Source organism: Lagopus leucura, unplaced genomic scaffold, assembly GCF_019238085.1.
Source record: "Lagopus leucura isolate 7727_CA_CO unplaced genomic scaffold, USGS_WTPT01 Super-Scaffold_100014, whole genome shotgun sequence".
Lineage (NCBI taxonomy): Eukaryota > Metazoa > Chordata > Aves > Galliformes > Phasianidae > Lagopus > Lagopus leucura.
In genome coordinates this window covers 14922064-14983011 of record NW_024962268.1, presented here as the reverse complement: position 1 = coordinate 14983011, position 60948 = coordinate 14922064, and the positions used below count along the sequence as shown (strand labels likewise).

Genomic DNA, 60948 nt, shown 5'->3' with positions numbered 1-60948 from the left:
TCCTGGCTTGTCAACCATCTCTTCACAGTCTGAAGTCTCTTCTGACTGCAAAGGCTTGCTGGATGCCTAATTCTGTGCTCTTTGCAGTCCAGGCACACAGTGATTTGCTGTTTCAGCTGCCTACAACCAAATCTGCATTTGTTTTTCTGTAGTTTTCATTCTGCATCCCCTCTTTCTATGTTATAGAAGCCAGAGCTACAGTGGAGCCAGTAATATCCACAGCACCAGAAAGCTTATGGTGAAGTTTTGTTGTGTTTGACCCACACAGGCTGGGCAAGATGCAGTTCATCCCTGTGCTGTGGATGGTAGTCCCATAAATGCAAGTTTCCACAAAAGGTGCATGATAACTTTTTTTTTTTTTTTTTTTTGGAAGGCATTGTATATGTCACATTAAATTGTACCACCTTCCTTTCCTGCAGCTCGTGTTACTTTCTTCTTCATAATGGCTCCCTGGCATCTCACTTGGCAGGAAGCCTTCCTGAACAAGGAATGTGCTCCATGATTAATTACAGAGGATCTGGCTCCTTTTCTGCATGGCAAATATTATTCATTTGGCCCATTTTCTCTTTTTAATTAGCAAGGCAGCTTCCCTGTAATTTGTATACATTCTGTACAGGAACTGGGGAAAGAAGTGTCTGTTGCTTTTTTTTTTTTTTTTTTTTTTTGAGCAGGAAAATTTGATTGTGAAATCAGACTGATTGAGAAGCTGCCAGGACAAATCAGAGGTAGGGATCGTTTCTGGGGTTGTTTTGGTATTGTATTTAATGGCTCGGTGTTTAGTGGCACCATTAGAAGTTAAGAAACTTTCTTGAGTAGTTGCAATTTAAGACAATATTGTAGTAAAAGTGTCAAGGTGCTAAAGCTGATGGTTGAGTTTCTGTTATCTGTTTGTTATACAGTGTAATATGGTAATTTAAATAAAAATACCCCATGCACTAATGCTGCTATGGTTATCCTTACTGTTTAGCTTTTGATGTGCAGAAAATACGCTGCCTATGAATCCTGACTCACCTGGCAACTTTCCCTGTAAAGTGTCACAGCTGCTATATTTTATAACAAAACTTATCTGCATGTAGTACATATACACATATTTTTGTTTCCTGCCTTATCTCTGGTTTCCGGAAAATTGAAGAGCAGATGCTGAAACAAATGCTGTGTCTTTATAGACTTAGTGCAGGATTTTGTCATTGATTTTAACTGCAGCAGAGCTCTGCCTTTCACCATTAATGCTTGGGCAATGGGAGAGGAAGATTTAAGTCTCTCCGGATAGTGGGCTAGTTTGAGTTTATCTGAGTTTATCTCAGTGCCTCCTATTACTTACAGAACAACTTGTCTGCTATCCAGGTCAGAAAACTTCCAACTGAAAGTGAGAAGCTCAGCTAGGACATTTTCATTAATGAGAGTTTCCTGGAGCCATTTAGTCTTGCTGCTATGGGTGTGTTGGTTATTTATGGCAGGAAAGAAACGGATGTGTTGATGTTCTGGAACTTTTCCTTTGTGCATTGTTTCCCATTTCACAGTTGTATTTGGCACCCACTTTCCTCCAGCCAATAAAGAATATTAAAGAACTTCCTTTTCTGAGACGTTATGTGCACATTTTACAAATCCTACCATTTAACCAGAACTGTGTGATGAGCACTTCTACCAGTATTTACAAAAGCTAGAGATTGTAAATATGTAATATTGTGAGAGAATGTCTGCCAGTTATCCTTTGTATGGATCACCTATTCCTGTTTTTGGTTTTGTTCTTTTAATGATTATATAATGCAACCAGCAAAGTGAATTTGGGCCTGACTGAATGTATTCAGGAAAGCCAATAACAAAACACACACTGGCTGTGATAGGACAAGGAGGAACAGGCTCTGCTCTGCCAAGAATAACCTCAAGTTATTCATATGCACTGGGTAGCACATATGTTTTGGTGCACTCAAAAAGCAACAGTTCTTTCCTATGAGATCTCAGTGGAAGCATCTCTGTGTTGTCAAGCTGGATCAGAGCTATTCTTGGAAATGAGTATTCTGAACCCAGAGATACAATCTATTTGTAAATAGTATTTTTCAAATGCAGAGAGTTTGTCATTAGGGAATTACGCCTGCAGAGCGCAGTGACATATTGGCAATATATTGCTAAAAGGCTTCAAAAAATTCCCTGACCTCCCTGATTGGCAGGAAACCCATGTAGTTTGTTGTGGTTTGTCTTTTTGCAGGGAGAAACAATGAAGGACTTTGATCTGCTGACCTGCGCTAGTTAGATAGTGCCATGAATTTAACAAGAAATTGGAAGAAAAACACTAGTTGCCAAAATCAACTATGCTGAGGGCACTTGCATTCCTCTCACTGGAAAAAAATCCACCTCAGATGTCTGAAAAATACATTGGGTGGAAATATGAGAATCACTACCAGTAATAAGACCCTTATGGTTAGCATCGAAGGTAAGCTTCACCCACGCAGTACAGAGATGCTAGCAAGGGCATCTCATTGCCACACACAGCCAAGTGTCTCGTTCCTGTCCACATGATGTGATCAGGACTGCTGAGGAAAAGGGCACCAGCTCGTGTCCTCCCTAAGTATGTCGGATTTTTCTTGGCTGGCGACAACAAATATTTTTTGAACAAGTCTTTCATGTTGTACTGATAGAAGCAGTTATTATGCAGTGATTTTGCCTCAGAACCTTGCCATATTCTCCAGGAACCTTAAGAAGAGCTTCTGCTTGTTGCTGTATTCCATTGTTTTGCCATCTCTATGGCTACTGTTTGTCTTTCTCTTGGGAAGATGTTATATGAGCCCATGTTATCAGAGCATGAGTTTTGGGTAAAAAATACCTATATGTTAGTAACAAAACGGAATGCTTGTTCTTCTAGTCTTGATGCAAAAAGCACATTCCTCACCATTCCTTGTTTTGTTTGCTGTCTTTCATATCCATTCTTTTCGCCCTTGCTCTGTTGTGTCAGCTGATATTTCCACATGCAAGCATTTTCATTCAGACCTTGGAGTCCTAATACTTTGGTTACAAATGTCTACAGTGCCTGCAGTGAACTGATGTCTGAGAAGGAAACTACTGCTGAAGTTGCTCTGCTACACGTTGTAGACATTATCAATTGCTTCCCAGTTTAAGCAGGTGTGCTATTTTGCCTTTGTCTGTGCTGCCAGTGTGAAGTTCAGCATGTGCTTAATCATCAAGTGGGATGAGTTCCATACAGTGTTCCATACAGTAGCCTGGAAGGTCAGTCTTCATGTCAGTGAAATAAGATACGGCATATTTCTTGGAAGAAAATGAAGCTAAATATAAATCTCTGAAGAACACAATAAACACTGACAAATGGTAACAATCTTACTAGCTGTGGAAGGGTTGGTGGAACCAGTCCTAGAATTAAATCTGATTTATGGATATGAAGCTAAAGAGGCTTACTTTGCATAGTAGTGGAAAAGCCTAATTACATCATGAAAAAAGGAATTTATGAGAGACACAGGCTAATTTAGATTAGTGATAGCCAGACAAGCATGAAAATGTGCAAGTAAAATATACAAGAGGGCATCTCAGACATTCATATACTTTTTGTATTGCAAGTCCTTCCAGTGCTCCCCAGCATCAGTGTATCACATTCAAACATACTTCCTTTTTCTGTGTAGCTGTTCCTGTCTGTCACATTTTTCTGTTTTCCATTTTATCAGGCAGATATTGCCATGCTTTTTCTATTTCTAAGAACGAAGAAATGTGTCCTGTGCTATAAAGTTTAGTACGCCAATGCTTGTGTGATGCTTCAGATTATCTGTTCTTCAGAACATGGCCTGAACATGTCTGATGAATGCTGGATGAATTTGAAGCAATAATTCAGCTCTGGCGAACTTTGCATGCACTCAGGAGCTGGCGTCTACGCCATCAGGAGCCATTCATCGAGAATTCCTGTAACTCAGTTGAGCGGTCAGTACCAGTGAATAAGTGATTAAAATTATCAAAATTCTCCCTGCACAAAGTTTCCAGGCACCAACATCCTCACACCCTTCTGAACCACATCCAGGGGAAAAATTATATCTTCTTCCATACATACCACCCTTGGACAGAGCTGTGAGCCCACTCACTGCTTGGAACCAAATTTCTGTGCATCAGCATAAAAGCAGGAAGGTGGAGACAGCTCAGTCAGAGAGCAGGTGGAGATAACTAGCAAATGCTTTGCAGGAGCATATGAAGTTCTATATTTACACAGGACATTGTGTTTGTTTTGTCAGTTTTTCCATGTTGTTATTAGAGGCAATATAATGTGCTACATCTTTAAAGCCCCATGGGCTGTGTATATAGAAGGTGAAAAGCAAACTAAAGGACAAATTTAAGGATGGGAAGTCCTTTCTGCTTACATTGCTGCTCAGCTATTCTCCTGTCTCAGAGCATCTATCTCATGTCCAAGAGATCTCTGCTGCTGAATTGGCTGCAGCATGCATAGGTCCCACAATATCATGTGAAGGACTCCGATGATCTCTCCAAGATGCATTCCAGGGTATGGGGTCTGCATTATGCCCAAGTACATGCTGATACATGAAAGCTGCAGTGGGTAGCCAAGTGGAAGAGTGGGACTGCACACTGAACAGTAATCACTGACTTCTATATGATGACATGTGGAAGAAAACTTGGGTTAAAAGTGTGTTTGGGACTTCTTTTGTGCGTAGTGCATTAGAGGTTGGGATACTGTAGTGTTAAATCATGTACAAGTAACATACCTTAAGGCGTGGGTTTTGAAGGTGCCATGGCAAAATCCATTTATTAGAAGCAGTTTTATCCTTTCTGTTTGACTTTACAAGTATTATTATTTAGTGTATCAGCACAGACCTTTTATTAGCCTGCAAGAGAGCTCTGGTTAACCACAATTCTCCTGCAGACTAATAAAAGGTCTATAAAAACATATAAGCAGAAATTCTAACTTTAATAAACAAGTATATTCCAGTGTTTTTAAAAGGCAAGCTGTGGTTAGCGGATGGGCAGCAATCTCAACCCTGGCTTCTCACCCAGGGAATGATTTCATTTAATCTTCAGGGCTGTAAGATTAAACTTCTTCAGGCAGAAAGCTGTTCTATGAAGAACTCTTAGAACATGTGTGGGCAGCAATGCAGACACCAGGAAGGTACTCGCATGCTTAAAACTGTACTACTGAGCATGCTCTTTCTTGTGCCACATCTTTGCCAAGCTGGAAGTGTAGGCAATCTCTTTTGCCTCTTGAGTCACTTGAAATGCAGCCATCCCTGTGTCATCGATTCTCATTTGTTAACACTGGGCAAAAGCAGTGGTTCACAATCATGCAGCTTTGCTCAGTGCTCCCACCAGTGAAGCACAGCTCTCCATTGAGGTGGTAAATCATGTTTTTGAGACATCTACTGGGAGTGCACGAGGCACAGTCTGAGTTAATGCATGCCTCGATTAAGCTTTGGCAGGTGCTTTTGCAGCCAGCACTATGAACTTGAGCATCCACCTTGTCACTTCTATGATTCTGCACCATGTTTAGTTAGTATGAATCTTTGTACATATCCATACAGAAAGATCAAGGAAACAATTCCATTATTTTTTACTAACCTCCCCTAAAGGTATTTTTTTAACTGAATAGTTCCCCTGCTTTGTTACTCTGAACACAAACATCAAGCCACCGGAGGGCTAGTAGGAAGTCGAATAAACAGGAAAAAATAGCCAAGGGCAAAGGTTTAAGGCTGGAATGAATATCCAAGGGCAAAAGTTGAAGCAGCACTCCTGCTATGTGTCAAACCACAGTCCTGAGCTCCAGGCTGTCCCTCGTCTGGGAGAGCTGGTGAGCTCATCCTTCAGCTATGAGTCTTAGCCACTGGATGGAGTATTTCAGGCATGGTCAAGGACTCAAATGCACTCGCAACTGAGCAGAGGCCTGATCCTGGCAGGGAAAACTGAGGACTTTGACCATTGTCTGATGAAAGTGACAACTGAGGAAGCAGAGAGGGCAAAGCTGTGTCTCTAATTGCAAAGATCTTGATTCTTTTCTGTATTTTTTTTTCCTTTCCTCAGCACATGAGAGTACTACTTATCCTCCACAGACCTCTTTAAATAAGACATTTGGATACCCACTAGAACATGGGAACTACCTAGCTGAGAAGGAATATTCAGCTTACAGGAAAACCTAAAAAAGTATTTTTTAATTTAATTTTTAATTTTGAGGCACTTCACTGGCCTGCCTGGCTTTAGCACGCTGGCTGTTGAGTACTCCTTTAGCCTCTGCCTCTACCCAGCTTCATGCACAGTGTTGCCATAGGATTCAACTGGGAGCAGAACATGCACAGCAGTACTCAACATTTTAACAGTCCTCATGCCTGAGTTAGACTGATAGTTCTTCTTCATTTGGAGGAAAATTAAGAACTCAAAATATAGAAGTCCAGACACAGTCTTTGCTAGACTAAAATATGTAATTATAAATCCATGCAAGTATCTAGTGGACAGGGAAAAAGGCTTGCAGTAAGTAACCTGCTGAGCATGGGTCATTCTTCCTAAACAAAAGCAAATTACTGTCATCTCACTACTTTTCTTAGCTTTATTTTCCTATGCAGCTCGATAAGATAAGGTTTTGTTGTCTATTACATGCACCAACAGGCTGCAATTCCTCAGTACCTTGTTCTGGACCTCTGGCCACATGTATGTATAGTCTTCCTCCTTACAATTGTAATTAGCAAGACTAATGCCAAGGAAGACTAAATGTCTCAACCTTTAAGATATGGAATGTACACTCTGTGTGGAGTCACATCCAGATGGAGTCTCTCCTGGATTTGGATCGACACTAATGCTGATCTGCGTTTTCTCCTGTTCTGACTATGCTCAATGCTCAGGCCAGTTGGTACTTCAGCCTGAAACTCTCTCTTGAATTTAAACACCAGGGAATTTTCTGCCTTTGAAGTTAAGTGGGAGAAACAACAAATGTTGTCACGTGTGATTGGAAAGATCACATCCAGCTCAAGAAATGATGAAAGGCTTGCTGGGAGGCTAGAAAGCTGGGGTGTGAGGGTCCAAAGGGTATTTCTCCTGTCCAGAGTGCTCTGACCACATCATTAGGCTAGAGGGCACTGTCCACTCTATATTTGAAGCTTGGCCATCCCTTAAATAGCAGAAGCGAAGCAATAGGGACAGAGAAGGCAGGAGCAGGGTGTGTGATTGTGCCAACAGTGCAAATTTCTGGCCATTGCTCCACGGAATGCTGGTGCATTTTTTGTATGTTCAGGTGCTGAAGCTGTGTTTTTTCACACTGAGTAGTTAAGTTTGATGAGGAAGCTGGGGAAACTTGTATTTACCCATGACAGTCACACTATGATTCAGTCTGTCCCTTATTACAGGCAACAACCTTGACCAACCTTGTGCAATCTTACCATTTTCTCGGAGGAACTCTTGGACTCTTTGGGGTTTTATTCCAGAAAGGCCTTATTCCTCCCACAGAGAAACCCACACAAGAGAACGGCAATAGAAAGACTTACTGAAGCTTACTCTCCTTCTAATGTTAACATAAGTTCTGCCAGTAACAGTTCTTTTCTTTAGAGTCCCATTGGTAAAAACTTTCCCTATACCTTCCACATCTGGAGGAAGCAGGAGCTCCCTAAATGTTGTGTAATTCCCTTCTGTTTGGGCTCTGTCTGTAACACAGCTCCAGCAGGGACTGCAGTAGCCATTGGCATATGCCAACCAAAGCTCAGTAGCAGGCAGAAAATGTAACCCACAGGAGGTAACAACTGATAATCCTGTTCTGAGCAGTTAGAACAGAGCAGCTGTGTCTTTCAACAATTCCAAAGCAGGCATCTCATGGCTCCCTTACCCACAGCTCAGTGAGACTCCAGAATAGGGAGAAAAATTCATGCACTACAGAGAAAGGTTTGATGATGGTTGCATAAATCATTGCTTTTTTTTGAAGAATTGGTCACCAGAAAGACTGCAGGCTGGCTGTTATTGCTGCACACGGACATGAGATCTGTCCTAGTAACGAAGCTGGCTCTGGTTCCAGGAGGGAGTGTACCAAACGCTCCAGGGAGAATTTGTACCGAGTCACCTGTGGGATGGGTTCCCACAGCTGGCAAGAGATAGAGCAAGAGTAAGATGTGCTTCCAAAGGGAACTACTCAGCACAGTCTCTGACTGACCCAGAACAAGCATTTCAATTTGAGATGGTCGGGGGGACAGTAAGATCAATAATGCTAAAAAATTCTATCTAGCTACTGCTTTGCCAATGCTCTCTCATTTTACTTTTTTTCCTTCTACTGTTCCTTGCATCCTTCTCTCTCTGCTCTTTTATTATTCCAAAACTGCTCAAAGGTCTGGTCCCACACTTTTACATAGAGGACTACCCTCTGTTGTAGAAATCTCCAGAGATGTGGTCCTCATTTCACATGACAGCAATCACTGATCAAAAAGGAAGTTATTCCTACCTTTTGAGATAAACCAACATGTTGCAAGGCCTAGCTACTAAATACCTTCCCAGAGATCTTCTCTGCTAATTGCATCTCTGTATGGAGAAGTATCTTTCACAGGAGATTTCTGCATTGGAAACAAATAAGAAGTATGAGACTCCTAAATTTAGAGAGAAAAAGTTATCTCTGTGTTTGGATAGTCATTTTTCTGCTCCCAGCAGCTGGAAAGATATAGCTGTGTAACTGCTAAGCTTTATTTAGGGTCATAAACATCTTCACAGTTACTAGTGTAATGTTTAATATCAAATCTGTCTAGGCAAAGTGAGTATGAACCTCTTGTCTTATTTATGCAGAGGCAGATGAAGTCTATGCAAACCTTTGCTGTCTGTTTTAGAGAGAAAACCATTGGACTTTCTAATGCATGGCCTGTGCCCTCACAGAATCATTCTGAAAAAGATGAATGGAGCAGAGACAATGACATTATAATTAGAAAGATTGATACTTTAATGCTATGACTCACTCTTTCCTCATAATTTCCTTTCTAAAGACAATTAATATTGTTTAAGAGAGATGTGTTAATGCTTGCTCTTGCAAACAAACCTGATTAATACATAGTTGTGGGGTCCTGGTGGACAACATGTTGGCCATGTTCCATCAGTGTGCTCTTTGGCCAAGAATGTCAATTGTATCTTGGGGTACATTAAAAAGAGCATGGCCAGGAAGTTAAGGGAGGCTATCCTCTCCCTCTACTCTGCTCTAGTCAGGCCACATTTAGAATACTGTGTCTAGTTCTGGGCTTCCCAGTTCAAATAAGACAGGGATCACCTAGAAAGAGTCCTGTGGAAGGCCACAGAAATGAAAAAGAGCCTGGAGCATCTCCTGTGTGAGGAAAGGCTGAGTAACCTGGGCCTGTTCAGCCTGGAGAAAAGAAGATGGAAAGTGGAATCTGATCAATGTTTATAAATATCTGAAGTGAGGTGGGAGGCAAATGGATGAGACCAGGCTGTTCTTGGTGGTGTATAGTGATAGGGCAAGGAGCAACAGGCTCCTTGAACATAGTAAGCTATGCACTAACTTGCAGAAGAACTTCTTTATGATAAGGGTGGTGCAGCACTGGAACAGGCTGCCCAGAGAAGTTGTGCAGTCTCCTTTTATGGAGATATTCAAGACCTGGCCCCTACCCATGTGATTTTTTGTAGGATACCTGCTTTAGCAAGGGAGTTGGAGTCAATGATCTCTTGAAGTCCCTTCCAACCCCTGCAATTCCGTGATTCTGTGATATTTCCTGATTTTGCAACTTTAGTGATGAAATGAATGGAATGTTGAATAATCTTTCCAAATTTCAAGATCAATATATATATATTTTAATTTTCTTGAAGGGTATTTTTTCCTCTTTTTAGGCAAAAGACAACACTGGGCAGCTTCTGAGCAATCCTAGTATATCTGTATTTGTTGCTGGCCATTCTGTGTACAACCATTACACAAATGGCACATATCCCTTTGATTATAAAGGACTTGTTCCTCCAAATGTACATTTTCAGTCTTCTGTAGCATCATTACTATATATTTATTCAGTTTGTCTTCAAAACTGAGAAAGGACAATGATTAACTCTGTATTTTCCACAAAGTTTTGCTTTTATAGTCTGTAACCTTCAAAATCTCCTATTGAGCTTAATCAGTTTAACAGAATAAATTGATAACATTTTAAATAATCCTGAACTAGACAATGAAGAACCTGTGATATTCCATGAGCAGAAGGGGATCTCCATTTACGAGCTGTACTGTTTTTGTATGACTAATTCATCATGCACAACCTGAAGGCTTATGAAGAGCAAGAGAAGATTTTCAGATTCAAACCTAGAGAAGGGAAAGCATCCAGGTCACTAGCAATGTCTTCTCTCTCAACACTTTTTGAAGTGTGATCTTAGTGATACAGATTTTGATGACAAGAGCTTGGAAACTCTACAGAGAACATATTTCAGTGCTGATCTCGCAACTCATAAAGGAGGTATATGAAAACATGTGCTATTTTTTCCAGGTGAAATTGTTATACTTTCTTTTCAGGTGAGATCATAGCTCTGTCATGTGTTGCTCTGTAGCTCCATTCCAATGGTTACCCAGTGTCTCAGCATTTCAGAACTGCAGAATTAACACACACACACAAAATCCATGAAAAGTGTGAGTGTACTGCTGTTTGGTAAAAAAATTAAAATTAAAATTAAAAAAATTTTAAAAATCAGCAGAAACTAGTTTCAAATAAGATACGTTTTCCTGCCCTGAACATTTGGTAGGACTCTTCTAATGTATGTTTGTATAGATCTGTAGTGACTGACTAAACATAAAGTAAACTGAAAATACATGCTTAAATACATAGAGAGCAGCTTATTAGTACATCTGTGAATAAGTCTTGAACAAGTATGCAAATTTGAAAACTTTACATTTTATTTTTATTCTTCAGTACAAACTCATGATGTCCACATGATAAATAATTTCCCCACTATTTCTGCATTGGATACTAATTGAAAGCAAGGAGTGGTTGAGTGGAAAAGGTGTAGTATTACATTGAGGGCAATGGACAAGGCTTTGGAAACTTGGTGTTCCTCCAGTTTTGGCAAAAAATATTGCTATGATGTTTGTACTAAAGCAACAGGTACAGTTAGTGAAGCAGAATATTAAAGACAATCGGCACCTACTTTTCTTATTTGTACCTGCTGGAAGTGCAAGCACAACAAACCAACAGCTCTGGGTTGAGATCCTCTCTCTGAAATAATGCGGGAAGCTTGCCTAAGAAAACCAAGTGAGAAGAAACAGCTGGTGAAAAAAAGTAGAAGCAAATGCACTCAAATGTCCTCCTCATCTTTTGAATACAACTATATTCATGATAGCTTGTACAATGTATACCTTTAAGAACATTTTAAAAATAACATAAGGTACAAATTCTTTCGAAGAATTGCTGACAGGGACGTACTTGTGGAAGTGTCAGTGCAGAATGAGGGCTAAAATCATTGATAAGAATGAGCCAAGGTGCTTTAGTCAGTTAAAACTTTTTTAGCAATTATCATGTGCTTTATATCTCTTGTTTTTGAGTTTTTGAGAACACTTTACAGCTGATTTCTCTTGGGAGCCATAATTGGACCATAAATGATTTGGACTTTCATCATCCAGTGATTGCCATATGCTTTTCATTGGATTCAAGAAAAGTGGTTTTCATAAATGAAGGCTCAGAATAACATAGGAAGTTTTGAGTCGTTTTAGACTTAATGACACAGGCAGATGCCAGCTCCAGCCACATGTGGAGCTATGCAAAAATGTAGAGCTGTGGCCTTATGAAGATACTCATGCATGAAGATTATTAGCAAGACTATTATAGTTTTTAAAGACATATTTATGCTGTTCCTTTCTTTTAAAATCAGTCAGTGGTGTAGAGCATATATTTTAAAAGCCTATCAACTCAGATAGAAACCACTATGCTGACATGATCCTAAACTGGTAAAGGGATGTAAGTCCATGATTTTAAGTTCATTTCTCTGAGAGACAATGCCTGCAGCAGCAGATCTAACACAGAGGGAACCACCCGAGGAAGCCTAAGTATATTCGTAAGCTTTTGAATGATTCCAGTAAAAGTCCTTGTACAGAAAGTTCCAGCTCACTTCTTGTTTACTTGGTTAGCTGCTGCAGAAGAGTCACATAGGATTTCCCTAGCAAATCACATGTTCTCATATTGCGGCGACCTTGAGCCAAATGCATAGAAAACCTTGGGTAACCTTTTCTTCCTCAATATACACAGTGAGAAATGATCTGTTTTCAACATTTTTGGCCCCTATATTGCATAGATAAAAGCCAAATAATGACTTATTTCAGCATATTTTCTCCTGTACTCTAAGCAGCATTTGTGTCATTTTCCATCCTTAACACGTAGTACTTTTACCTTTATAGGCAAGACTGCTACACACGCACTAACATTACACAAATGTAGATTTAGTGCTTTGAATATTAATCTACAGGAAATTACTTTGTTCCAGAGAGTGGAGTTATATTCATATGCCTACTGAGATAAACAGACCTGAGGCTAGGAAAGGCTTTGAACCGGCTTTTTGAAAGCCTGTTTTCCAATATCTGCTTCTTTCTTAGATACTTCAAAGTCAGACATTGCCTTTCCCTTAAGCATTTGGCTCTTAAAACCAAATCTGAGTTCAAGAGGAGGAAATTGTCTTAGGTCAGTGCCCTCATTGGAAAAAGATGCCAGTGCAAAATACAGATGATACACATTTCCCCAGATTCCTATCAAAATGGGGGAAGATCATGAGAATGACATTCAAATGTGCTAAATATTTGCTAAGAAAGAGAAAATGTGAGTTCTAACTCCTGCTCCAGGGACAGTTTACATACTGAACCCAGTTACTGCCTCTCACCAACAGTCCTTTAAGCAGGACCAGAACCCAGGTAGCCATTAGTTCATGAAAGTGCCTCAATTACGGCGTTAAGGACTCAGGCTCCTGCTCTCTTCTTCCGGCTGCATGACACTTGAAGTCTTTTTTCTTGTTTTTCATAGTGGGGGTGAAAAGCACACTGTTGTCCTATCACATGCACTTAAAGAAAATGCATTCAGGTTTTCCACTAATGAAGCAATACGTGTGAAAGATTTCAACATCCCTCACAAGGGGATTCATTCATTTTCATTACTATCATCATCCCAAACTTCTGTGTACATCATCAAATATTAAGCAAAACCTTCTTGCAAAGTAATGAGTATCTTTTAAAAGGGTGGTACATTGTGTTTCTTTTTCATTTCATGCAAAGAAACAGAAGTTACTTTATACAAGCTATCATACCTGCATCACCAATTGCTTCCACAGAAGGCAGTAAAATTCTTTGCTTTGAAATCACATTGGTACTGGTAGAATATGTCTTCAAGAACCTGGACTGTTCTCTTCAGGATAGCCTGTTAGTACTAACGGCCTTATTGAAATCCTCTTCGTGGAAAACTCCCTTTGAATTCACTAAACTTTGGATAAGCTGCTTGGACTTTGATGCCAGAATTTTTTCTTTACTGACATAGACTTTTTAGTAAGTATCTGCGAAGTAGGTATTGTGTGTTCTCAGTAGGTGGTAGAAGTTGCACAAAGGCAAATTTTAGTGATTTATTTTAGGTATCAATCTAGATAACATCTCACAGATACACAGCATTTGTTGTGATTACAGCACTGAAGAGTTAATGCTTTCAGTATCTTTCCTATTTTTGCGAAGCATAAACTTTATAAAAGCACAGCATTTTGTTTAAAGGATGTGTTTAGTTCCTCTAAAACAAATTAAAGGTTTTGGAAACCATGTCAAGCTCACAGTATAGACTGTGCTTGAACTCTGTGGTTACTTTTGCCTCCCCAGTGACTCACCCCTGGTTGTTTTGGTATTCTTAAAATATAGATCTAGCTTCAAATTCAGGTCAGCTTGTATGGTCTCACTTGCTGTATTCTGTCTTCAAATCTGGAAGATATTTGTAAAATATTTTGTCTTCTCTCTGTGCCACCAGATTCCCAGAAGTCAATAGTAAGCTTTTATTTCCATTTCCAATTGTAGATAGAAAAGAGCTGGTAATTAAAATAATTGTGTTATACAATCATTTAGAGGAAGGAAAAGCCCTCTTCTATATTTCCAAGCCCAAAAGTGATGCTTTCTTCATGGTTCTATGAGAACATACAAGATAAACACTGGAAGAATTTGGGAATCAGCTGTGGTTAGCAGCACACAAGTGGACAAGGACAGACTGTGTACACCTGTGTTACATCAGAAAGCACCCTCACACAAGAACATCCAAAATTCAGACAAATTAACATTATAGAAAGAGCATAAATACAAACAAAACCAACAATTCATTGTCCTGATACCTGGAATTTGTCCTTGTTGACTTGTATTAGGAGAACTGCAAGTTAACGTAATGTAATTTTCCAGTGCACACTTCTGTAATAGATCCAACTGATACAAAGGTATTGTTCAGCTCCAGGGCTAATGTTTTAAATAAAAGAGTTGGGAGGAATTTACGGTTGTGTATTTTAGGGCAGCAGTGTGTGCATTTTCAAAATCTTTGGCAATAAGATGCAGTCAACAGAAACTAAGTGGAAAAGATATTTCCTTCATATTGGCAATTAAATCTATCCTGAAATCCACAGTCTGCTTGATAATTATGGGAAGATTAGATCCTCATGCAGCTTCTGCTGTGTATATCAAATGAGCAACAAACTACATCTTAATTTTTGTTATTACTTTCAATACTGGCCAGAGCAGCAGTATGCTCTGCATTATGAGCATCTAAAATCCATCTCACACTCACCTCAGACACCCTCATATCAGCAACAACTGAATATTCCCCACATCACTTTGGACTCAGAGAATATGTCCAGTCTGATATTCAAACTACGGAAGGATCTTTTGGAACGTGAGATTCAAATTTTGTTTATTTTAAGATGAGTAAAGTCAAGAACGATGTAAATGTTGATATGGCTTACAGCTTGGTTTGCTCACTGTGTAGCAGGTCATAATCGCAATGTACTTGTCGGTTATGATCTGTCTCTGAGTGCATGTGGCTATGCCTGCAGAGTATAAGTCTCTACTAGTGGTCCATTTAATTCTCACGTGGTTTCTTCCTTACTGGTTTTAGAATCATAATGATTCACAGATCCTCTCAGTTTGCCCCAGATTCCTTCTCTTAGGGCATGTTTTTGTTCAGTAGGATGTATGTTAAGAACATTATTTCAGCTTACTGTTTCTGCTTCACTTATTTTTGATTGACCTGCCTTGCACAGCAGTGGAAGGGTTCTGCATAGATGCTTCTTGTGTCACTCTAGTCACACACTTTGTCCAGTGAAGCTATGGAGATTCCATTAAATCCCTATATATGTTCTCTATTCATCCACCACCATTCCTAATGAAATTTCATCCACATATTTTACTTCTCAAGATATTTGTTTTCTTCATCTGTCCTTTTTGTGAGCAATCAAATCTCACTTCTAGATAAAACAAAGTATGTTACAATGGTCTGCTATCTCTTGTCTTCTTACTCATGATCTGAAAGTAAAAATTATTTTAAAATGAAGGAACACACCTTCCTACTCCATTTACCTCCTCAGATGTGAGGATGTGAGATGCTTTATGAGTGTTCTCATAAAGCAATATTCTGAGCACTACCATTAATCACCAAAGATTTGTTATCTGTTGTTATCAGCTGCTAGAGAAGCTCGTCTAAAATCCTTTTGTAGGATTACAGACAATAATTGGTTTTACCTTTTTTTAACTTGAGCCTCATTTTTTTTCTCCTACTTTCTTGCGATCTCCAATTACCTTTTATATCATATTGTTTTCCTTTTGTTGCCAGTAGAATTATTAGTAACAACAGAAGGATTGCTGAGGATCATTTAATTTCAGTCCCTCTTGCAAATATATTTATAATATAGTTTTAATTGGGCCATGACTCCAAGGAGACCTTAAGGAGACATGAAGGAGTCAATCTTTGTGTCTTCTCCCACAGTTTATTTTCCAGAAACTAGATTGCTCTTCAGCTGTTATCTTCTCTGTATAAGAGGTGGGTGTATAAAATGTCACAAACAGGAATTTGTAAACAGTACCACACAGGAAGTGTTATGATCCTTATTATAATCTATCTCAAAACTTTTTAAAAAATGCTGGAGAAACTATTTTCATTCCAACAAAGTCAGTTTCCATGGTCCTTAAGCTATCTTATGTCACTGTCCAACAAAGACCTTTCCATCATCTTTCTGGTTTCAGTAATTTAGTTCTTAAACTTCCAACATTTTGTCCTTTGTTGTTTCTGAGAATTCCAACTGCCTCTTAAATCTCTGATTTTTTTTTTCTGTTCTACAAATAGCTCAACTATCTATGTACTAAGAAAGTCATTAAAGAGTTCCCTCCCACTGTCCGTAACTGCATTCTTGCGTTCTGTCCTTTTTCACACTCACAGTTGATCTTTTCTCCCTCTCATAAATGGCTCTCACATTACACACATTTTCCTCTTGCTGCATTTTATCCACTAAATCCTGCAAACTCTCAATAAATACAAGACTTAAATACCATATGTCCTTCTTAGGCCTTGTCATGTTTAGCATGACACCAGACTGAAAGTTACATTCTCATTGTTTCATGTTAGTCTCCATCTACTTTCCCACGTGTTTGCAAGCAGTCCCTTGTTTCTTATATTTGGAATTATCCTGAATTATCTCTCCAGCCTATTTCTTTAATATATCTCTAATATCTTGTGATCTTTAATGACTCTACTGAATTTCCTTGTTACTTTTGTACTACCTCTCTATGATTAATTCTTACATTTCCAGTCTTTGTTTTGAGACAAAATACGTAATCTGATTCATAGGGGCTACCTTTGTAGATAGACATCTATGCCTGAGAACATTTTTAAGAGATTTTCTGTGCTTTAACTGTTACGAAATCAACTCACCATGTCATTGTTAATTTTTATATCATAAACATTAGATCTCTTCCACTGTCTTCTCCATCTTCCTATTCTACTTTGGTATCCCAGCCATCCGCTGCTATTTTGGTGTCACACTTGGCAAGCTTCTTGGAGACGGTATCACAATCAGCCCAGAATTCATCTTTCATGATTCTACGATTTTATGGTGTTGCGCAGTTTTTTGTTTTTTTTTTCTCCTTGGAGCACATTTATTCACTCCTAATACATTAGCTGTCTCATCAGATGGAGATATGGACAGTGTGCTTAATGTTAGCTTCAAAACCAATAAAAGCCAATAATGTAATTTCAGCGGCTTGACAAAATTCCAGTGGAGATACAGTGAGACATAATTTCTTCCTTCTTGACTTTCTTCCAGCATTCTTGCTGCTAAAAGAGCCAGAGATACTTCTTCCTAAGAAGCAGAAGTATACTTGGGTAACTTCCCTTCCTTTATTATAGCCCTTAGAGAATGCCTGGGACTGATGGGCCTCTCTTTCCATGGCCATAAAATTTTATTTCCATTAAACCATTTTTTCATTGTCTTCCCTGAGTAAACCAGCATGGATTTCATAAACTTAATTAGCATGGCTATGATGCGCATGTCATCTTGTATTTGCTTCACTGCAGTTTGGATTAACAACGTCTTATCTCTCTGCAGCAAAGTGCATTTCTTGCAGCTGAGTAAGGCTTAGCTTCAGAGCACCTCAAGAACTAAGGCTCCAATTCACATGGAATTTGAGTACCTGCATCTTTGCACTCCTTTGAAAATTCCAGCCCAAACACAGCTTTGAATGCAGCTGTCAGATACTTTGAGATGCCTCATGGCAGATAAGACTTCTGTGCTCTTTTCTGTCAGCACCTATTACGTTAGGATAAGAAAGAGAAATTGTTTATTAAAGCAAATGCTATTCCAAGATTTCTCTTTCTTAATAAAACCATTTGCAATTGTTTAGGCAGGAGACAGCATGCTCTCATCATTGTCGCGTCTTGAAGTCTGTAAGAATTCCCGTAAAGCAAAAGAACCCAAACCCTATGTGTCCTATTAAGTGAAAAGAGCTTGAATACCCCTTCTCAGTGTATCTGTCTGTATATCTGTGTCTGACTGCACCTATCTGCAGAGTGGGATTGCTACTGTAGGTGTAATTTAATCCTTAAGAGAAAAAGATGACGTAGAATTTATCCTCAGAATGTTTTTATCTCCAATTCTACTGTTTGTAATCTTAGGGCATGGTGTCAGGATCATAGTTTCCTGCTATTGAGGAAAGTAAGATTGCAGCTAAAAGGTAGAAAATAGAGCACTGTGAAGAAGAAGCAGGACTTCTTTAAAGGGCCATTTCAGGAAATTGTGTAAGTAAGTTTAAGTTGAATGTATATGCAGTTTCCTTGTTGAATAAAGATGAACTTGACAATACAATTAAAATGTAACTGTATTCTGAAATGCTTTGTTGAGTCGTTTCAAAACTAACAGTACAGAAGACTTCAGAAGGTCCTCCTACAGAGCGCTGAACCAAGTTCTACTTCAAAGCTGCACGTGAAGTGCATTTCAAAGTGTTTGTCTACCAGGGTTGACTTGGACAGGATGTTCCAGTGTTCCCAACTGGAAACACTGCACTGTATGTCTGTGCAGAGCTTTGCAAGACTTTGCAAGACAAGGTAAAAGTAAACCGAGATGAGATAAAAAGACCAGCGTTTGAAAGAAAGAAAGCAGAAGAGCTATCTGGAAAATCTTTACCTTCCATGCCAACATTATAAAGTACCCAGGAAATATGCTCTGCTGACATTCTGCACTACAGAAGCTCTCATCTTAAAGAAGATAAACCAGTACTGGTAAGTTTTTGGAGCACTTTCTATGGCATTATAACAGGTTCAATTCTAATGGATTCTCATTGTACATTATTGTACACTGTCACCACCACAGGATACTTGCTTGTAAATCTGTCTCTCCTAGTTTAAGAATCATTTCCACAGACTGCTAGAAAAGCATCTTGTAGAGAGCAAGACACTAGAATGGAAATTACAATGTCTGGGCACACTATTAAGTTTCCATGACTGTAAATCTTTGGGAACATCACCAAGCATGAATATAACAACACTCAGCATTAGTACTGTGTGAATCTGTCTTTGCCTAACAGAAATAGCAGCCTCTAGCTAAACACCCAAGTACCTCACACATCATCTCTTGCCAATGACAGACCTAATAACTAGCATCCTAGGAGCCAGGAAACCAAGCTAGCAGTGTGTAGAGCAGTGTGTAGAGAGGAAACAACAGCACGATATGTATTTACCGAGTTGTATCACAGGCCCTATCTCCCATACTGGTACCTCTCAGTGGGACATGGGTTTCCTGTCACTCGAGGAGTATCTCTGTGCGTGTACCTCCTGTTTCTGCTCAGCACCACTTCCTCTGGATCCATTTGTTCCACATCAGCTGTTCTCATGAAAACTGTTAATGCTTCATAGCATGTTAAATAAAGCAGTAAGACTGTGACTTGAGATCTCCTCTGGTTCAAATCTGAGACCAAATCTTTCCTACGAGTGCTCTGTTGTCAAATAAGGTAATTTTTTTTCTGCTTCTCCTGCAGAAATTAACCCTTTCCATATTAATTACTGAAATTGTCTTCAGGCAAGAAAGACAAGGCTTCTGCCTTGGTGCTTAAGGTATCATTTTGGAGCACAGAGATTCCCGTCCCTTCCCCAAGCAGAATTTCTGTGTTCTGTGGGAAGCAGAAAAGCTTGAAGGGTCTGGAAAATATCAGTATGAACGCTTCAGAGGATAGTGACCAGGATGTTCATCTGGAATGTGGTAAAGCTGTGTTAAAAAATTCTTTCCTGTTTAATTAACTGGAGTAAGATTCAAACCCAAATCTTCCATTTCCATTCACTTTCTATCTGACTTATGAATTGAATCTCAGTGCAGAAGCCTAATACCTACCGATAAAATCTTCAGAAGCCAACATTTTAAAGTCAGAGACAGAGATACTTTGAACAGTTGGACAGCTATGTGGCAAATGACTCTGTCATAGAAGTTCTTGTTGGTAACATGGTACTGATACGTGGGCCTAATATGTAGGTGCTTAATTGTCCTCACAAATTTGGTTGCTGTCTGTGCTCACACCTTTTCCCCTCCCTCTCATTAACAATCAGAGTAATTCTGCATTGCCATAATCAGATGATCTTTCTTATTTAAAGTGGAAATTTTCCTGGCAGGCATAGTCTGTTCAGTGGATCCTGACTAAGGTGTTCCTGAATGCAAAATAATCATACGGAATGAGCAACGCTCCCTTGCCTTTCAGAGCAGTTCTGGGCAGGCAATCCTGAGATGCTGTATAGTAATGGAACTGTGGGTTGTGTAACTATGATGAAATTGTTTCCCCATGTACAATATAGCTGAGCCATACTTAGCATTGAGGTTGTAAATAGCCTTGTTACATACTTCTTGGTCCAGAGTTTGAAGGCAAGATTTTTGAGTGGAACTACTTTTGGTACATACCTGGCAGCTTATCTGTTCTTTCCAGGATGAATTAAAATAAGACATTACTATCTCCTATAATCCTTGCCTCATTTAGTGCAGAAATTTTGAGACAAAAAAAAAAAAAAAAAAAAAAAAAAAAAAAAAAAGAATAATAACCATATAACTAAATAATAGCTTTTATAGCTGTGGAAAAGAAATCAGAAGTAAACTCATGAGCCTTCTTTACCTCCCAGATCTGTTGTGCTGAATAGGGTGTACAGAAGTATCTTCACTACTTCTGAAAGTCATCATTCCAGAAAAGGATTATCTGATTAAAAATATAAAATAAAAACCAAAACAAAACCTTGGGCAATGGGTTTGTTCACTAAGTCGTATCAGCAAGAATAAAGACTTGCATTTGTTCAGCACTTACTGCAAGCACTGAATAACGAAAACAAAAAATGCGAAGCACATTTTGCAAATGTTCTTACAGTCAGACATACTATAGTTGAATATAATTATATAATTATATTAAACTATGAATATAATTAGCATTCAGCAAAATAAACAGGTAGATGGTTCTCACCTTCCTAAACTTCAATTTACAGTTATGCTTGGTGTGTGCATGCTTCTAATGCTTGTCCTCACCTCAATAACCTTTATATGCTTTTAGTAACTTCATTAAGAGCTGCTGGTTACCAAATGTATAATTATGATTAGTCATGTTATAGGAATATCTTGGATTAAGTGATACTACCTTACTAAGCACTTTATTATCCAACTGCCAAAAATATTAGCATATAACTGAAGTTTTATGGGCCATCTGTATTTTAATGCCTGTAAAGAAATCTTGTAAAGGGGAGCACTTTTTAAAGGCATAATGTAATCATGAAATAGAATTTGAGAAACTTTAATTGCTTCAGCACAGAACAGTTTGTTGAATGGAATGTTAAGGAACTACAGATAGTATTTCTTTGCTGCTTGGCTCAAAAAGAAAATACTTGTTGGTTGGGCAAGGAGATTAATTTGATGAGGTTGGAACTATAGCTGCTAAACAGGATAAGTGTTTGCACAGAGAGTTCATGTTTCCCAGAGAACATCTCTGAAATAACTAAGGGAGAGGAGAAATAAGAACAAAAGGAGCTCAGTCAGTCACTACAAGATTGCTTCGTAGAAGAAGCAAATGGGATTAGTTATAATGAGATTATCAACTAATTCTATGAGGCAACACCCATAAAAATCAACAAGCAAAGGAGTGGGGGGCTGAGCTCTGCCGTATTGTTAACAGCAGTGAGGTATCAGTGTCAGGAATAGGGTTTTTTTCCAATAATTTGAAATACTGTTGTAGCTGTAAAATTGAACTATAATCTCTGATAGCAAGAATACTTCTGCCCAGCGTGTGAAAGATCCTGAAGCTCAATGCTCTGAGTTCATAAGAAAAATTCCTTTTACAGAGTAACCAGAATTGCCTTTTTACCAATCCATTATTTTTTGCCACTGGAGCACTGAATTCAGGCAAGACAGCATGACAGTTTTCCTGCATTGCCCCTTTCTGCAGCTCACTGTTCTGCTTTCTACTGCCTGCGTATTTCTCTGGCAGTATACTTTTAACGCCATACATGCACTTTGCCACCAATGGTGAGTGTGTGGTTTCTGTCTGTGTCACAGTAGGGTTCCATAATCAGGGAAGTATAACACATCCTGGGACTGTCCTCTTTATTGCAGAGAGTCTCTTTGTATCAAGGTCAAACACATGGTAACATTTGGAGGAATAAATCATCCCACCATCGTCCTGCTACAGAAAGTCTCCTCTGAACTCTGGCTTTCCTCTTCCCGTGTTGTTGCTGGTGGACTCAGAGCTCGGCACATTCCCTGTGCTATTTAAAGAACTTCTTGAGCCAGTATGTTATTTTAAGGCTGCCACTGTATTCTTTAAAGTACCAACAGGAAGCGTTTAGCTTACATAAATCTTAGTAACTTTTCTGTCCTCTGTGTGTACACAGAGACTAGATTTTCCATGTTTTATATGTATATATATATGTATATATGTATATGAATATAATATGTATATACATATATATATATATATACACACACAAAATTAGATTTAAAAACAGAGGACTCTGTCCCATGTAACATTTTCCTCTTCAGCCCTCTTTTCAGAGAGACTTTCCATACTGCTGACTGGAAAGGTCTTTGAATATGTCAGATGTAGGACCCATGTCATGCTGAAAGATCTTCTTGTTTCAAGGGTTGCAGATATGAGCAAGGAGCACAAAAACTAACAGCTGAGTGCAGCTGAAAGTCAAAGAAGAGTTTTATCAGGACTACGTGGGTAAAACACCTGCAGGATTATTTTAACCATATACAACTCCTCCTCCATCCATTTAAAGGTCCAGTGGAGGCCACAAAGATGGTCAAGAGCCTGGAGTACTTCCCTTCTGAGAAAAGGCTGACACCTGAGACTATTCAGCCTGGAGAGGCTACTCTACATATCCAAACTCTTATTCATCCCTTGCTACTGGAATTTTCTCCATTGCTTTTTTAACCTCATGTGTCTACCGTATTTGAAGTAACAAGTAAACAAAAGATCAGCTGAACCAAAACCAGGCTGCTGGCTCATAGATAGAAGGAAGCCAAAGCAACCTGGCTCCTGGTTATGCAAACAAATATCAGTAACAATGAAGCAATTTTTCTTAGCCACTCCCCTTGCCCACGAGGAATGTGGTCTCCACAGCCCCCAGTTCTGCAAACATTAGTGCTAGCCTGTGTGTTAATTTCTCAGCTTTACACAAGAACAAGCTGGAAATGGTCTCTTCTCCGCTGACATCCTCTTTGTCTTGAGCTTTGACACCACCAATCCATAGCAGCTCTCCAGGCTCGCATATCAAAGAACAGCTGAGTTTGAAAGGAAATATGGAGGTCACCAGATCCCACTGCCTCTGTGGGCAACCAGTTCCTGTGCTGAGTCACCCATGCAATAAAAATACATCTCCTGATGTTCAGAGGAAGCCTCTTCTGTTCCAGGTTGTGCTGCTGACTCTTGTTCTCTTGCTGGGCACCACTGATAGGAGCTTGGCTCTTCTTTCCAACTCCCTTCAAGTATTTGTAAGCACTGACGAGATCACGCCAAGCCTTGCTTCTCTTCTACCTCCGTATCTCATACTTGGGGAAAAAATGTGGATATTGCCACATACTGCAACTTATTTTTGCAACAGCAAAGAGCACACTGTTCCCTGGTGGAGCTGCCCACTCTCTTGCAATATAGAACTCCTTTAAAAATAGCCAAATAACCAACCAAAACCAAAATCAAACCACTTAACTGCATCAGTGGACAAAGTGACTGTGTCAGTGGACAAGGGAAGAGACACTGATATCATCTACCTGGACTTCAGTATGGTCTTTGACATAGTCCCCTATAACATCCTTCTCTCCAATCTGGAAAGATACAAATTTGGTGGGTGGACTGTTCAGTGGATGAGCAACTGGTTATGAGATCATACACAGAGAGTGGTGGTCAATGGCTCAATGTCTGGATGAACATCAATGACAAGTGGTTTCCCATGGGGGTCAGTGCTGGGACCAGTGCTCTTTATCATCTTCATTAGTGGCATTGACAGTGGGATTGAGTGTACCCTCAGCAAGCTTGCAGATGATGCTCAGCTGTGTGGTGTGGTCAACATGCTTGAGGAATGGAATGCCATCTAGAGAAACAGGCTGAACAGAAGGCCCAGGTGAACCTCGTATTCAATAAATCTAAGTGCAAAGCCTTGCACTTGGGTCATGGCACAGCCCCTTCTACCAGTATTTACCCTGATGAAAAGAACTTGGTGGTAGTGGTGGATGGGAAGCCACATGAGCCAAAAATGTGCCCAGAAAGCCAAGGCATGGAATGCTTCCCCTATGAGGTCAGGCTGAGAAAGCTGAGGCTGTTCAGTGTGGAGGAGGCTCTGGCGTGATCTGGTGGCAGCTTTTCTGTATCGAGAGGGGTGCTATAAGAAAGAAGACTTTTCTGCAGAACCTGTGATAATAGGACAATGGGAAATATTTTCAAACTGAAAGTGAGGAGATTTAGTTTGGGTATAAAAAAGAAGTTTTTTACAGTAAGGTTGGTAGGGCCCCTGTTCATTTCAGGGGACTAGATGACCTTTAAGAGTCCCTTCCAGATCAAAAGAATACATGATTCTATGATTCAAACCAACCAAACTAAATTTAAAAAGTCTCACAAGATTACTTCTGGGAATATTCTTTCTTTAAAATGATTATTTTGCATAAACTTCATCAACTTCCTTATTCTAGGACTTCCTCCCACAATTTCCAGAATGAACAGAGAAAACAGACGGTTTGTTTCCAAATGGGATATCATACTTTTTTGACTGGCACTGGTTATCAGATTTATCAAATGAGAAATATATGATCTTAGGTCAAATGCATTAGATGTACTAACATCATACATAATTTTCAGGAGTCAGCTTTGTAAATGTGACAGAATCTCTGTTTGTTTTCTGCAACTTTAAACATAGAAGCATTGTCTTTTCTTCTCTGCAGTGCAGCATCAAAACTGGAGGCAGTAAATCAGGACTCAGCAGGTTTAATGCATTCTTATTGTTACACATTCAGTTTTCCCTAGACCTTGCTACAAGTTTGGGCTGGTTACCTGGGTCCAATGGGCTTTTTTCTGAGGATAGAGTACTTGCACTCCACTCTCCAATTTTTAAGAAAACACACATTTTTGCTTTCAAAAGCAAATTCTTCCTTTGCCTTTCTGTTTAGAGTTAATCCATTCCTGCCTCCTAGCAACGAATTACCATTATATCTACAGCCAAGACAGCAAGTAAACATCCGCTGTGTAAGTACCTAATGTAAGTGGAGTTAATGAACTGTTAGCAGGCACTGTTCCCTTTAGATAATACAGACTGGAAATCTATGCCATTTACCTTCTGTCAGCATTCTCAAGAAGGGATCCTGAAATTAGCTGACCAGTAAATGTGCTAGAGTAACTAAGCAAAAGCAGGCTCTTCTCCTGGATACCAAGTACAGATCTAGTCCTGTTGTGGACCTTTTGAATCCCTTACAGTGTCTATCAAGGGGCCAATAGAAATAACCTCTACATTCATCTATTTAAGCACAGCACCTACATTAGGTTCTTAGTTACTCTTAGTTATCAGGGATCCTGCTACAGCTAGTGGACAAATGCATCTATGGAGACAATTTAAATCTGAATCTGAATTGATCTTTGAGGGTACGTCTTTTTCTCTCTCCACTAACTCTCCAGAGAGTTATGACAACTAGACTTCTGACTTGTGCTTCTCAGTAGCTGGTGTTAGACAGAGTGAGTGCGGTTAATGCCTGTGTTTCAGCTATATCTCCTTCTCTACTGCAAATAAGAAAAGATTTACTACCAGTATGTTGTCATCTGATGTTTTCTCAGCATAATTTAAACTTGAACTCTCCTAAGCATCTGACATATTGATTATCAGAGCCAGTGCTACTGAAGGATGAACACTGTAGAGTTAATTTTACTTCTCCTGAGGAATGACCTGTCTCCTCTGTATATACCTGGAATTCTACTCTGCTTATTTTGTTGATGAAGTAAACTTGCCACAACCATGTGCTGGGCTAGTCCTTCAGATTTTGTCTTTGGACACAAATTTTAGAAGAAAAATTAACTTAAGAGATTTCTGTCTGCTGACCCATGGTACGGGGAAGAGCTCTCTTAGTTGTGCTAACACAAATGTCTGAGGAGTCAGTTTCTAATCCAGATAAATAGAATAAATTCTAAGCAGAAGACTGCAAAAACTGAAGATCTCTTAGAGGAAAGACTGCATTTGAGAAAGTGCTACACATTGTAATACATACCAGTGTTGTCTCATTGAAAAATCTGCTATAATCCTCAGTTGGATTCATATCAGTTTTACAGATTGATTTTCAGTATGCAAAGACTCCATGCACACAAAAGCCTTGTAAGCAACATGTAATGTAGTAAAGAATATGCAGAATTCACTGGAGAGCTCAGACAGGAAAGGCAGAATTCGTTTCATCTCTGTAACATGACACTCTATATCCCAAGATATTACCTTTTGCTCCCCTCCAGGTAATGGAGAGAAAAAGGTTTTAAAAACGTGATCTGTTTCAGACAACAGTGAACTGTGCTCTGCTCAGTGCCAGTTTGTCACCACTGTCTGCAAGGAAATGTGAAGAGACCAGCTTATCCATGGGCATATGTACTGTGGATAGCTATCAATTCTTCCTTGCTTTTTCTTGCGGATACGTTGTCGTATTTTTACTTCTATATGTGTGCACATGTATATGTTACCTATATATGTATACACATTCCAAATTTATTTAATAAAATTCCAAGTTGCCATATGTGTCTGTACGGCCCCATGTGTAAGCCCATTCCCTTCTGATCATTCCACCAAAGATTTTCCTTTATGAAGTGACCATGATATGTAATCCTAAATCTGTAAGGTCTCTACAGTTGAGAAAAAGGCAGTGAGTATTGCACAAATCCTCCTTCATTCTGTCAGCTAGAAAGATTCAAAAGCTGGCAGCTGCTTCCTCTTTGCACGTAATAGCTGGGACTGGTTAAGCACTAAACCAGAGTGGCACAAAACGTTTGAGTCAGCATAGCAAACATCCAGTCCTTGGATCTTCATGCTGCATAGGCAGCTTAAATACCTCTCCTCCTAAGCCCAGTAAAATGATGCAAGAATGTACAAACTCCAAACTTCCAGTGTTCTCCCTTTAACTAAGATAAAATTCTAAAGTTAAAGAAGTTAGCTAACAACTATGTGAGGAGTCAGAGGCTGTCTGCTGTGGACGGTGCTGCCCTTGCATAAACATTTACATCTCCTCCACTACAGAATGACCACAATGAACTGGGCATCCTCTCCGATCCCTTGTGACCATCATGTCACACTCATCACACCCACATACCTCCGAAAGGGTGAAGCTGTGGGGCTTTCACCACCCTTTATAACTAGAGGCACCTCTTGAATCTGCATTATCCAGCACTGTTGGACATGCAATGGTTAATGGTATGAGAAAAGTTTCAACACAGTTTCATAAAGAGCAACCACGCATATTCCCAGGTTGTCTTACATCTGGAGATTTCTGGGCTTTTTTAGCTGCATCCTACATGCATTTAGAAAAACTGAGAATTAAATAAAATCCCTTCCTGTTGCTTTTCTCTTACTGGAATAAAACCAACCCCCTGTAGCACTCAACACATTGCTCATCAGAGCGCTTTCCAGCCAGAGCACTTTACAAACTCAAATTATGCATCACAACACCCTTGCAGGATGGAAAGAAAAGTTAAAAAGCTGGTAACAAACTGTTACTTGTTGGAGCAATTTCATGGAGATCAAAGGCTATGACGGACCAAAGAAATTTAAGTAAAGGGGTGTGGAAGCACTGAGGACAGAATCTCCGTACTTCACAGCGTGAATAGATATGGAGACCATTCAGTGCTTGCAGACCTCAGGTTTTTTTGTTTGAAAGCCAAGCACTTTTGAGAAAATCAGGCTAGAAAAACCAGACTCCATCAGTGTTAAAGCAGAAGAGCAGTAATTAAGAAGGCCTCAAAAGCACCTAGATACCTGGCTCCTGTCTGAAATCCCACATATACAAACTTAGATCTTTAGGTGCTTAAATACTTGTTGAAAACATGTCCATACATGAAGCACACCAAATACAAACCTCAGAGACCATGATCATCTATCCCCTGAACAAACACTTTCCCATCCAGTATGGGTTTCTGTCCCCACGTATTGTCTCCTATCGTCTCCATGCACTGTTTGCAGACACTGTGGCACCATTTGGGCAGTCTCTAGTGGTCTTCTTCTTTGCCAGTTCAGTGTTTGTGATTTCTATTTCTTCCTGTTTTTAAGTGGCTTATCTGGCACAACATTATTACAATGTTATTATTTTCTGGCTCAATGAAAGTATGATTAAAGCAGAGAATATAAACAGACTTTGGGAAAAGCTGTCATTTAAATCCTTCCTGATTAGCTTCATTCCTTTGTAAACTGTCACTGACTCTGGAATGGGAGCTGGTGGGCCTCAGTCAACTTTAACATCTGGACCCAGTGTCACAGTCTGAATTCACAGTAGTTCCTGTCATTACAGAGGAATAAACCACTGTTCTTTAACCCTAAACCTCCCAGAAATTAGTATTTTCATACCCTGTGGAAAACCCTAAGTAAAACTAAAGCAAGAGCCCAGAGCCCTGCTGTACTGCAGCTGTAAGAGTGCTCAGCACATTTTACCCCGAGAGATGTTTCCCAAAGTTACAGAGCATATCAGAGGGACAATAAGGGACTGCATGCTGGTGGAGGATAGAATGCCTTTACTCCTGCCACCACTATCACACTCAAAGATCATCTCTCTCAGTGAATTTGAAGCGGAAGGAAGAACTTGCAGCTCACCAAACACAAGTCTCTTTGGGAACTATGGAGTTTGTTCATCACAAATTACTCTCAGCTGCCCTTCCTGGGAGGAGATAGAGAGATCTCCTATAAGCTTTCTGTGATTGATTTGTGATGGGTCAGGCTCACAGAGCACAAAATAAAGAGCCTTCTGTTAGGTTCAAGTAACACAGGCACTGCTGCAAGAAAAAGCAAACAAAGAGCTTCCCTTAGTTCAGACACTGCGGTATTCTCAGCCTGTGAACATTGACTTTTTTTTCATATTATGTACATATAGCCAAGCTGTGGCCTTCCCTGCATTTGCCCTCCCGGCAGCCACATCCTGGCTGCCCCACAGTGCACAAACCCAGAGCGGCCACCCAGGCTGAGCCAGAACAGTGGCAGCATGGAGGAGTGGACACTGCAGATGGATGGACAAAGATGTGGAGTGGAGAGGGCTGGGATCCTCCAGGTTGAGAGAATTCTCTTCCCAGCAGCTTGGCTGGTATCTACATTCCTGCATTCCTTGCCCTGCCACAGAACAAGGCAGTGTTGTATAGAAGAAGGCTGACTGCTTTGTTGTGGGTAATAAACATCAGGAGAGCTTGAACAGAAAAACCAAAGTTTTACAGTTCCTCTGCTGGCCTGTGACCTGAACATATAAACACTTAACAGACAATCGTAGGTTAAGTTATTGTGTAGCACTTTTTTATAATGGCAGTTTCTCTGAACCGAACTGAATTTGCTTCGATTAAACTACAGCCTTCTTGACTTTTTTTTCTGTCTTGATATAAAAATGCCAAAACTCTGAAGCACTAAGAACCTTTTTATGCCAAGGCTGCTAAATAGATTCTACCTTGCAAACCCAACCCTGAGAATCAGAGTTGCTCAGACGATATGGCAAAGCAGTTATCAGCAGTTTAAATGCCACTAAAGCCTGTTACTTTCATGTTCTGAAGCAATAAAACAAATAAGAAAGAAATATATCTAGATTCTGATAAGTACTATACTAAGCTCCATATCCTGGGTGATTGGGTCACCCGCCCATTTTCCAGTGGATAAGAGATACAGAAGTTAGACTTTTGGGAATGGTAGTTTTTTTGCATTAATTTGGTGGGTCTGACACACAAGCAGACAGAAAAAAGAGGAGTCGGAGCAAATAGTTTCACTTCTCTTTTTCCTTTATAAGCCTTTCTTTTTCCTTTATAAGCCACGTTTTTGTTAGGATATATGGAGCTTGCCACTGCCCTCAGCACCCTCCTGTATAGGTCCTTCATGGAGGAAGAGCAGATAAAATATTTCAGAATGAACTTTCCTGATTATCACCTGGAAGCCAAGCATTTCCTAAACACGCTCCCTTAAACTTGTCCCATGTGGATGTTTGGATATAGCCAGCATGTTTTGGAGGGTGAAAGAGCTCAACAGAATAGGCACAGATATTCTATGCCAGTTAAATCAAGCTTTTTTCCACACAGTATACCAATTTGGTAATACACATGTAGTTTCATAAGCCTGCCTTGTTGTGCTGAAGATTAGTGGTGTAAGCGGAATATTGAACAGTTAAGTTTGTCTTTAAGCTACCTTCTTCCTTCCTACAGTTGTCTTTTTCTATTTGCACTACCTGCCTATATGTTCTTGCAGTTATTCAAATACGCAAAAGTCTGTGCCGTTGGACTTCTGATCACAAAAAAGGAAGAGGCAGCATTCAGTTTGACAGGAAAACAAATAAAGAATGAGAGAGAACTGTTGATCTTGGTAATTTTGAAAGAATGTGAGTCACAAACAGCAAGAATCAGAATGGATGTCTCTGGACGTTTGAGCTGTACAAGTGCAATTTCTCTTTAGCAACACGTCTATCAGAGGCACGCTTACTGTAAGCCAAGCCAATGAATTAGAAATCTCTATAATAATTCTTCTCTTTTTTTTCTCATTAAGTGGACAATACAGAACATCTCCAAACTTATTGTTTCAAGCAGATTCCCTTCAACTTTTCTATTTCAGATGACTGGATTCCAGCTCCTGATGAACGACTGTTTTCTGAAGTAAGATCTGAACCAAAGGCCATTCACAATCTTCCAGAAACATTTCTAATACTGCTAAAGTTGATAACAGCTTGTTTTTATTAAAATAAGACATTGATGCCAAATTGGAGCTGGCAATATCATTTAAAGAAGTGTTATTCTGGATATAAACAGGAAATGTTTAGACTACTGATCCCGTGATTAATGAATGTTTCCACATCCACATAGCAGCCAATTTTCCCTTTCCTTGGAGATAACTCCATAACATTTTCTAGAGAAGGGTCAAAACTTTGGAGCCTCCATGCTGAGTATATGAAAAATGGCATTTCTGTAGAAAAACTGGTGTGTTTTTCTCCCTTTGATATCAAATCCAGGTATTCAAACTGACTCCAGTGGGAGTGGAAACCAAGGCAAAAACCTTCTGAAAGGTTTTTGTTCGTGCTTCTTTTTTTGAGGGCCAAGGAAGTTTTCCTTTGCAAGAATTCTCAGATTTCCCTAAGTCCATTCAGAGAAAATCACTTGACTACAGACTACAAAAAACTCTTTCCTTCCTCTTAGACACCCTTAATTTTTTCCTGGCTAGGGGAAAAAAAAATGAAATTGATTTAGTAGTTCCAAAATGTATTGTATGGATCTAGCTAGACACTCCCATTAGTCTTCAGGCTACACATTTAAATACATGCTAAAGGGGAGCCTAATAACACAGCCCTCTAATTGCCTGATCTAATTGTCTGACCAGAGTACCAATTTAGAATAACAACAGGATGGGGCAGAACTTGTTAGCTAGTACATGCTGTCCCCAGACCAGCAAACCAGGGAAAAGAGAAAAATACAGTGTTTATGTTGACTTCTCTATTGTTTTTGCAAGGTCATAGAAACCTCAAACACCCAGGAGAGACCAGGACCATCAGGACAGTTGTTTAACTTGGCACTTTCAGTTTCAAGCCAAGCTTATCAATATTTCTTCATTGGAAAATCTGAGAAGGAGGAACTCCGCTGAGAATCTTCAGGCGAAATGAAAAAGAAAAATCAGATGGAAAAACATACCAGTGCTTTTCTAATGAGCTCACAGACAAGTTTAGACTTACCCTAGAGAGACAGCCAGGTTGTTCTGGAGCTTCTGCAAGGTGTCAGCATATCACTGCTTTTGCTGGAAGCAGCAGCAATAGGCAGGACTCCACAGGAGATAGAATTACAGTTCAGCATCTGGGCTTTTTTTTCTCTGAACTCTTCGGAGAGGTTTTGCTTCTGTTCTATCGAGCTCAAGACTGCTTTTCTCCTGCTTTTGCCATATGCAGGGCATTGATTTCTCCAGTAGCAATCTGTTGTACGAGAAGTGGAAATCTCTGTACAAACACTTACCTATATCATAAAGGCCTTCTAAGGCAATTACTTGGCAGAAAAACTCTCTTACGTAAGCGCAGTTGCCCTAACCTAAAGTGTTTCTACTACATAGCTTTCAGGAATGAAGGGTGTTTAAAGTTAATAGCTCACTGTGTAATAGTTAGCTTTCAAAAATGCAGTTGTTCATACATGGAAGGGGTTTCCTTAGCTAAATAAATAAATAAATAAACCAGATATGGCAGATACGAGCATCGTTGCTACTGTCTAGTAGACAAGGAAAAGCAGTAATAACATCACTTAATTCTGCAGGAATATATATCATATATATAATGTATATTTTTTGTGCTTTGTACCTAGGTATGAAATTACTTTCATTAAGAACATGACCTCAAGTTTGCTGCAGTCTCTGAAACGGCTATTGGTCCAAATGTTTTGGGTAGTTAGTGATTCAAATATTTAAGTTTAGAAGTCTCCAGTAAAGTCCATGTGATTAAGAACTCAATGAAGACTTCATGGTTATGCAAAATTTGAGCAGGGCACAAGCACTCTGTAAGTCTGGTTCATTTCTTGAGTTACACAGTTTTAGGACATCTAACCGAAAGACTGACTCACCCATTTGAGATACAGTTGTCCCTCATGGTCACACTAACTTTATTCACAACCAAGTAAATAAACTGTGCTCCATGTTTATTGCTTTTCTTGCGTGTGTGGGACTGTGTGTACTTACATTTCCTTATTTATTTTGTGATGAATTTGTATTTCCTGAAGCAACTGCTTTCAGATTCAAACCTGGATGTTTCCTGTACAATCAGACAATATTCAAGGCACAGGCAAATTTCTGCCCCCTTGTTCAGAAGTAATAGCTGTGCTGTCATGTTTGTGTATCATAATTTCAAATACAGACAGAAGTTTGCTTAACCACTTACCAGTGGGCTGTCTTCAGTTTCATCTCCATCTTCTAATTTGAGCAGCTTGTACAGTCAAGCTTAGTGCAAGCAGCCATGCAAGCATAGTTTTTGGTAACACAGATACAGGAATGACAGCAGAAGTAGGAATCTGGCTTTAAGAGGAGGACTATATGACTGCATGTACAGGCATATCGTTATTTATCTGAAAGAAACAAAATTAAAGATAAATTTTTTCATTCATGGAAAATTTACAACCAAATATATTTAGAAATTCATGCCCCAGTTACTTTCTGAATAATACGTAATATTGTACACAGATATCTATATACTAAAGTTTGACCACTTATGCATTTATTTGAGTTCTTCAGTAGGATTATTACTGTAGCTTGGTGAAACTCGAATCATAGGCTGCAGTGGAATGACACAAACTGTATTGCAGTTAGCTTTTTTTGTTTCTTTAAAAAAGGAAATATTAAAAACTGCTTGTAATCCTGGAGTTTGTTTTGGATTTTAAAAAATGAATAAATAAATAAAAAACTTGAGAGGATCTTTATTCTTTCTTTCATTCTGGTAGATACTGCTAAGCCTCATTTTGGTTTGGTTTGGCCTCTGGTTTAACTATTTGACTTCACTTTCTTCCAAGATGTTTTGGGGATCTTTTTCCTTTAACAGATCTAACTTTTAATCTGAGCACAGCTGAAGTTGTGCCTCAGGTTACGTTCTTAGGGAGAAACTGAATGAAATTATCACTTCTGTGAGTATCTATAGCAGCTATTCCTCATAGCTGGAAGCTCTCATCCGCATAAAAATCTCTACAGCAGATCTGTTAGCCAAGAACACACATCTCAGCAAGCAAGTCCTGCTTACCATCTTTGGTAAACCCTTGCATTAATGTAGCTGTAAAGAGAGATCTTCACTCTACTCATCCTGGTAATACAGGACATCAAGCTTGCACAACACAGTGTACTGCTAGAGACCTCAGCTGGCTCTATGGAGCTGATACATTAATCTATGTGAAACCACCTGGGGATAGATTTGCTATTTTATCTCCTAGCAGAGAGCTTAGTCCAAGAGTTAGGATGTATTTGCTTTAGCAAAGGAGCTAATAAGGCAGAAGTTTTCTCCACACCCTCTGCACTGTACTGTGTATGTATGCATGTGTATCCTTTGAGCTCAGATGCCTGCAGCTCCTTCCAGTTCATCTGTCAACCTGTGGTTAGCATAATCCTAAATAACAAACAGAAGGATTCAGTAGAATTAAATTCAGGCCTTATTTTAGGTCTGATTCTGGTAATTTTGACCCATTCTCCAGGGAAACTCATCACAGAGCACCAAAAATGCTACATGTATTATCAAACATCAAAGTATATCACAGTAAATAAAGTATACATGATAATTTCTGCAGAAAATAAATTAGTACCAAGTCCTGATAGAGAGCCTCTGAAAAGTAATATAAATATTTTGAGCTTTGCTGCAAGCTGAAAAGAACTCATCTGAAGAAGCAACAGCATCAGATGTGGTTTGGCAATGGTGATGAGGAGACGGTTGGACTAGATGATCTGGTAGGTCGTTTCCAACCTTGTGATTCTATGATTCTATGATTGGCAAGATTTTTTAGGGAGCAGTGGAGACTGGCAGATGCACGAATTATGGCAAGAGTAGGGCTGAGCACAAAAATAGGTGGCAAAGCACATCATCCAGTGCCCAGACCCCACAGTGCTGAAGGAGGTGAGCAGAGCAGACCTGGAGAGGGTATCCAAGCTCAGCAAGACATCAAGATGATCGGGTAGGTTCATGGCAATACAGAAGGTAAAGCCAGAAAGTAAATTCACAGGTCAGGAGAAGAATCAGATTTGGAGAGGGCTCAGTGATGAGATATAAAGAGTCAGTTCATCTGAAATCTGTCATCTGCTGGAATGATTACGTATTTTATTTATAGTATGTATAATATTTATAATATTTGAAATCTGTGTATTACAAGTACTTAGTGAAATTATAACATATTTTAATGCAATAAAGATATAATGCAAATTTTACTTACCTGTTTTTGTTCTGCAGCTGTATTTTACCTCTCTCTCTGCTTTCTTATCAGTCTCCATTCACACTCATACTGACACTGGAAGACAATTCCTTCTCAGTAACAGAACAAAATATTTATTTCTCCATGTTCTTGTAACACTGTGCTTAGACCATACCATTGTTCTCAGTGCACTGAGTTGATCTGATGTATTACTGTTCATGCTTGGTTGGCCATAAATCACACAAGGAGGCTCTTCAATCAGCAAATATTCTGATGCAGGCTCGAGTCAAAAGCTGTCTCAGAAATAGAGATGTTATAATAGGTCACATCTATCTATCTGGCTGCATTCTCTGAAGAAGGTGGATATCAAAGTATTCAGCTATGACCCTTACAATGGGTCTCTTCTTGAAAGGAGTTCCAGAAGTATTGCTGCATCATAGATAAACAGAAGAAAATGTGTCAAAGGAAAACAACAACTACAACAACAAAAAACAATGAAAAACTATTTTATCTTTCTCTGAATTTCAAAAATTTAGATCAGATTTTGTGTGCAGCACACACCTTTTTAACTTTTGGTCTGTGTTCCTTCTAGCATTTCTAGTTTGTTCAACTCTCCAAATAGTAAAGCAACGTGACACTTGACATAACAGTTACAGGCAGTGCTCTCATTTCAGGCTCCTGTTCAGATTTAAACTAAGAATCAAGAATGCAAAGCTCTACTTATGAATTACTGCAAATATTCCATTGTTGACATGCAAGTATGGTTCAAAATGGTTCTGGGCACCTGTTTCTGTTTAACTCCTGCATTTCTACGACACATAAAATGGCTATCTAGTATTGGTCTAGAAAGCTCTGTGCCAGGTTAGTACACGAGTAGTCTGAAGGCTAAATCTGAAAGGAAATAGAGAACTTACCAATTTGTAAATATGTATTTTTTTTCATTAGATAAAATGTGGACTTAAGGAGATACTGTATGTATCTCCTGTTCATCTTTGCAGGGCTGCTCTGTTCAGATAGGGCACAGTGGAAGGTATACGGGCAGAAATCATTGTGAAGTGGTATTGATTTCCATTCACACCACACACAGTTGCAGAAATATAAGCCAAATAGTGTGTCTGCTCCTCTATTTTCCCTGCTGAGTGTGACCTCAATTTTCACTGGACGATTTGTACTTCTGAAGTTCATGGCATTTTGCATGACACTCAGATGGGAACTTCATTAGCTCAGCAAATTTCTGTTGGCCATAAGTTCCTGAAGTGGAATGGTATCCCTGATTCCTTGCTAGGAAATGATCTGCAGAGCTTGTTTGTTCTGTCAGAGATTTGCATGCAAGTTCAAATTTAGCTACTCATCTCCTCACCTTCCTGTCTGCTCAGATCATGTATCTGGAAAGAACAATAGCCTGTCAGCTGCTATGGTTTGATGGTCTTTTCTAATCTGGAGAAGGCAGACAGTCACCCAGGAGCAGAATGTTTTTCCCACAGCCATTTTATTTCTGTACTCAGTTTGTCTACTGATCACATTTTGAATGTGCCCTTTCATATTAAGGACTGTTACTCATGCGTGACCTATGCTCAGCGTCCCAAAGTTAAGGAAATATTTCAGCGGGGCATAGTCAGAGAGATCGTCAGGTAACACATGTGTTCCACACAGAGCTTAAAAGAGAAAAAAGGACAGAGACAAAATACTCATTCTTCTTTGTGAAGCCCTTCCTGTTCATGCTGCAGTTCATAAAACTTCTCCTGTTCTATATCCAGAGACTTGAAAACTAAAAAGGCAGTGATAATGGGCTTTAAACTGCATCCACACCACAGAAGATTGAACCTTAAGGAAAACTTCCTTATAAGAAAAACAGTGATGCAGTACAGTGGTTAAGCAACAGAAACTGTGGAAAGTCCACTTTTAGAAGCTTTCAAGAACAGGTTAGGCAAATATTTGTCAGGATTAGCTAATGTTCTGTCTTGAGCGAATGTTTTGTCCTGCCCTCGGAAAAAGAGGAGGACTGAACATTCCCTCCAAAGTTTTTTTATTTTATTTTATTTTATTTATTTTATTTTATTTTATTTTATTTTATTTTATTTTATTTTATTTTTTGTAGCATTACTCTGATTCTTTATGTTATAGCAACAGTATAGTTAATTCATGGCCTGGAAAATCTGCCCTCCTTTATGGAGACTAAAAAGAAATTGATTTACTATATTTGTGAAAGAGATTGGAAACTCCACTGGATTGCTATCTTTTAGCATGTGCCATAAGGAGAAGATTTCTCATTCACCTGGAAGACAATTTGATCTATCAAAGTTCCATGCAAGTGTAGATGGTGGGAAGGCATACTTAGGAAAAAAAAAAAAAAAGTGTATTTAACCAGTGTACTGTCACTAGAGACTTGATGGCATGTTCATTAGCACTTGAGATGGGATTTCTGTGTGAAAATCTGTTGTTTAGGTTCCCTCCATACTCAGTAGGAGCAGACATACAGCTCTTGGAGGGTACAGAGCCCATTTTTCTTAGTGTGGCAGCCTACTGACATGGCTGTTTCTCTGTGTTGACTAGAGACAGAATCTACAAAATCACCAAAGACCAGAGCTGAAATCACTGTAGATAAATTTCACCCCTGACGTCTGTAAATTGATTAGCTTTCTGAAAAATAGGGTATAATTCAAGTGCAAGGAGCAGAGCTTGTCAATCTTCTTTCACTGTATGAAGCAAAATAAATTTCTCCTGGTCTTGCAGAGCTCTGTGTATCAGTCACTCTTGTGCAAAACGTCAGATTAAATAACTACAGTGCTCCTATCCAGACTTAAATTCTATTAATAAAAGAAAAAAAAAATGCAAAGGCCAGTTAGATGTCATAGAGTTTCTACACATGAGAAATTGAAAAGATAATAAAGGGCAGATTTTCAAAGGTAAGACGCCTTCATTGCCAGGAAAATTTTTGCATAATTCTATAATTCTTGTGATAACAGAAGCTAGCATAAACAAACAAACAAACAAACAAAAAGATTGATTTCCTTTTCAGATTTCATGAGGTTGATTTAGATATCACATTATTTGAAAGACTCAGTAATATTAACTTTGGATAGATAACACAGCTGAGCAGGAGCAACAAGATACTGTAATTTACAAGAGCGCAGAATGGCTGAAATGTTGAAATGATTAAATTTAAAGAGTACAGAGCATTCATATTCAAGAAATAAATCTTAAGATAAACTCATAAGAAAATGTTTCAGCTTTTTTCACTAAAGAAATTATCCACATAGCATGTAGTGAAAAACTATTTGTAAATACATCAGAATTTGCCTAAACGTCACATATCCATTTAATTTTGTTTTCTCTTTTTTTATTTTATTTATTTATTTATTTATTTTTTGTTATTTTTTATTTTTTCTTTGTTTGTTCATATTGTGATGTATGCTTGCAAACAAATTATTTAAAATACATTCCCGTCATTTGTTTTATGGACAATCACAGATCTGGGAGGAAGTCAGAGAAACAAAAGTGATATGAATCCTCATCATAAACCTGCTGAGAAATGCTCAATTCTAGCGAACTCTCACACCTCTGACTCCTTCTTTCTGAGTTAATGATTTACATAGGATCATACGCATAGCCAATGGTTCTGAGCCACTTACAGTGAGCTGCCGAAGAACTCTCTCATTGGTGCACACAGTTCTCTTTCAGATGCATCAGCTAGTGACTTATCAGATGATGATGATTACCTCTACAATGACTGTCTGGAATGTGCTGTTCAAAAGTATCTTTGCCATCTTTGAAAAGGCCTTAGGCATAGCTCATCGTTCTGCAGAAGTAGAATGAGGAAGACTACAGACACAACATTTTGTCCTTTCATAATGAGATTTGCTATGGTAACATTTAAAACCCGTTTGGAGTTAAATGCTACTTGAGACAATATGTCAATGATACAAAAGTGTAAAAACCTCACTGCAATACTGCTCATACATTCTATGAAACGCTCTCAAAGCAGCAAAATATTTTGGCTCCGTAACAGTATTGTCTACTGATTTACTGAACTCAGAAATGCAGGCATCTGGATAGGGAGTACAGTTCAGTAAGGATTTTGGGCAAATGGCCAGACTGAAGGAAGTTTCCCAACACTTTCCAGCCAGGAAGCCTCAGCTGACAATTCTAGTGCCAGGCCACAGCACTGCCTTTCATTCACACTATGAGTGATCATTTGCTCAGAGAACAGCTTCCTTGTTGCACTGACTGAGGCCAGCATAGGACAGAAGTGCCAGAAGGCACTGTGTGTATGGCCTCCTTTGCAAATTGTTCATCCAGGCACACAGAAAATAACCAGAAAGAACAAGGCACATGCACTAGGCCCTGCCAAGATGTCAAGAGAGGTTCATGTGGTACAATGCAGAAACAGGACAGATTCCATGTGAATAAAGCCTCTATTTCCCTTTGTAGAGAGGCGCATGCCTTACTAGGATGTGTACTGTTTCCTTTCCAGCAACCAGTGCCTCTTAGGATTTGCTGATGAGCGCAAGTTTCTGTTGCTTTGGAAGAAATTGGTGCAAAAGATGATGAGGTGGTGTATTAACTCCTCTCTGCTTTTCAGTTGGCTTCACTTTCCATGGGAGGACTACTCTACTCAAACATTCAAGATGAAAAAAATGTCTTTGCTGGTACTCTTTTAAAAATATGTATTATTATTATTGTGATCCCTCAAGAGAACTGTTGCACATACAGAAACCAGCTAGTAAAGGGCAGAGATAGCAATCTGGAATGATTGAACCATACAAAAATGTCAGTGGCATAACATGACCTAACTGTGATTCCACAAATTATAGATGAATGCAGAGGCTGAAAAAGCAAAGGCAGAAAACACACTGTACTCTTTATATTCATATCCCCCAAATTTTACCAAATTCCTTGGACCAGTTGCAGACATTTACAGAAACTAGCTGCTTTCTGCACTTTGTCCCTTGAGAAATGGGCTCTGGGTAGAAAAGCTGACAAGAGAGCTTGAGATTAAACTTGTCCTCATCTTTAGAGGTCAGAAAGGTCATATTTACAGAGACACATGAGCAGATTCCTACCCTCAGTGTGCTGATGAGAACAGGTTGGGATGGAACAACATGACCTCTACAACTCTGCTACTGAGAAAAGCCATGTGTGCAAAGGCACGCACAAGATGGAGAGGGAAGAAGTGGAAGCTTACTCTCAGTGTTAGATTAACTCCTGCTTCTTACTGATAGGCTATCAAGTATGTGCTTGAGCTGAGAATCCCACGAGTGCCATGAACAGTACCACACTAACCTCTGCTCTGAGGAATGCTTATGAAAGATAGGGCACATTTGGTCTTGGATTCGTAACAGGACCTATCCAGAAAATAGGATGCTGTACATACTTGATACAGCTTCTCTTCTGAGAAAAAATCCTGAAGGTTTCACTATTTGTTTTTATGATATATCCAAGAAGGAGAACTAGACCGTCACAATTTTATTCTAAAAATAATCAAAACCAGCACATGACCCAACTGAAACACCAGAGAATAATTTTCAGATTTTCACTTTGCCTTAAATTTTATGATAATTTTATGCTAATTATGAAAGAAAAGCTAGAAAATGCCTGTTGAACTCACAGCTTAGAGTTAGGGTTCTGAGGTGGGAGCCTGGCATGCATTCCCACAGTCAGTCAGGCAAGACAAGGAAAAGCTCTCAAGCTTTCCCATTTTAGATTCGTTCTGGACTGAGGCAGAAATTTTGTTAGTTCAGAGTAAGGTTTGAAAAAACTCTGCATTTTAACCCTACTACTTCCAGTCTAAGACAGTTTACTACTGCTTCAGAGACAAAAGTTAATCCTTTTCCTGACATGGTCACAGGACTCTGCATTTCACAAAGTGTTCAAAAAACAGAAATTCCTCTCAGTATTATTAAAAAGTAAAAAAAAAAAAAAACTTGCTATCTTTTGCTATATAGACAGAGAAGAGTGGGGTTTCCTGTGCTGTAGAAGAAATATTACCTCTAGACTCTATGCATTAGCTATTATAAAAGGCTTAGAAATCTTGCTCTGACAGAAGACAGGTACAACTGCTACAAGCACCTTCTTATACACCTTCTGAGTGCTGACGTACACATTGCTTCCTTCAGCTTCTCCATGTGTAACTGAAACCAGTCTAAATACAAAGTCATGTCCTTCCTCCAAGGTGAAAGACTTGAGGTTTTCAAGCGAAGGACAGCTCTCCTACAATTTTGGTGCAGTTTATATGACAGAAGGAAGGCATGCCATCCAAAGGGACCTGTGAGTGTCCCATCCCTGGAGGTGTTCAAGGCCAGGTTGGAAGGGGCCTGGGCAGCCTGATCTGGTGAAGGAAGATCAGCCCATGGCAGGGAAGGCTGATACCGGATTGTTTTTAATGTCTCTTCTCATCTAGGCCATTCTGTGATTCCGTGGTCCCTGAAAGATATTTGCTGGTTTTTTTTCCAACATTGTTTTGGAGTGGTAACAGTTCTGAAATTGTGGAATTCCCCAGAAAATAGAAAAAACTGTTCCTTCTCAGCAACAGTTTACACACAGTGTGTTTTAAAATGTCTTGCTGTTCCTCAGAGTTTTCAAAAAAGCACACACATGGTGGTAGGAAACATAGCATGAGAAGTTATCTCGATTATACATCTGGATACAGGAGGGCCACAGATTCATAAGCAAGCTATTAAAAGTTAGTGCATGTTTCTTCATCCTGGTATGCTATTGGTATACTCCAGCATTTTGTCAACCAAGCTTTTTTCCTCTTGAACAACCTTACTGACAATAAAAGGCGTGAATCCAGGTGTAAAATCCAGGTGTAGCTTTGCTTGCAGCTTAAGAAAATGTTTGAAGAGGACACAGAATCATATCTCAGTAAGAACTGTATGAAGAGTCAAACAAAACTCTTGGCCAACCCAGCAAACCTGAAAATGAAGGCAATGCCATCAGTCAGGAAACATGAAGCAGCCCATCAAGGTTATTTTGGTATTTTTTACATTTTAGCACTTTACCAGGTTTCTTTCAAAACCACCAGTAAAACTGCATGATACCCAATTTCAACAGTGATGTATGAATGAGTCTCAGTCAGCAAATCAAATAGGTTCAGAGCTGGCTGCAGCCAAGCCCTTTCATCATCAGCAGGGTGGGTGATATGTGAATTGTCTAATTCTCACTTGTACCAGAGTGTCAGTGCTGATACAGCCCTCACTATCATTGTGATTATAAAGCTACCTGACAGCGATACAAAACTGTCCTCTTCTAATACAGAAATAAGAGTTAAGGATACATCTGCATTCACATTATGGCCAGTCTAAACTTGGAAGTTTTACTGGCAGAGACATGCTGGTTCAGAGTGCAGAGAAAAGTGTCACACACCTCTCTAACAACTGTGCTGGCAGGCACCCTGGTGGAGTGCTTAGATAGGCAAGAGAAGTTTCTGCAGGACAACAGCAGCTGTCTGCATAAGCGAGGCTCGTATGAGAGGCAAGGTACTTTGAACTGGCTTAGCACCCTTTCACTGAGTTTGACCTAATGTCTAAAGCCACAGATATGTCATTAAAGATACTATATTCCAGGAAATGGTAAAAGCGGTAACAGCAAGCATGCTCTCTTGTCAGTATAGATGTCTTCTCTCAAGGGTAGGAAGTGCATCAGTAGAACTACCATAAATAAGTTCTGAAGGGAACTATCTCTTCAACTACAACAGTGTAGTTAAAATGGTCCAGAAGATGAAGTAGTCTAAGAAGAGCACTCTTTGTCTGTAGGTGACTTCAGCTAGACATGCTTTAGGATAATGCATCAAAATAGCTGAGGATTATAAGCAGTAAGGTTTATTAGGTAGTTTCAATAAAACTGTTGCGAGAGTAAAATTGCAAGCTCAGACAATAACAGTGAAGTTGTACTCAAACAGGGATGGGGATTCCCAAGGATAGCAAATTTGGACTTCCCATTTATGACTCAGAAGCTGAGGAGACTTCAAAAGCTTCTCTGCTGCCTTGTATACAAAACTATCATGTACATTCTTCCTCCCATTGTTTTACAGTGCTAAAATTAGTGCAGAGCAACTGTGGAAAACATGTATGGAAATAAAGAAACTTTGCTGAACATGGTTTTGTTTTTCATAATTTCAGCATTCTGCTCTGAAACAGAAAACTGTTGACATTACTTCAGACCTTTATCACTCTGCTAGATACCCTCCTTCTGCAATAAATCCTAGAAAAGATTTTGAACTTTTAAGGCCAAAAGTAGGCAAGTAAGATGTGCAGTGCAAAACAGCCATAAATTTTATGGAAGACCTTCATTTATTATTTCACTAATGCTTTTTTTTTTTTTTTTTGTAACAACAAGATGATCTACTGAAGATTTCAAGTACACAGCATGAGGCTATGCCCTCCCTCCATCTAGAATTCCTCCTGTTTTCCCACTGTCTTGTTCCTGCCACTGCAATTCTCAACCACATCACTTTCATCTTTCCTAACTCACTCTTTGCCTTCACTGCTGCACTGGTCTCACTAGGCTCCATTTTACATTGCAGTACTCACCAATAATTCCACAAAGTTTCTAGATAGCTTGCAGAGTCAATCAGCCTCAATTACCTTGCCTAAAATCCCTACTCAGTTAATTTTATAGAATCATAGAATCATTAAAGAGTTTGAACTGACAGGAACATTGAAAGGTCATCTAGTCCAACACTCTGCAATGAACAGGGATATCTACAGCTCAGTCAAGTTGCTCAGTGCCTGGTCCAACCTGACCTTTAATGTCTCCAAGGATGGGGCACCCATCAGCTCCCTGGGCAGCCTATTCCAGTGCCTCACAACCCTTGCTGTAAAAAAGTTCTTCCTTATATACAATCTAAATCTCCTCTCTTTCAGTTCAAAACCATTTCTTGTTGTCCTACCACCACAGACCCTGCTAAATGATGTTCTTTCTTATAATACTCCTCTAGATACTGAAAAGCAGCTCTCAGATCTCCTTTCTCCCCCAGCCTGTCTAGGTCTCTCTGAATGGCATTCTGTCCCTTGAGAGTGCTGACCACGCTACACAGGTAGGCATCATCTGCAAATTTGCTGAGGATGTGCTCTGTCCCACTGTTGATGGATGCATTAAAGAGCACTTGTCCTGGTACTGACCCCTGTGGGACATCACTCATCACATATCTCAGTCTCAACACTGAGATATTTACCCCCAGTCTCTGAGTATGATCTTGCATTCATTTCCTTGTCCATTGAACAGTCCACCCATCAAATCTTTCTAATTTGAAGAGAAGGATGTCTCTGTTCTCTGCAGGGCAGTTGGACTAGGTGACTTTTAATTCCAACTCTAAGGATTCTATGATTCTATGTTATGGGGGACTATGTAAAAGCCTTACTGAAGTCCAGGTAGATTACATCAGTGGCTTTTCTTTTGTCCACTAACACGATTATATCATCACAGAAGGCCACTAGATTGGTCAGACAGAGCTTGCACATGATGAAGCCATGCTGGTTGTCTTTTGTCACCTCCCTGTCTTCCATGTGCCTTAGAAAAACTGCAGGAGTATCCATTCCATGATCTTCCCTGGCACTGAGGTGATGCTGACAGGTTGGTAGCTCCCTGGTTCTTCTTTTCTGCCCTTCTTTAAAATGTGCACTACAATGCCCTTCTTCCAGTCACAAAGGACTTTTCAAATGTCATCAAATGTGGCTGGGTAACTGTATCAGTCAATTCCCTCAGAACTCTGGGATGTATTTTGTCAGAACCCATAAGACATTCAGGTTCCTCAGGTTGTTGAAAACATGATCTTCGCTTATGGTGGGAGGGGCATCACTCCCCCATTGCCCACTTTCCAACCTATCCATTTGAGGGCTGTGTTCAGAGCACTTACCAGTGAAGACTGAGGCAAAAAAATGTTGAACACTTCAGCCTTTTCCTTGTCCACTGTTACCAGCCTGCCTGTATTTCCTTCTTGGAGTTCCCTCTTCTGGTTGCTGTGCCTCTAGAAGCATTTTTTTAAGTCTACTTCTTTGCACCCCTTGCCAAGTTCAGTTCCAGCTGGACTTTGGTCTTCCTGACCCCATCCCTACGCAGTCCAGCAGCATGTTGATATGCATCCCATGATACCTGTCACTGCTTCCACTACCTGTGCATTTTCTTCTTGCTCTCCAGTTTGACCAGCAGGTCCCAGTTTGGCCATGCCAGTCTTCCTGAAGCCCTTCCTTTCCTGACTTCTTACACCTGAGAATGGAGATCTCTTGTGCCCCAAGGAAAGCTTCCTTAAAGATCTGCTAGCTCTGCTCCACTATTCTCCAAGACAGTGTTTTGTTGACTAACATCCTGAAGAGCAGGAATTTAGCTTTCCTAAAATTTTAAATCCTTATGTCTGTCCCATATCCCTTGTGAGCGTAAACTCCACCATTGCATATCACAGAATCACAGAATCACAGAATCATAGGGGTTGGAAGGGACCTCCAGAGATCATCGAGTCCAACCCCCCTGCCAAAGCAGGTTCCCTACAGCAGGTCGCACAGGTAGGCATCCAGGCAGGTCTGGAACATCTCCAGAGAAGGAGACTCCACCACCTCCCTGGGCAGCCTGTTCCAGTGCTCCGTCACCTCACTGTAAAGAAGTTCTTGCGCACATTTGTGCGGAACTTCCTATGCTGCAATTTCCAGCCGTTTCCCCTTGTCCTGTCTCCACTCACCACTGAAAAGAGTCCGGCCTCGCCATTCTGCCCCCCACACCTCAGATATTTATGGACCTGGATCAGGTCCCCTCTCAGTCTTCTTTTCTCAAGGCTGAACAGACCCAGTTCACTCAGCCTTTCTTCATAGGAGAGATGCCCCAGGCCCTTCACCATCTTTGTGGCCCTCCGCTGGACTCTTTCCAAGAGATCCCTGTCTTTTTTGTACTGGGGAGCCCAGAACTGGACGCAGTACTCCAGATGAGGCCTTACCAGGGCAGAGTAGAGGGGGAGGATCACCTCCCTCGACCTGCTGACCACGCTCTTTTTAATGCATCCCAGTATGACATTGGCCCTCTTGGCCACAAGGGCACACTGCTGGCTCATGGCCAACCTGTCGTCCACCAGCACACCCAGGTCCCTCTCCGCAGAGCTCCCCTCCAGCAGCTCATCCCCCAACCTGTACTGGTGCATGCAATTATTCCTCCCCAGATGCAAGAGTCTACACTTGCTTTTGTTAAACCTCATCTGGTTTTTTTCTGCCCAGCTCTCCAGCCTGTCCAGGTCTTGCTGAATGGCAGCACGGCCTTCAGGCGTGTCAGCCAATCCTCCCAACTTTGTATCATCAGCAAACTTGCTGAGGGTGGCCTCTATCCCCTCATCAAGGTCATTGATGAAGATGTTGAACAAGACCAGACCCAGCACCAATCTCTGAGGAACACCGCTAGTTATAAGTCTCCAGCCAGACTCTGCACTGCCAACGACGACCCTCTGCGCTCTGCCAGTCAGCCAGTTCTCAACCCACCTCACTGTCTACTCTTCTATCCCAGACTTCCTCAGCTTTGTTATAAGGATGTCGTGGGGGACAGTATCAAAAGCCTTGCTGAAATCAAGGTAGACTATATCCACTGCTCTCCCCCCATCCACCCAGCCAGAGACAACATCATAGAAGGCCACCAGGTTGGTTGAGCACGACCTCCCCTTGGTGAACCCGTGCTGACTACTCCTGATAACCTCCTTTTCTTCCAGTTGTCTGGAGATGACATCCAGCACAAGCTGTTCCATTGCCTTTCCAGGGACAGAGGTGAGGCTGACTGGCCTATAATTGCCTGGATCTTCCTTCTTGCCCTTTTTGAAGACCGGAGTGACATTGGCTATCTTCCAGTCTTCAGGCACCTCCCCCGTCCTCCAAGACCTCTCAAAGATGGCAGAGAGCGGTTCAGCAATCTCCTCTGCCAGGTCCCTCAGCTCCCATGGATGCATCCCATTGGGTCCCATGGATTTATGAACATTGGTGTTGCCTAAGCGCTCTCGGACCACCTCTTCTCTGACTGAAGGGAGGTCTTCCATTCCCCAGATCCTCTCACTATCCTCCAGGGTCTCAGATTCCTGAGGGGGAGCTTTTTCACTGAAGACAGAAGCAAAGAAGGCATTCAGTATCTCTGCCTTCTCAGCATCCCCTATTACCAGAACACCCCGTCACTTAGTAGGGGTTCCACATTCTCCCTAGTCTTCCTTTTACTGTTAACATACTTAAAAAGAGCTTTTTTATTATCCTTTATCCCCTTCACCAGATTTAATTCCAGGCGAGCTTTAGCCTTCCTCGTCGCATCCCTGCAGGCCCTGACAACATTCCTGTATTCTTCCCAAGTGGTCAGACCCTTTTTCCACATTTCATGGGCCTTCTTCTTTCCTTTGAGTTTGCGCACGAGCTCCTTGTTCATCCACACAGGTCTCCTGCCACCCTTTCCTGATTTCTTCCTCACAGGGACGCACCGATCCTGAGCTTGGAAGAAGAGCTGCTTAAATGCCGACCAGCTCTCACAGGCCCCCTTACCTTCTAACACCCTAGCCCACAGTATAGCTCCAAGTAGGTCCCGGAAGAGATCGAAGTTGGCTCTCCTAAAGTCCAGGGTAGCAATCCTAATTTTTGCTTTACTTCTTCCACTCAGAATCTTTACAGCCCTCTTCAGTCAGCTCCTTTTTCCTCCCTACAGAGAAGAACAGTTTATTTTTTGGATGATTTCTTATCAGGACTGGCATAAAAGCTACAGATGATCTTGTAGTCTAAATAATATATTGCAGTCCATTCTCAGACAGTGTAGGTATGGAGAGAACTTTAGTAGCCTAGGTGTTAAGCACTATGTTACAGAAACTTCACAGATTGAAAAGCTTTGTGCAAACTCTCATCTCTAGTTGTGAACTGGAAAAGGAAAGGAGGAAATTAATGATTACACAATAAATCAAAAAACAGTAGGGTGAATGAAAGTCTGTGTTATAACCCTGTCTACACAAACCAATGGGGACAGAGAATAGCTAGTTTGGTGTTTCACTCCCCACAGCTTCCAAAAGCAAGCCTCCCTAGGGAAGAGTTGTTAGACAAAGGACATGGGTTGATCCTATTTCAGCACAGATTTCTGTGAAACTCTCTGCAGTAGACAGAGGAAAAACATGTAAGTCAGAAGTTCTGGAGGGGAGTGCAAAGTCAACATGCGGGTACATTGACTGGAAGGTGGGAGGGTTATGAAGTCTCAGTGTGCTATAGCAGCATGCACTTAACTGTTCTTTCCAACAAACCCAACTGTGCAGTGCTCTGCATTCTTATTTGCCACTAATTGTGACAATCAAGGTGCCAAGTCTCAGAAGGGAAACTGAATATATATTGTTCTCTTTGTATGAGGGCTACTCCAAAAGTAATGCTTCCCATTTTATGTTGGCCATGATGTCAAGGGCAGATGTTGTTAGTGTAGTAGTAGAGGTCGAACTTTCTCATCAATATCTCATTATATTTTATTGCCATGCAACAGATGGCAGCAGAGGGGCAGTCTGACAGAATACTGTCTGTTGTGCAAGTGTGTATGAAGCAAAAGTGTGTTACTGAATTCCTCCATGTAGAAAAAATGGCACCCACTGACATTCATCAACACTTGTGGAACATTTTTGGAGATCAAACAGTGGATGTGAGCACAGTGAGGTGATGGGTGGTACATTTCAGCAGTGGTGATAGCAATATGAAAGACAATCCACGTTCTGGAAGGCCATGCAGATTTTTACAAGTGTGGCATGCAAGCTGTTGTTCATTGCTGGCAAAAATGCACAGCTAATGGTGGTGACTGTGTTTCAGAGTAGTGTTTTGTAGCTCTGAATTTTCTCTATCAAACAGAGTTATTGTGCTTTTTGTATCTGTTGTGGTTCCATGGAAAAAAAAACAAGAGGCATTACTTTCATCACAGCTTTATGTCTCTAGCTGATATATTTCCTGCAAATTACGAGAAATGCAGTGCTTTCTTTTAAAAGCAAAAATGGAAATGGGCTTCTTGTCAGCAGAGAGACACTAGAACTCCCATTAATCTCTCTTCCTTGCCGCTAAAAAGCAGAGTTCACACATCCTGCAACCCCTACTGATAGCTAATAATTTGGCTCCCTGAGAGCTAAGAATAAAAAAAAATGGAAATCTTACTGGAAAATCAGCATGGCCTTTCCTCTTAATTGCAGCATCGTGACAGAATCTATATTGAATGTAAATATTTGTACTTTGACAGCACTGCATAAAGTAAAAAGACCAATATTGGCATTTTTTTTGTGTACTGCACATTCCTACAGAAAATCATCTCCATTGCTATCTCAGTTGCCTGTCTGGTTATTGAATATCAGTCAATTGCAGTAAGCATTTTTGAAACTGATGTACTAACAGATGAAAATCATTTGGTTCCACTATGTTTATATGAAATTTCTCTTACAGAAAATCATTCTGTCTAGGCTGACAAATATATGTTTGCTATAAATATAGGAAAAGAAATCGATACCGGTTATTACTTATAACAATTAGAATGTTTAGTTTTACAAGTGTAATACAGCACAGTAAATACATACATAATTGTTTAAAAAGTAGTCACATCAATAACTAATCACAGTGATACATCAGAACAATGCTCTCTGGAAATGCTGACAACTACTTCCATAAAAAACAAGTCATCCACTGTTCAGGAGAAGCAAGCATCAAAGTCAAAGGGAAGTGGTCAGACCAAAGCAAAATCATTACAGCCTGGAGAATCTTGACTTTTTTGTTGATTGTTTTCTAAGCCCTACTGATGCTTCAGAGTTGGCAGAAGATTTGATAGTATAATTTGTTATTGATGCATCATGTATGCCATAACCAACAAGAAGAACATTAATTCATAGCTCTGGCTTCCATTGTAGCCCTTCACATAAGAAGAGTACTGGGTGACTGCCATCAGCAGAACAATGTCTGTAACTCGAATAGTACCACAAAGTTCTGTACACACTGAGTATCAAATCCATGAATTGTTACTGGTAGTTCCTCCTTCTGTCAGATGGGAATAAATTGCATTTGTTGAACAGCATCAGCAGTCTTTCAAATACTCGCACCTGTACATGCTTACACCTGTTCACTGTACTCTCCCACAAGCCTTGAATTGAAAGCAATTATAATTATACAGTGAACAAAAATAATTACATAGAAATAAAGTTTGCAGCATTTATATAGACATACTAACAACATACAGACCTCTTCTCCCTCAGCCTCCCCTCTCTTCACAGACTACCCTGTCCATGTGACATCCTATGGCCACCCTCATGCCTGGACTATTAGCCGTGTGAGCTGCTTCCCATCACACAGCCATTATTTTTATGCTGCTGTAATAAGTTGTGCATCCTCTCACTGTTGTACGATGAACAGCCTTATGTGACTAAATTATTGCTGAGATTACGTAAGAAGGATTATGTAAACTCAGCCCGTAAAATGACTTCACTCTCCCTCTAATATTGTTTTTTTTTAATTTCCTCCTTTTAGCTAGACTTGCTAGAAATCAAAGTCATGCTGGCGCAAGTCTGGTTTTGAAAATTTGCCCTGTTATCCTGCTTGCCTTTTGTGCAGAGAGCTGTCATCTTTAAAGCGAGTGTCAATGAAAAGCTCATTCCAGTGCATAGTTTACTTTCATTTACTTTTTGTTCTATTTATCGATATAAATTCATACTTTCTTTTACATATTTATGAAAAAGGTGTTTCCCTTCACATGATTAAACATACATTTCTGTACATGATTTTTAAAATAAAGCAGCAATTTTTTTTTTACCATCAAATTCAATGATTTCCACATTAAAAATGATGGAAAGAAATGAAAACAAGTTTTAAAATATTTTGAAATAAGTGGTTCTTTTGTTATGTAAAAGCATTAGAAAGTCTCCAAGGTACTGCAAATAAAATAATTTATAGTAAGTGAGATTATTATTGCTGGGAAAAGGACCTCTTAATGCCAGTTTTCTGTAGGAAAAAAAAAAAAATCAGATTGATCCAATAAGGATGCTCAGAAATATACAGCAAATAATCAAAGCTTTAAGGATCCAAAGCAATAACTATAAAGTACATGCTGAGGCAGCAGTTTGGAACAGGATTTTTCTGTTTATCTGGGAAGTAGGTAAGGGAGGTAGCCTTAGTGTCCTTAAAATGAAGATAGGTGGCATATTTTATCACTGTGTTCTTCCACAATGATACTTTATCTAGAGAAGCTCCAGCAGCATAAATGTGGAGTAATTCAGTTTTGAGCCAAGCATGGATACATGGAGCTGAAACAGAGCATTCAACATTGGGAGGATGCAAAAAAAACTGTCTGGAGAGCCCATAAACTGACCTGCATGGCTCCCCAGAACAAAGCTATTATGCCAGAGTAAATTTTGCTCACTGTACTCCTACAGCACTCAGATAGTAGTGACTCACCTTCCAAAGACAGCATTACTACAAAATGAGTAACTCACCCATGTAGCCACATGACTGAACCATTAATAACCGAGAACAAGCCCTGAAAATGACTAAAAAGTATGTAATATTTATTAGAAATAGGTATCAAAGGGTGTAATCAGAGGTGATTTGTATCCCTTTCTGCCTTCAGATGACGAGTTTCAACATCTTGTCCCTCAGATGTCCTAGATGTCTCGCCAAAAGCATCAGCTGCAGCTCTCAACTCAAACACGATGATGGCATTTGGAATCCTTAGGTAACAGTGTAACAAGATCTGTCACCTGGATGTGGAGGAGCAATCCTTGTAAGAAACGCATTCTGTCTGAACTCAATCCCCTTTCATACTTGTGTTCTCGTGAGTCTTGTTCCAGCTCACCTGGACGCCTCATAAAGCACTGTGGAAGTTTGAGTTTTGATGGATCAAATATATATGTAAATATACACATTTGTTTGTTTATTTATTTATTTATATTTGATCCATCAAGACTCAGATATATGAAGTTCATATTTTCTTATGACTGTTCCTTTGTTTATCTATTGAAGCACTACAAGGAAATGTTTCTCTGTTTTTGATGTCTCACATACACATTAGTGCAAAGCAAGCTGATGAAAGCACAGGCACATGGAGATGGACAATCCTGAATTAATTCTACTAGATCTCACCTACCATTGGCTTTACATGGTATGAATACCTACTCTAATGCTATGATTACCACGTTAAGTAACTTAAAGTGTAATGATTTGCATTTTGTAGAAGTTTTTGCTTATCACATGCATTGTGGACAGGAACTACTTAAATTTCATGAGAATATCTTGAAGACAACAGTGATAGGCACAGGGATTAAAGCTGAAATGTATTTTATAAGTAAATAAATGGCCTTACTGACCTCAGTGGTTTGCCTGAAAGCTTCTTACGTGTCTAATAGCCAAATATCATTTGCATTTGAAACCAAGTTTCTACAAAAATGTTAACAGCTCATTCTCATTTTTCTCAGTTCTAATTTCAAGGCTGATAGGAGTTAGATGAAATACCTGAAAAATCTGGCACTAAGAAATTCATCCAAGACCTTACTATCATGACTGTGTGTGTACAAAGAGGGCTAGAGTCAAGACAGTTAACTGCCTTCATCTCAGACCTCTGCTCTCTGCTCATGGTCCATGAGCCCCATGAAAGCTTAGGCATGGACATTTACTGCTTGCCTTGTCTGTGTTGTAAGTCTACCTGTTCTTTCAGTCCTATCCTAGATGTCTCTTGGACTTATGCTGTTTACTGGTTTGCAGTCCTGTTTCTGGTCCCATATCTGCTACTTCTGGATGAGTTCCCTGGATGAACCCTGCACCTGATTCATTATTTTCTCTTGTGTGAATCTCTTGATGCAACCAGTCATCAGCATTCTAATTCTGCCCTTCCTGCTCACATGTTCTGGAACCACGTTCTGGTGGTGGCACGCGTGGTTGCTCCCTTCTGGTTTGTCCTCTCCTGTAGAGCTGCACTGCTCTTGCTGCTCCTTGACACACAAGACAGACAGATTTTTTTGAGTATTTCCCCTGTTGAGTGCATGTAAGCTCAAAACAAAACCTAGTGTTTTTACAAATACTTGTAAATTTCCATTCATTGTGTTGGACCAAATTTCGGTCTCAGCAACTGTACTGTAAGAACAGAGAAACTTCCTGAAATTTTCCTATACCTTATGATATCTAAGTCAAGTCGGAATTTATACAGACCAAAATATTACTGAGAATATATCACTGAATTAAAACATTAAAAAGGAACAGATCTCCTTTTAAGACCAATGATGAAATCACTGCTTTTTTTTTCGTCTATTTTTTCTTTTCTTTTCTTTTTTTTAACCAGGGAAAAATATCTGATAAAAGCTTTGGGATCATACAGCCCATTAATATATAATGAGCAGTTGTTCCTGCTTGATTACATAGTTGAGAAGAAATTCAAGATAAAAGGTAGAAAGCAAGGAAAAGAAAAACAGTTTTAGGAAAACATATGCAGAGCCTGATCAGAAAAAATGGAATGTAGTAAGCAGTTACTGGAACCTGCACAAATGAACTAAGTCAATATTCAATCTGTCACGTAGAAATGATAGTATAGATCAATGCAATGCATCAGTACTCTCTGCTATAGCCATCAAAGCATACTGAGCAATGCTGCTCAAACTGATCTGATGTGGAAAAAAAATGTAATTAGAACATGTGGATACAGAGATTGCAAAAAATGTAAACTGTGCTGCAAGTCACTGAGACATAAAAGATAGAAAGAGATATAAAGCTCTTAGAGAAAACAAATATGAGATCAAACTCTGTTAGAAGTACTTTTTCATCTGGGGTCATGTGGGAATTCAAATGTAGAACTTTCATTACATTTAATTGGTGCTATTGTATGAAGTCCCACTGCACCAAATTGTTAATGTAAGCCATCAAGAGTGGATTTATACTTCTGAAGATGTACTGAGGAACAGCAATTTCTCACTTTATTATGAGCTTTGAGCCTCTAAAATCCTTTTTTCTTGGAGGATGCATTTTAATTGTCAGTCCTCTTCAATTTACCTGTTAGAAAATGCCATTTGTACTACAGAAAAATAATCTGTATGTTGTTAACCATTCTGGATAAGGAAATGAGACAGGAAACAAATACTTTTACTATTATCCCTTTCGTTTTACACTCAAGGGATTGTTTTGGCCTTTTTATGTTTATTAGTTTTATCAGAGTTGACTCCATGAATATTCCCTATGTGAGAGCTCAGCTAACAGTTTTCAAAACAGGCTACAGTTTGTCTAGATAAGTTCAAGATGTTGACTTCTTAGCTGTGACAACCTCAGGGGCTGGTGATTTGCTGGCACCAGTGGATGCCAATGGAAAAAAGGAATCCTCCGAAGTTATCATTCCACTTCATTCTCCACAACTAATTGATGAAGTGTTGGAAAGCACTCTGACAGGGCTGTGGATTCACAGAATGGGGCATCTGAAGTGATTTAAAGGAGGAATTTACTTAGCAACATCAAGATTTCTTGTTTTTCCTATGTTGCATATCTGTTTTTATTCTTGGTGTCTAATTTCATCCTTCTCAGGAATGAAGAGGCCATTGAGGAGATGAACAAGAAAGTGTGAATATTTGTTATACATACGCCCAATATCCAGAGCTTTCAGCAAATGTTTAATCTCCTTTCAAATGCTTTTGTTTCTTTAGTATTCTCTTTAGAGAACAAATATCCAAATATTCCTTTTTTAAAGAGAAATGAACTTTATGAGATCAAATTTGGAACAAAATATATGAATTCTGTGTGAAGGCTGTGGCATTTTTGTCTAAACTTCACCAGTTAAGAGATGAAAGATCATAAAATAGGAGAATAAACTTAGTTTGAAGTAGAGGAGCTCCAATTGAGATCAAATAGGTAGAGCATTTACAAGTGTCCTAATTACCTTGCTGTTGGATTTCAGGTGTATAATAACTTTCTGAAGTGTAATCAGTTCTTCATAACTCCTCAAGTTCATATAAAAATTTCTATCTTTACTTTCTGCCCAGATGTCTGGGGATGTCCTTCCACCTCTTCTCATCAGCTTCCCTACTTGTCTGGAAACATTCATGCTGCTAAGTAACTCAAGGGCAAGGACTGTTCCCATGCTGTGGGCCAAATGACACTGTCCACATTGCACAAAGCTGGCTTGAAGTCTCCTTCATGGTGTTCCTTTTGGTGATTACATGGCTCTAGAACATTCTTGTGTGCTTTTACTTTTAATCTAGGTGTCTAAGCATAGAGAAGGAGCTGTGCTCAGGGATAAGGAATCAGCTTATGAATGCCTGTTTGGGATAGCCTGGCCCACACTATCCCCTGAACTGTGCTCAGGCAGTGTTTCAGAGAGTATTAGCTGGCACAGACCAAAATAGTATCGTTGTCTGTGCTAGCAATAAAGCAGCAGCTTTGGAATGCTCTCCTAAGACTATCTCAAATGGAGATACAACCTTTGTGCATCTCTATTTTCTGCATGTTACACCCCATACTGCGGAAAGTGCTGTGTTTTTCCACCTTTCTCTTCTGCTCCTGGTAAGCATATTCTAGTGATCTTGGAAAGGGTTCATCACAAGTAGACTTATCTGCTGGCTGATCTGCTTCCTCCAGGAGAACACATAAAGTGCAAACCTTGCAGGCTCAAGAAATGGCTGAAGTGTATTACAGTGAATCTGTCAGTGGCTGTTAAGCATTGTCCAGATATAACCACAGACTCAGGAAGTCATTAGGCTGCCAAAGACCAACTACTGAGACAGTATAGCAGGCAGCAGGTCACAGTACTTTTCTAGGCATTTGTTGCCAGTCCCTGTCAGAAACAGGCAACAAGGTAAAAGGTCTTGCTTCTTTGAAGTGCTGGTCATCATGACAGTTGTGACTTTCTCAGTAGTGAGACTAATGACTGGATCTTCAAGGGAGGAGGAAGAGAGGGAAAATATACTCTTCAAGTTACTTATGATATTATTTGGAGAATAAGCATATAGAGGAGATGATATTTCTTGGGGAAACTTGGCTCCCAGTCTCACCCAAACAATATAAAATCTAGGTGTAGTGTTATTATCAGGTACATTCTAGGAACTTTCATGTGTTTAGAAGCACTGGCTTCTTAGGAAGAAGAAGGATTTTAAATACATGAAAGCTGTAATCACAGAATCATAGTACTATGATATTTGGAGAGACCTCTGGAGATCATTGAGTACAACTCCCTGCTAATGCAGGTTCCCAACAGTACGTTATACAAAAAAGCACACTTTTTAATCCACCCCAGGATACCATTGGTCTTCTTGGTCATAAGGGCGCATTTCTGGCTCATGGCCAATTTGTTGTGTCCCACGACACCCAGGTTCTTCTTCACAGAGTTCCTCTCCAGCAGATCAGCCTGTACTGATGCATGCCATTATTCCTTCCCAGGTGTAGGATTCTGCACTTGCAGAATCTGCACTATTGTTGAGCAATATCAGAGTTCCTCTCAGATCAACTCTCCAGCCTGTTCAGATCTTGCTGAATGGCAACACAGGCATCTAGTATGTCAACAATTCCTCCCAGCTTTGCATTGTCAGCAAACTTGCTGAAGGTGTGCTCTATCCGTTCATCCAGGTCACTGAAGAAGACATTGAACAAGACTAGCCCCAGCACTGGCCCCAGGGGAGCACTGCTAGCTTCACACCTCCAACTAGATTCTTCATTTTGCTGATAATAACTCTTTGATCTCTGCCCATCAGGCAGTTCTCAATCCACCTCACTGTCTTCTATCTGTTGCACACATCCAAAGCTTATCTTTGATGATGATCTTCTGGGAGAGAATTTCAAATCCTTGCTTAAATCAAGGTATGCAACATTCACCTCTCATCTACCCAACTGGTGATGACATCATAGAATACTACCCTTGGTGAATCCATGTTGGCTACTCCTGATAATCCTTTTTTCACCCACTTGCTTGGAGATTACATCCAGGGTAAGCTGCTCCAACACCTTCCCAGGGATAGAGGTGAGGCTGACTGTCTAGTAGATTTCTGGCTCCTCCTCTTTGCTTCTTATCAAAACTGGACTGACAATAGTTTTCCTTCTCTTGCTCTCATCAAATCATAGAATGGCTTGAATTGGAAGGGATCTCAAGGATTATGAAGTTTCAACCCCTCTGCCATAGGTAGGGTTGCCAACAGCTAGATCACATGCTAGGTCAGGTTGTCCAGTGCCCCATCCAAGATGGCCTTGAATACCTCCTGAGATGGGGCATCCACAACCTCTCTAGGCAATCTGTGCCAGAACCTCACCATCCTCTCAGGAAAAATCTTCTTCCTGACATCTAATCTAAATCCTTAGTTTTAAACCATTCACCCTTGTCCTATCACTATCTACCCATGTAAAAAATTGATTTCCCTCCTGTTTATAATCTCCCTTTAAATACTGGAAGGCCATAATGGTGTCTCTCATCAGCCTTCTCTTCTTCAGACTGGACAAGCCCAGCTCCTTCAGCTTGTCTTCATAGGAGAGGTGTTCTTGTCTTCTGACTGTCTTCATGGCCCTAGAAATTATCCATGACCTTTCAAAGATGATAAAGAGTGGCTTAGCAAACACTTCTGCCAGTTCCCTCAGCACTTGTAGGTATATCTCATCAGGGCCAGTGGATTTATGTGCATTGAGTTTGCATAGAAAATATCTGACCAGGTCATCTTCTGCCAAACGGAAGTCTTTCTTTTGCCAGTCTCTCTGTTATCTCCAGGGTCTGGGATTCCTGAGGGACAGTCTTAGCAGTCAAGACTGAAGCAAAGAAAGTGTTCAGCTCTGCCTTCTCAGTATCTTCCATTATCAGAGCACCTATGTCATTTAGCTGCAAACCCATATTTTCCCTTGTCTTCCTTTTGCTACTGATGTAATTAATAAAGAAGACTTTCCCATTGTCCTTGACATCCTTTACAAAATTCCAAGTTGGTCTTACTGCATCCCTGCATGCCCTGATAAGTTTCCTTGTGGCCAGATCCCCTTTCCACATTCTGTTGACTTTCTTTTTCCATTTGTGTTTTCCCATGATCTGCTTGCTCATCTATATTTTTCTCCTGCCATTTTTGCCTAATTTCTTGCTTCTAGGAATGCACCAATCTTGAGCTTTGTGACTGAATGTCAACCAACTCTCTTAAGTTCTCTTACCTTCCAATGTTACAATCCATGGAATACTTCTAAGTAGGTCTTTGGAGAGGTGAAAGCTGGCTATTCTGAAGTACAGGATTGTAATTGTACTTACTGCTTTATTTCTTCCACACAAGATTCTGAACTCCACTGGTCCACTTGGTCGCTGTATCCAAGGCTATCCAGTCTTCACAACCCAAAACAGTTCTTCCTTGTTTGTAAGAACAATGTCCAGCAACACACTCCTCCTCATTAACTTCTCCATCACCAGCATCAGGAAGTTATCTTCTACACACTGCAGGAACCTCCTGGACTGTGCACACCTGGCCAGTGTTGCTTTTCCAGCAAATATCAGGGTGATTGAATTCCTTCATGGAACTAGTGCCTGCAGTCACAAGGCTGCAAAAGTAAAACCTGTGGCCTATGAGGACCACAGCTAATATGGGAACTAAGAACTATGTCCAGTTGATTTTGGAAAGTCAGAAACTAGTCTTATTGCAAACTGCAGATCTACTGCTGTTTGAAAGAAAAGTACAATTGAATGTTTCAGAAAAATAGCTGCTGCCACCATACAACATATGCAGGCTTTGCAGGTGACTTTGTCTCTGATGTTGACGAATAGATTCATGCCAGCACACATAAATGGTCTTTTAAAAACATGGACCAAAATATGACAGAGTGGAACAGAGATTACCTTAAATTCTGGACTGTGCTTCTGGAAGAGCTGCTTTGAGTCAAAAGCCGTGCTATGAGGTACAGAGTACTTCCCCCCTTTCAGTTCTTGCTGCAACACTGTAAGATAATGATTTTTCCCATTAATGGCCATCAGGAGATATCAATGACTAAGGGAACACAGATGGGTCCAAACAGCTGCGTACGATGTGGGGAACAGAAAAGAGGCCATGGTGCTAAGCTCACCTCTGTGAGAATATATTGCATAAAAGCCACATGTATTTATGTAGTTGGAAGATAGGTATTCATGCTCTTGGCACTATATAACCTCAATTTAGGACAGTATAAAGAAAATGCATAGACGTGGGGCTAGATTTAAAAAAAATAGTTTGATCACTTACTTGCATGGTCTTTCATACCTTTCAAGAAGATAGGCCATCCATTGGAGCATCTACCATGTTCCAGTTTTTGTGCTTTCTAAACATTTAGCTGTAAATGTCACTGTCTTTTTGGCTTACTGTCTTTCTTTTCTTCTTTATCTGGCCTCTCTGTTTCGCACAGCTACAGGAGTTGCTTTAGGTTTTGGACTTATCCTTCATGAAAGAAATTCTATTTAACTTCTTCCCCAACTTTTCAGCTAAAATACCTATATAGAAACTGTTAGGTCAAGACCTGAGCCATTGACTGAACACCTGGTGAAGGAAAGTAGCCTGGGAGCACAGGTGGAACAATTCATCCGTACGGAAGGGATGGGCCTTGGCTGCACCCCCCTCTAACCTCATTTAAGGGCGGGCAGCCATAAGATAAGCATCTCTACTTGGTGATTCCTTCCTTTGTGGTGTTTGGGGAGCCCTTATCCTTGGAAACAAGTAAGCAATTCCTTGTTACCAGATTGTGACCATTACCTTTCTTGCATAATCCAAAACTGGTTTAAAGTAGCTGTATCTGCTGCTGCATATCCTCAGAATACTTAGAGAAATTGATTCTATAGGAATCAAAAGCAGAGGTTGAGATTGCAGGTATTTGCCAGGTATTGTATCCATCTATCACCAGCACCCCCAGCTCCACCATTCTTGTCCTCAGATTATCTTATCCAGAGTTCTCCAAGTGTGCCAGCAACTTAATTCCCTAAGAAGGTATGCAGGAGAGAGCCAACTGATAACAGAGTGCATGCCACTTGTCAGCACAGAACTAGAACAGCCTAATACATTATTAATAACTTTGTGTTACCTGGCTGTTAAAAGAAATGTGAAGGTCATATGATACTCAAGGCTGAATTTTCGCATGAGCAATATGCAGACTTAAAAGTCTCAAATTTTCTAAGAATAAGAAATCAGTTGCTCAGTAATTTTCTTCTTCTGTAAAATAAAGAACTAAATGAATTGTACCCTGAGTAAAACTGTTGAGAATGCTAGGTTGTTACAATTACACTATTATGTACCTCTGTTTTTGTTTACCGAGCATTAACCATTCAAGGAGCGTTGCTGCCTTGTTCTGGTTTCTTCTAGTTTTGAAAAACAACGCATCTATCCCTGAGAGAAAAGTAAGGAGAGAGTAGATTGCATTATGTTTCTTAATTCAGCTCAAGAATCAGAATCATAGAATGGTTTGGATTGTAAGAGGTCTCAAGGATCACCAGGTTTCAGTCACCTCACTGTAGGCAGAGCTGAAAACCACTTGATTTAGCTATCAAATGCATGCCCAATCCCTGAAAATCAGCTTGTACGGGGTCCTGGGCAATCTGATCTTGCACCTGATTGTGACATGTACAGTCTCTCTGGACTGCCTGTTACAGCATCTCACCACCCCTCTCAGGGAAAAACTTCCCTCTGACATCTAATTTAAATCTTCTCTCCTTTAGTTTAAAACTTAAACCATTCCCCCTTGTCCTATCACTATCTACCCAGTAAAAAGTTGCTTATAATTTCCCTTTAAATAATGGGAGGTATTGGTGTCTCCCTTCAGCCTTCTCTTCCTCAACTAGGCAAGCCCAGCTCCCTCAGCCTGTCTTTGTAGGAGAGGTGCTCCAACCTTCTGATCATCTTCATGGCCTTCCACTGGACCCAGTCCAAAAGCTTAACAGCTTTCCTTTGTTGGCTGTCCCAGGCCTGGACACAGTACTTTAGATGGGGCCTCATAAGGGCAGAGTAGAGAGGGACAATCACCTTCCTTGCCCTACTGGCCACCTTCTTTTGATGC

The 60948-nt window shown here is 40.0% G+C and overlaps 1 long non-coding RNA gene across 1 annotated transcript; it reads right to left on the bottom strand.

Moving 5' to 3' along the window:
- Positions 1-17644: 17644 nt before the first annotated feature.
- On the bottom strand, positions 17645-35441 carry LOC122182292. Its single transcript, XR_006179757.1, has 4 exons — positions 35045-35441; positions 33022-33205; positions 31840-32073; positions 17645-17730 (listed from the first exon to the last, which is right to left on the bottom strand). It is a non-coding gene; the product is annotated as an uncharacterized LOC122182292 (long non-coding RNA).
- Positions 35442-60948: the final 25507 nt, after the last annotated feature.